A 72089-nucleotide genomic window follows, 5' to 3' on the forward strand; every position below is an offset into this window, starting at 1 on the left:
TTATTGAACTACCGCACCAATCCCATATTACAATATGGGCTCCTTCTTATCATGAGTGTGTTAATCTCCCCGTGTTTAAGATATCGTATGTCTGTTAATTAAATAAGTTACTAACAACTCAATTAATCAACATATGATTCCAAGAGTAGTACCACTCAACTTTATTATCATGCCGGACTAAGTCCACCTGTAGGGTTTACATGATAATCCTTATGAGCTCCTCAAGGGGACATCATCAGCCTAAATAATTAGGACACAGATTCCTTCCATAATCAACAACACACCATATAAACAGTACTATTTCTCAACTCGTCGGGCCTATTGATTTAACGAATAAATCTCACCAATTAATAAGTTAAAGAAATAAATACTAAGTATACGTGCTTGTTATTATATAGGGATTAAGAGGATGCACATCCATAATAACAGAGGTTCTGTTCTTTTATGTAGTCAGTACAAATCGAACAACCTCAAACGGTCCTGCTCAATACACACATAGTGTACTAGTATAATTTTATAGTCAAGACAGACTAATACTAAATTACACTACAACCGTTCCAATGGTTTGCCCCAATCCATCTTGGTTGTGAGCTACTATTTATAATTTATAAAGAACCGATAACATGATCTTCTGTGTGGCACCACACACCATGTTATCTACAATATAAATTAAATGGACAACTACATTAACATATATATAAATATAAAACACAAACATTTGACCAAAGTGATTCTCATTTCAAAATATTTCAAAATAGATGTTCATACAAAAGCTAGGCTTATAGTATATATCCCAACAGGTTACCGCCCCCTAGGGTTTTCCCTTTGCCTAACCGCAACTAGGACTTTTCCTTACCTGGGGTTACCACCCCCTAGGGTTTTCCACCTGCCTAACCACAGCTAGGACTTTCCTGTAATCTCATTTAACCTTGTCAGATAACAAAACATCTTAACTTTGGACCCTTTGACATAATCAAAATACAGGTTTGATCGTCGGATGCTTCCCCCACCAACAATCTCCCCCTTTTTTATTATGGCAACATGGTTCAAAGTTAAGAAAAAATATAACAATAAATAAGGAAAGTTAAACATGAGCATCTATGCCATAATTTAAAAAACATATCCTCCCCCTTTCATTATGTTTAAATTCTTAATTTGTTTTAACTTCTTAACTTTGACTTTTCTCTCCCCCTTTGACATAAATCAAAAAGAATACTAAGAAGAGAAAAAAACTTAGCTAATATTTTATCTAATTTTAAGCTCCTCCTGAAGGGTAGCACTCAGTGATATTTAGCTTTGAAAAAAAAACTTAGATAAAGTAGAGATATATATTTCTTTTTTGAAAATTGTAGCTTTTTCAAAAAAAAAAAAACTTAGATAAACGTGAGCTTTGAAGATGTCATAGCCTTTCCAAGAAAACTTAGCTAATATTTTTAGTTTTGAAAATACAAAAAAAACTTTGATAAATTTAGTACTTTCAAAACTTAGCCTTTAAAAAGAACTTTGATAAATTTAGTACTTAACTTTTAAAAAGACTTTGATAAAAAGCTTAGTTTTCAAAATAAGTTAATTAAAAACTTAGCTTTTAAAAATACTTTGATAAATTTAGTACTTAGCTTTCAAAACTTAGATTTTAAAAAGATTTTGACAAATTTAGTACTTAGCTTTAGCTTTTAAAAAGATTTTGATAAATTTAACAACTTAATTAGAAGTACTTAACTTGATAAAATCTTTAGCCAAAAAAAATTGATAAAAACATAACTTTGAAACTATTTTGATAAAAAACTTTAGGAAATACTTAGCTAAAATAACTTCCTTTTTCAGAAATGTTTTTAACTTTTTAACTAAAACAATGTTTTAACAAAAGAAATAAAGTCTTTAATTTTCTTTGCACTCCCCTTAATCAAAGTATGTAAATTAAAAAAATGTTATTGTTTATATTTATTTTCCTAATTTTTCATCTCACTCATTCTATGTTATCAAGCATGTTTAGCTTATGAGTGAGTGTGAGACGGAGTTAATTTCAATTTTAACAAAGTTTAAAAATATTGAAATTGAGATTTAAAATCTAAGTTTGAATTTCCAATGAGTTTGAATTTAAAATATGAGTAATTATTTAAATTTTTGAAGATTTTGAAAATATATTAATTAAGTTTGAAATTATAATCTTACCCATTAATATTTTGAAAAAATAAATATAATTTTAAGATTTTGATTTTTAAAATTTAATCATTTTAAATTTAATTATGATTTGAAAATTATAATTTTGTAAATAATGATTTTGAATTTTGAAATTAAAAAAAATAATTATAATTTACTTTTATTGAAATTAATTAGCCTTTTGAAATTAATTATAATTTGAAACTTAATAATAATTAACTTTTTGAAATTAATTATGATTTTTGAAATTAATTAAAAATATACTTTAATTATGATTTAAACATTTTGAAATTAAGATTAACATTTTTAAATTAATTAAGTTAAATTAATTTGGAACTACTTTAAACCTAGGTCCATCTCACCCTTTCTAAGTTATCAATCAGGGAACCTTAATAGTTTTATGAGATAGTTAATTTTATCTTTGATTTAGGTTATATCTAAGGATTAATATACATTTGGGTTAGACTCAGGTTTTTCAATTGGTCAATTAAATACACATTTCAAATATTAGCTGCCGGCTGTGGCGAGGCACTAGGCCTTCTTGGGTATAGGATCATCCACCACTTCTAGACAAAGTTTCTCAAAGAAATTGGATATTTAATTTTCCTTTTGAAATCCCTAGGTCTAACTAGTCAAGTGTAAATTACGCCTAGGTCCTTAACTAGCTTAATCTAAGCATATATAAAAAAAAAGTAGAAAACGCAATCATCAAACAATTCTAAAAATGGTCTTCCTATTGGCACCCCCTAGATCATAGCCTCGATATGGTCTATTAAGGTAATGGATTTGATCCTTGGGGACCCAATATTGTCCAAGTCCAACTTGATTAAACAAGTTTGACTTGGGGACCCATGCTTGGACTAATTTGGGAGTATTTCTATTAACCAGAGATAAATACGACTAGTATTTTCTTTTAGCCTTGAATCCAAGTCCGAATCTGTTGTAAACGGATCGCTATTTTCAAAGAATCTGATCAAGATTCTTAGAACCCAGAGTAAACTGTTCCAACATATTCTTTAGTTCCTTGACTTGATTTTTCGGGCTAGAATTCTCTTCCTCTAGCTTTTGGACTTGAGTTGAGGTTCCAATCTGATCAAGATTAGTCAAGGAGCTAGGGTTAGTCACTTATTTAAGGGATGTTACCTCTTTTTGAAGTGACTTGATTCGGACATTCAATTTAGCTAGCTTACGTAACAAATAATTAACTAAACTATATAATTTATCTAATTGACAAGCACTTATAGTGGGTCTTGGCCCTTCGTAAACGGATACGGATCCATGGCTTCGCTCGGACTCAGCTTCCGATTCGCTCTTGGTCTCTAATTCGTCGATGTGTTCCTGGGCCGTCAGTGCAAGAAAGCTTGTCTACTCGAGCTCTTCGTTGGAATCTTCTGAGGAGGACTCATCCTACGTGGCTTGTAGTGCCTTCTTCTTCCTCTGCTTCTTTGCTTCTTTTAGGTTGGAACAATTGGCCTTAACATGTCCCTTTTGATTGCACCCGTAGCAGGTTACTTTGAATTTTACCTTTGGACTTGTCTGTGCCTTTTTGGACTTAACCACCTTCTTGATATCCTTCTTTGTGAGCCCCTTCTTTTTTCGATAGAGCTTGCATACTAGGTTGACGAGCTTGGCTTCTATCTCATCATCATCACTATCCGAGTCTGGTTCTTCTTCGGACTTGGGTTCGATCTGACGCGTCTTCCTTGCATCCTTTGTCTTGCTTGTACCTTCAAACAATGCAATACCTCTCTCGACGGGTCGAGCATTAGTCTGTTCATGTAATTCAAATTCAGAAAATAATGCATCTAATTTAATTAACAACAAATCCTTAAAAACTTTGTAGGCATCTACCATGGGCACCCACAAAGTGTTCCTTGGAAAGGCATTAAGCGTGTACCTTATAACATCGCGGTTCTCCACTTTCTGTCCGATCGCGTGAAGTCCGTTTAGTAGATCTTGAATTCTCGTGTGAAGCTGGCTAGCTATTTCTCCTTCCTACATTTTGATGTTATAAAATTTATTAAAAAGTAAGTCATGCTTACTTACCTTTGTGTCGGGTGTGCCCTCGTGCAACTCGATCAGTTTCTCCCACAATTCTTTTGCACTTGAGAATGGGTCGACTCAGTTCAGCTCCTCCTTTGTAAGGTTACATTGGAGGGTGCAGGTTACTTTGGCGTTGGCCTCAACTTTCTTGATTATGCTTGCCTCCCGGTATCGCATGCTACCGATTTTCCCGAGCCATCGAGTGGAAGAGCGATCCTAGTCTTGATGATCATCCACATCTCGAACTGAGTTTGGAGGTATGACTCCATTCGGCCTTTCTAGTAGCCGAAGTCCTCACCGGTGAAGAGCGGAGGGTGGGTTGTGTTGTAGCCTTTTTTATGGGCCATTATAGCAAAGGGAGATCTCGCACACAAAAGAAACAAAAACTTGTTCCAAGACTGAGTCTTGGATTAGTAATGTGGGATAATGAAAAATAAAATCCAAACCTGAGTGGTCTCTCACAGCCAGATCTTGAAGGCTCTTGGAGACAAGTGTAGGTACACTTCCAAGGTTCAAGAGGAAACAACAAGCAACAAGTAAGCAAGAAGAAGAAGCTCTTTACTTGTATCTTTTGTATTTTCTTCTTACGTGAGTTGTATTTGTTGTGTGGGTTTGTACAAGGCTTCTCCGTCTTCAGTAGTTACTGTAAAGGAGTGTTTCATAGTCGAGAGTGCTCGTGTGTGTGTGTATCCTTGGATTAGTCACCTCTTCTTGAGGTGGATCCCAAGTAAATCCTTGTGTTAGCGTTGTATTTTTGTTTCTTGTACATTCTGTTGCACATCATCACCAAGAAGCAAGCTACAAGCACGCGATGAGCTATTCATTTTGACCCTAACAAGTGGTATCAGAGCGACGTCACTCTTCACCGAAATCATCACTGGAAGGGGCAACAAGGCTAGAGGGTGAAGAAGTTGGAGTAAAATTCATCAAGTCAAAGAATTCATCAAGAGCTCAACTTCAAGATGGAATTCCGAGATGGACTCGGATTCGACACAAGGGTGCCTCCACCGTTTACAATGATGAGCTTCGATTCTTGGGAATCAAGGATCAAAAATTTTCTTATGATGGAGATAGAGCAATGGTTTGCTCTAATGGAAGGTTTCAAAGCTCCAAAGAATTCAAAAGGCAAGATCCTCAAGAAGAGCAAATGGAGTCAAGAGAAAATCCAAATGTGAGAGGCAAATGACAAGGTAACCAAATTATTGGTTAGTTTATTGCCTAGCATAATTCTATGCAAAATTGGAGAATTTGAAGATGCAAAAGAATTGTGGAGCAAATTGGCAAAGATTCATAAAGTCTCCTCCACTGTACCAAATCAAGAAGAATCCAAAGAGGATGATTCAATGGATCAAGACCAAGAGGAAGAGGACTTGGAAGTTGAGAGATGCTCAATTTCCGAAGAAGAGGTCCAAGAAGCTTCATCTTCAATGGAATGCAACGAAAAGGGCAAAAAGGGAGCATACTCTTTGTTCCATGTACAAGATGAAGATGAAGAAGTCTCCACCTCTAGGATTGAGGGGGAGCAACCCTTGTTGACATCGGATCAAGAAGAAGGAAAAGCTTCTACATTCGAGTCAAGTGGAGAAGAAGATGATGCATCCTCCAAAAATCAGGAGACATCAAATGGAGGATCAAGTGTCATCCCTACATGCGAAGGTAAAAATATTTCAATTAAAAATAAAAATCATATTTTATATTTTGAGTGTAAGGAACATGGGCACTACAAGAGTATATACCCTAAGTTGGCCAAGAAGAAGGGTCAAGTGGCACCTAAGGGCAAGGAGAAGCCCAAAGAGACCATCCTCACAACAAAGAAGAGCCAGGAGCACATTGTGCGGTTCTCGTGTCATCAAAAAGGACATTATCGAAGTCAATGTCTGAAGGAGAAGAAAGCGGTCAAAGCTAAAGGAGGAAGCACAAGTCAAGGGGGAGCTTCCAAGGTAAAACCGAATGTATCATTTATTAAGTCTACCCCTTTAAATAATGGTAAAAATCATGCTAGCTCTAATTTATTTCATTTTAATGCTATTTACAATAAAAAAAAAAAAAGAAAGCATGATAGCATTAAAGAAAAACATGTAGCTCTTCATGCTAAAACTACCACACCTAAGGTTAGGAAGGTAGATAAAAATTTAGGCAAGAACTCTAAGGATTTTAATTATAAGCCTAAAAATAAAAATACTCAAGGACACTATGAAAAACCAAAATCTAGGGATTTATGGAAAGAAAATTAAGTCTTGAGGTCAAGACTTGATAAAATGGAAAAGACCCTAAAAAGGATGAAAAATATCCTAAAAGGGCAAAATGAGCATAAACTAGGTCTAGGAAAACAACAAGGGTCATCCAATGGTCATAGGGATTTGGGATACAAACCTAAAATCAAGAAGAATGTGCCTTCTTATCATATAGCTATGCAACCAACCCTAGGTCTAGCGGTCAAGTCAAGGATACAAGGGAAGTTATCCCTAGGAGTATCTTTGCAACGACAAAAGTGACTAAGACTTCTAAGAAGTCCAACAAAGTCACTAAGAAAGTCACAAGGGAAGCTATCCCTAGAGTTGACCTAGAGGAAGTGACCAAGGCCTCTAAGAAGCCTAACAAGGTCATTAGAAAGGTATCTAGGAATATCCCTAGTGAGTACCTAGAGCATCCAAGGAGCACCAACAGGTTTTGGGTTTCTAGGAGCATTTTCTCTACCCCTTAGATGGGTTAGAGAGTGTCAACTCTAATTGGAATGATAGTTAATCCAACCTTGATGAAGTTGACACTCGAAGAGCATTTTCAAGGTTTTTATTAACCTTTGAAAATGAAATAGATTACTTGTTTACTCTTTGAAAGAGTAAAATGTGCCAAGCTTTGAGGAAATATGCTTAATTTTAATTGGCACAATTAATCAAGTACAAAAGAAATGCCAAGTTCGGTTTTGGCATCTTCTTGGGAAATCTAGGATTTAAAATTTTAAGTTAGCTAAGGTTTAAGGATACTTAGATAGGTAATCTATGTATATTTTATTTATGCTAATTGTTATGCTTTGTTTTCCCATCACATGCCATGACATCATGTTTAGCATTCATGCTATTATGAAAAACAAATAAAAATATCATGTCATGTCATACATACATCATGTAGTTATAGCAAATTTTCTTTTGAAAATTATTCACTTTGATGTATGTCATAAATCATCATGCATTAATTTAATTTCCTTGTAATTAAGGACAAATAGCATTTACTAACAAGTAACATCCTAGGTGGATGTTTAAAATCCTAAAATTCCTAGATAGATATGCATGATCCCTAGTTTAGGGCAAAATCCCAAATTTTACATCTCACAAAGACCTATAAGGTGGCTTGCATTGGTTTTAGTGCATATTATATACAAGTGAGATGTTAGGATGATGAACAAAACTCAAGATGTTGATTTAGTGCATCTAGTTGAGTTTTGGTTTCATCAAAACATATAATTATGTATTTTCCAATCATTAGGAATGCTAATGTACAAGTCATGTGCATTGAGCCCAAAGAACATGGTTGGATATTGATTTTGAAAATGACTTTAAATATACTTTGGAAAACCTTGGTGAAGACTATCTTTTGATAGTAATCATCATTGAAAAGTTAGACACAAACTAGAAGAAACCATTGAAGATTTTATAAGTTTTCAAGTTTGTGTCAATCTTTAAAAATAGGAAGTATTTTCATAAAAAAAACTATTTTTTTCTTGATAGAATATACCCTAAGTAATGTCTACATGAATTTTTATGATTTTTGAAATTTTGTAGAATATTTGGGGAGTTTCTGTAATTCACTGAAATGAAATTTCAGAATTTCAGTGCTCCAATAAATCACCCGATCAATTGGAGTGCCTCAATTGATCGGGTGATCAACTGAGATGGCTAGTATCGCAAGCAGAAGCTCGCTGGATCGATCCATCGATCAATCCACACCTATTGAATCGATCCATTAATCGATTGAAATGCTGATTTTAGCTGGGAAGGCTTAGTTTCAACATTTTAAACCAATTTTAGTCTAGATAACCATTTCTAACCCCTCAAAATACATTTGTATACATTTAGGGGGAGTTTTCATGAAAACAAGATTGGATTGGTTAAGGAAGACTAAGTAGAAGTTTAGGTTGAGGTTTAGTTTCATTATTGAATTTTTGAACCTCAAAACTTCTAAATTTGGGTTTCCTAAAGATTTAGGGATTCTAAATCATTGTTGGTGCAATGACAGAAGTTGTGGGCATGTCTTTAGGGGGAGTTACTCTTTGAGGACATGAAAATTTATTTTCCAAAACCATTGAAGGTGGTCAAACCTTCGTTTAGACAAACAATACTCAAGGTTGAGCACTGAAACACAATGGAGAGTGGATATCTTCAATGTGTCATTGTGAGTGCTCTAGGATGAGTATCATAATGTGGAATAATGCTCCAAGGTGAGCATTTAATACAGTGAAGGGTATGGGACCTTCATTGTTGGATTGGTTAATGCTTAAGGGTGAGCATTGGATACGATGAAGAGTATGGGACTTTCATTGTAGTGTTGTGTCCAACGAGTGAAGTTGTGACCAATGGTGAGTAACTCTTCAGGGGGAGAGTTCTTTTTGATGTGTTGGCATAGGGGAAGAATGTTGGATTTAATTTAGGTCTTCATTACCTAAAAAGGGAGTTTGCCCTCTAGGAAAGGGGGAGAATGAAGGGAACCCTCATTCATACATTGGCATGAAAAAAGTTGAGGCTATAGGATTAGCCTAACTTAAAGGTATTGTCAAATATCAAAGAGGGGGAGATTGTTGGTGCAATATTTCCTAGGTCAAGGTTGACCTGGTTGACTAAGCTTGAGAAGGCTCAAGCTTGAGTCTTGATGTTTGGATTTAGATATTTGACAATACATGGAGACTGACAATACATGGAGATTGCAGGTGCAATCGTTCATTTGGGGAGATTGTTAGTACAATTCTCCCCTGGTCAAGGTTGACCAGTTAGATGTGAAGAAAAGTCAAGTAGGTCAAGACTAACTGAATATTTAACTGGGAAGTCCTGGTGAGTGAAGTCAGACAGTTGGAAAAATTCTGGTGAGTGAAGCTAGGTGAAATCCCTAGTGAGTGAAGCTAGGTGAAGTCCTAGTGAGTGAAGTCAGGCAGATAGGAAGTCCTAGTGAGTGAAGCTAGGTAGAGTGAAAGTCCTGGTGAGTGAAGCCAGGCAGGGGGAAGTCCCAGTGAGTGAAGTCGGGCAGTGGAAAGACCTGGTGAGTAAAACTAGGCACGAGGAAATCCAGATGGGTCAAGGGTGACCGGACATCTGGTGGAAGGAAGTCCAAGTGGGTTATGGATGACTGGACACTTGGCACGAGATGGTAAGTTCAAGTGGATCAAGGTTGACTGGACACTTGTCATGAGGAGAAAAAGTCCAGATGGATCAAAAGTTGATCGAGCACTTAGCGGTCGTAAGTCCAATAGGGAGTTGGCATGGAACTAGGAAGTTCTGGCGTAGTGAACTTCCGAAGGCCATAACTTTTGACTCGGATATCGGAATAAGGTGATCTCAGATGTGAAACGAAGATTATTTCAAGATCTACACAGTTTTATACATTCTAATCAATTGGGCAATCGATTGGGGGTTCAATCAATTGGTCAATCTATTGGGGGTTCAATCGATTGGTTGACGTGATTTTGTGCAGAAAAGGTCTAGATCGATTGGGTAATCAATCAAAACTTCCCCAATCGATTAGTCAATTGATTGGGAGAGTTTTTGAGTAAACAGTGAGCTTCTGAATCGATCAATTGATTGATTGAAACCTCCAATCGATCGGCCAATTAATTGGGAGGCTGGAAAATCGCACGATAGCCCTGGAAATCACACGAGACATGTTGAATCGATTGGGCAATTGATTCAAGAAATTTCCAAGAGAACAGAGGCACTCTAGATCGATTGACCGATCAATCCAAAGTCTCCCAAATCGATTGAGAGAAATTCAATCGATTGGGATCCGACCGTTGGCATAGGTTATATGCGTTGGCGAGCGATTTTCTGCACACGGCTTCCATTCTCTTCTACGCACGATCACAGTGAAGACCACAGTGATTTCTCCACTCTCACAGCCAAATCTTGAAGGCTCTTGGAGACAAGTGTAGGTACACTTCCAAGGTTCAAGAGGCAACAACAAGCAACAAGTAAGCAAGAAGAAGAAGCTCTTTACTTGTTTCTTTTGTATTTTCTTCTTACATGAGTTGTATTTGTTGTGTGAGTTTGTACAAGGCTTTTCCGCCTTCGGTAGTTATCATAAAGGAGTGTTTTCCTAGTGGAGAGTGCTCGTGTATATGGATCCTTGAATTAATCACCTCTTCTTGAGGTGGATACCAAGTAAATCCTTGTGTTAGCGTTGTATTTTGTATCTTGTACATTCTGCTACATATCATCACCAAGAAGCAAGCTACAAGTGCACGACGAGCTATTCACCCCCCCCCCCCCTCTCTAGCTACATTTTGACCCTAACAAAAGGCTACTTGAGGAGAAGTGTTCCAATGAGCTCAACCCTAGTTAGCTGGAGAATCACCTACGTGAAGAGATCAACATTGAGCTGAGTTTCCCTATGGAAGACACCTTTGATAAATAGTACAAAAGTGCTTTACTGCCTTTAAAGGTGCCTTCGCTAGCCATTAGTTGAGGATAAAGTTTTATCCTCAACAGATAAAACTCTAACCAATGGAAGGCGCCTTGGACCTCATTAGAGGCGCTTTCAATCTGTGGATAATTTTTTTCAAGGGCTATAAAAAGACCCCTGGACCTAGGAAATAATCATCAACTCTAGTATTCATTTTCTATCAACTTTTTGAGCATTCAACGAGTGTAAGAGGCTTCTCCGCCTTCAACGAAGGAAATTTTTAGTGCTTTCTTTTTTCTTAGATTAACAACCACTTAGGTTGTAACCAAGTAATTTCTTTGTCTCTTCTTTTTAGTTATTAATTTAATTTAGTATAATTATGCTACTAATTAGAGTTGAAAGATCAAGAAAGGTTTATTTTATTCTACAAGAAATTAAGCCCCTCTTGCCGACCCCGTTGCACCAACAGTATCAAGATAAGATCATTTATAAAATGATTAGAGTAAATGTACTCACCATTTACTGAACGTATAGGAGGGCATACTAGAATTCATAAGTTGAATTCAGGATTAGGCATCAAGAATATCTAGATTAAAATATCTATGATGTTAAATTTAAGGAAAACATACACTCTTTATTAGTAAAGAGAAACATCATAGCATATGATTCATACCACATGTTCTATAGTGACAATAAGGGTAGAAGAGAATAGATCTCTACTTCTCTACTATGTGAGACCCTTGAGATTATAAGATAATCTCGATTTTACCTTGAGTGACTATTTAGCTGTCTACTTAAAGTTTTAATCAGGATCTTCTACTTTAGCATATATCCTATTGACTATGGATGATTTGATCTATAGAACATGACTAAGAAAATGTCTGATTAAAATAAATATATTCTAGCTAAAAAGAAAGATTAAAATATATTTACATCTTGATATTTATTCACTGGTCAACTAATTATATTTTTTTGCTGAGTGCATAAAATGTGATTATGAATAATTGAATGGATTAGAGATATTGAATATACTCTCAATATAATAGTTATTATGAGGGATTAAAGATGTTCATATTGATGTAAATGATTCAATTTGGGTAAATGCAAGATATGGATGTCTCTTATTTGTCTTGAAGAGCGGCTATGTAAAGTGTAACAACTTTTTTAGCATTAATCGCTCAATATACTTACTATCGTATGAATCATTTTTCCTTATGTATGGAATCAATGTTCTTGTTTGATCTTTATGACTTTACTTAGATGAATGAAAGATGTTGGTAGTGGAGGTAGTGAGCATGCAGTTATCACGAAACTGCAACATGCAAAAACTGCCCACTTACTCTCCTTTATTAATGCGTCCAAGTACAGAAGAAGAGGTTGCTGGAACTCTTGGTTTTTTGGTGACTGCGAATCACCTTTGTCTCGTCTATGCAAGAAGAATATCCAAGAAAAGGAAAGGAATTTGGTTCATGGTATCTGAAGGATTGTTCGATCTCATAATTGCTCTTCCAACGACAAGCACAAAGAATAGGATTAGCCAAGAATTGATGTAAGTGCTTATAGAATTTATTCATGCATTTGAAACAACATTAACTTCTCCATATACCATCCTTCACCCCCTTCATCTATGGAGTTTGCCTCTATTGACTCTCATCCTTGCTACATTGTTGCTCCTCATCTTGTGATCCCTTAGTCTAGTCATGCAACCTTCTTAGATCTCTATGGACCTTAAGAGAGCTACTAACCTAACTATGAGAAATCAATGCTTCAAAGCCCAAAACTACTTTAATGCTTCTCATCCTATAGTCCCTTGGATATTCCATACTATCTTTTTCTGAACTCAACATAAACCTCCAAGCCATTGAACGTGCCACCTTGGCCAAGTTAGTGTTGGTGCAGTGAGCACCAGATGATCGAACCTGAGTTTTGATTATGGCAAAGGGCTCAAAATTAAGATGTGGTGTTATCTAACAAGGTTCATGGAGCTTGCAGGAAAGTCCTAAGTGATACTTAGGCAAAAGTCCTAGTTGCGGTTAGGCAAGGTGAAAATTCTAGGGGATGGTAACCCTAGGTCCAAGGGGGTGGTAACCCTAGGTGAAGAAAAATCCCAAGGGACGGCAACCTTAGGTCCTAGGGGTGGTAACCCTAGGTGAAGGAAAAAGCCTAAGGGGGGTAACCTTAGGTCCTAGGGGGTGGTAACCCTAGGTGGAGAAAAACCCTAAGGGCCGGTAACCTTAGGTCCTAGGGGGTGGTAACCCTAGGTGGAGAAAAACCCTATGGGGCGGCAACCTTAGATCCTAGGGGGCGGTAACCCTAGGAGGAGGAAAATCCTAAGGGGGGGGGGGATAACCTTAGGTGGAGAAAAACCCTAGGGGGTGGTAACCCTAGGTCCTAGGGGGTGGTAACCCTAGGTCCTAGGGGGTGGTAACCCTAGGCGAAAAGTCCAGTCGGTCTGGAGGACAGGACTTGCATCAGGTAATCTCTCCTGAGGGAAGTAGGTGAGGACGCGTTCCCCTGAAGAGGGAACAGTAGGCGTTGGTTCGACCTAGGATTTTCGGTAGGAAATCTGAAGTCAGAACCGGATAGTTCGGAGACTGTCAAAATATTCTATTCATATTATTGTTTTGTGCTAACTTTGTTTTGCAAGGTATTTTTGGAACTAACATACTTTGCAAGTACAAAAGAGCACCTTAAGCCTCAAATGAATAGTGTCTGAGGCGCCTCCATGGAGCTTGGAGGCGCCTCGAGTGCAGAAAGTGAGCTGGCTGCGAAGCAGTGCTGGAGGCGCCTTGGATGGAGCTGGAGGCGCCTTGGAGTGACTTAAAGGTGCCTTCAAGCTGATAAGGTGCGACGAGTTCAACAGTGATCCACGCGGGTGACTCGGAGGCCTGGAGGCGCCTTGGATGGTCTTGGAGGCGCCTCCAACAGGCTTTAAAAGGAGGCTTCGAGCAGCAGGTTGTATAATCAATTGCTAAGCGATCCTTAGAACTATTGGCTGCTCAAGAGATGACCCAGAAGTGCTGAAGCAACGCCCCAACAACCAGAAGATGCAATTCTACTATTCTCTGTTGTCGGTATAAGATTACTATTATTTTACTTGTATTGCATTTCTGTAAAACTTTTAACGATTATAGTTGTTGCCCAAAGTAAACGCTCAACGAGCGTGGGCCTTGGAGTAGGAGTCGCCCTAGGCTCCAAACCAAGTAAATTCTTGGGTCGTTCTGTGTGATTGTTCTTCTGTTATTATTTCCGCTGCTTAAACTCTCGAACGATTTCCGAATTCGAAACACGTGAAAGCCACGAGTGCTATTCACCCCCCCCCCTCTAGCGCTTTCGATCCAACAATTGGTATCAGAGCAGGGTTGCTCTGAATTGGTACAACTACCGTTCGAACAATTTTTTTTTCGTCACTTTCTCGCTCGTATAGGGTAAAAATAAAACCTTACGCCTTTCGTTTTTCCCTCCAAAATTATTTTTGAAAAATTCATTTTCATCTTTTCACGGTTTATTAGTATTGATAAAATATCGAATTTGGCAAAATTTGAAATAATATATTTTTTAATATTTTTTAATAATATTTTATTATTTTTTCTCGAAATTCGTGAATTTCTATTTCTATCCTTCTACCACACTACTAATCCAGGATTAAGTCCTGGGACAAGTTTTTTTTCACTTTTTCCTGCAAGATTCAATGGCTCTCCAAGAAGGCTATAGCACCACTCGTCCACTGCTCTTCTCCGGCAAAGACTTCAGCTACTGGAAAGGCCGAATGGAGTCGTACCTGCAAACCGAGTTCGAAGTCTGGATGATCACCAAGATCGGGCTCGAACTACTAACTGATGGCGCCGGCAAGCCACCACCATACGAGAACTGGGACGCAAACCTTATCAAAAAAGTAGAAGCAACGCAAAAGCAACGTATACACTTCAGTGCGGCTTAACGAATAAGGAGCTGAATCATACCGGCCCATTCTCAAGCGCCAGGGAGCTGTGGGAGAATCTGATTCAGTTACATGAAGGTACCCAAGTAAGTAAGCATAATTTAATAGACGATTTATTTGAATTAGATGAACAGTATGATACTACTTCGATCGAGGAAGGTATTACGTTGGTTGCAGGTACAAGCAAGACAGAGGAAGCTAGAAAGAAACAGATGATGAAGGCAACATGGTCTGAGTCTTCAGACGAATCCGAGACTAACGAAGAAGAACCGGCAAGCTTCCTAGCACTACCAGTACTAGCATCTGTGACGGAAACTGAGTCCGAATACGAGACAGATACCGAGAGTGAATCTGGAACCGAGTCCGAGCGAAGCCACGGATCGGTATCCGTTTCCGAAGGTTCTAAACCCACTGTAAGTTCTTTAATTTCTAGTATTAACTTAGATGATTCAGAAAATTTAGTTCCTTACTTACTAAAGAAGTTGGCTAAATCCAACGTCAGAGTCAAGTCACTCCAAAAGGAGGTAACAGCCCTTAAGGAAGTGACTAACTCGAGTCCTTTAACTGAGCCAGTTCAAATTAGAAACTCAACCCAAGTCCAACAACTTGAGGAAGAAAATTCCAATTTGAAAACTCAAGTTAAAGAACTCAAGAACATGTTGGAACGGTTTACTTTGGGTTCCAAGAATCTTGATCTGATTCTCGAAAAATAAAAAGTCGTTTACAACCGATCCGGACTTGGATTCAGACTAAAAGGAAATACCACTCATATTTATCACTCATTAATAGATCAAATAGAAAGGTAGTCCAAGCATGGGTACCTAAGTCCAACCTGATCAATCAAGTTGGACTTGGTTAATATTGGGTCCCCAAGGATCAAGTCTATTACCTTGATATACCATATCGAGGCTATGATCCAGGGGGAGCCAGAAGAAAAGCTGTCTTAATAAAAAGATAAACCATTAAAAGAATATAATTAAAATTAATTAAAAATTAAATTAAATTAAACTAAATGAAATTAAATTAAAACTTAAATCGAATTTATATATTAAGTAAAAGTATACACAAATCCTAAAAGGTAAATCAATAATGTAGGAGGAGGCTTCAGAATAGCTAACACCTCAAAAATTAATTTACCCAATAGGGTAATCCAAACCAAGCTATCCGGCAGGGTAAGTAAAACTAATTAGAAAAAGAAGAAGTTTAACTTGACCAATGGTACTGGTGAAGTTTTGGATGATAGTACGTTAGAGAAGCTTAGTCTATGCATGTCTAGGAAGATATGGCTTCGACCTGGTGCATTTGGCTAAGTGGAACTGACCGAAGCTACCCCTTACAGATCTTAACTAGTTAGACCAAGGTTTTGTACTAAGTTCAGTGGAGAGGACTATTTGAAAAACCTCGAAGATACTCTAATGATGTCCAAGTGACTCACCATAGCCCAGAAGTTTATCCAAAGAATGTATATTTGTTGAGCCTAAAACTAAACCTGAATCTAAGACAAAGTTAAACCAAACCCTATAATTGAACCTAATTCATCTCACAAAATTATAGGATTCCCTGATTTGAAATTTAGATCGGGTGAGATAACTAAGGATTAAATAAAATTAATCAAATCAAATTACTAACTAATAATTCAAATCAAATTAATAATTAATAATTTAAATTAATGATTAAAAATCAGATTAAATTATTAATTAAAAATCAAATTAAATCATTTAAAAATTATTTTAAAAAAACATTTGAAAAATTAATTTAAAAATTATTTTAAAAAAAAACATTAGAAAAATTATTTAAAAATTATTTGAAAATTTATTTTAAAAAAAACATTTGAAAAATTATTTTAAAAACATTTTAAAAATTATTTGAAAAATTATTTTTAAAAAAACATTTTAAAAATCATTTGAAAATTTATTTTAAAAATTATTTTAAAAACTATTTGAAAAGTCTTTTAAAAATCATTTTAAAAATCTTTTAAAACTTAATTTCAAAACTATTTGAAAAGTCTTTTAAAAATCCTTTTAAAAATCTTTTAAAAAAAAAATCCTCCAAAAAAAATCTTTTAAAAATCCTTTTAAAATTCTTTTAAAAATTCTTTTAAAATTCTTTTAAAAAACTCTTTTAAAAATTCTTTTTAAAAAATCCTTTTAAAAAATCCTTTTAAAAATCTTTTAAAAAATCCTTTTAAAAATCCTTTTGAAAATTCTTTTAAAAAAAATCATTGGAAAAATCTTTTAAAACTTAATTTCAAAATTATTTGAAAAATCTTTTAAAAATCTTTGTAACATATCTACAAACTTAATTTCAAAATTATTTGAAAAATCTTTTAAAAATCTTTGTAACATATCTACAAACTTAATTTCAAAATTATTTGAAAAATCTTTATTTTCTAAAGACTAATTAATTTCAATCAAAGTATCAATTATTTTAATTTCAAAATTTAAATTCATTATCTACAAACTTTTAATTCTCAAATTATATTTTCAAATTTGGATTGCAAACTCAATTAATTTGTAACATATTTTAAAATCAAAAATCACTGAAAATACAAATTTATATGACAATATATTTAAATAGTGATAAAGTTAAATTAATTCCATCTCACACTCATTCATTACCTAAACAAGTTTGATAACCTAGAATGGGTGAGATGGAAAATTAGGAATATATATTATATTTTTTTTATGCTTGGATTCTAAGATCCTAAGGACTTATTTTGACATTAAGGGGGAGTGAGTGGAGTCAAGCTGAGTTTCTTTAAAATAAATTGTGTGGTTTTAATTATTTTTTAAAAGTTAAAATCTTTAAAAAAAAAATTAAAGCAAATCCATTTTAATTAATCTTTAAACCTTTCATCATCTTATACTTAAAACTCTTTTTAAAACAAAGTTATTTTTAGAAAGCTACATAAAGTTCCTTTTGGCAATATTATTTTTCAAAAAAAATTACAAAGTATTTTTGCATTTTTAATTTATCTAAGTACCTTACAAAACAATCATCTTCAAAGCTGAAGTTTCTTTTCGGCTAAGTATTTTTTCAAAAAAGCTTTTTGAACTTAACAAAATTATTAGTTACTTTTCAATGTCAAAACAATTTTCTCTTAGCTAAAAGCTTTACATGAAAGTTTATTCTAGCAAGGCTAAGTGTTTTATCAAATTTTTAAAAAAAAAAATAGTTTCCAAAACAATAATTATTTTCAAAAGCCTTATAAATTGAGCTAAGTATTTTTCAAAAGCATTTCAAATTTAGTTAAATATTTTTCAAAGAATTTCAACTTTAGCTTTTTAAATTTGACTAAGTTTTTTTAAGCAAAGGATTTGACTATGTTTTTGTTAGCTAGAGCCCTAGAGCCAATCATTTGATGATTGTATTATGGACTTATTGTATCATATTTTTATATTAATAAAGGTATTTGTTTGGTTATTATACTTACTTGTATTGGTGCCAAATAAACTAAGTATAATAATGTCCTTGAGTAGAAGGTTCTTACCTATATCAATCGATTGGTTGAATCGATAGTGAAATGATATAGGGAACACTACTCTTAATCATTCCTAGTCGAGTATTAACATTCAGGGACAATGTTAATGCAATAAGACTAGCATGTAGGTCAACTCGATGACTTGATCTCACAAGTCATGGATATAGAGATATCAAGTTGACACATAGGTATACATTAGAGAATGTATACTGAATGACCCGCCATGAGAAAGTATCATGGATCGTTATATGAGTGTCATATACTTTCTCATGTGGCTATTAGTATGACTACTAGTCCTTAGACCTGAAGTCATCATAGATCCCTACATAAGGAGTTATGTACTTTGGTTTCGTCAAACGTCACCCGTAACTGAGTGGACTATAAAGGTGATTACTGGGTATATAACAAATTATGCAGAGGGATGTGAGTGATGTAGATGGGATCTATCCCTCCTATATGACGGAAGAGACATCGGTATTCTTGATAGAGTGAGACCACGAAGTGCATGGCCATGCCCAAATGAGTCAATATAGGATATTGAGCTCATTTGATTTAGTGAGTCTACTTGGAGTTCAAGATTTAGATTGGTCAGAGGATGACACGGTCTAGCCTCACATTGACCAATCTAGATGTCTAGGATAGAAGGACACTTGTCATATATTGTGAGGAGTCACAATTAGTAGTCACAAGGTGATGTTGGATCTCAACATTCTTGTAACTTGGGTAGTAATGATGTGTTGCTAGATACCGCTCATTACTTATGCTCCTAAATGGGTTTAGGGCATTGCCAATGTTACAAGAACCTATAGGGTCACACACTAAGGACAATTAGATGGAGATTAGGTTCATATGATGAACCAAGAGGATTAGATTCATTTGATGAATCAAATTAGATTAAGAGTAATCCTAATTGGGCTAACTTGAGTTGGACTCAAGTGGATTCATGTATTCAATGAGTCTAATTTAGATTATGATTCATTAAATTAACTTAATTTAATGAATTAGATTCATTATATTAAGTTGACTTGAATCAAATGGTTAGATTAGATCAACCATGGAAGAGATTTGGTCAAGTTTGACTTGACTTGAGAGGAAGATTAAAAGTCAAGTTTGACTTGACTTTATGCCATCTCATTGGTGAGTAGGCATTGATGTGGACCAATGATGTTACTCCACATCATCATGGGTGTCATCTCATGGAAGTTACAAAGCCATTTTCTTTAATAGCTTCACATTAATTGCACTTAATGCAATTTTTGGGAGTTACACTTTGAATATGGCCGGCCACTTTTGAATGGGGATGAAATTGATTTTCCTCATTCAAGTGCATTATTCCTTCTTCTTCCTCTTGGAGCTCTCTCCCTCTCCCTCTCCCTCAAAACTTGGCCGAACCACACATAGGTGTTGGTGCAGTGAGCACCAGATGGTCGAACTTAAGTTTTGATTATGGCAAAGGGTTCAAAGTTAAGCTGTGGTGTTATCTAACAAGGTTCATGGAGCTTGCAGGAAAGTCTTAAGTGATACTTAGGCAAAAGTCCTAGCTGCAGTTAGGCAAAGTGAAAATCCTAGGGGGTGGTAACCCTATGTCCTAGGGGGTGGTAACCCTAAGTGAAGAAAAATCCTAAGGGGCGGCAACATTAGGTCCTAGGGGGTGGTAACCCTAGGTGAAGGAAAAAACCTAAGGGGGTAACCTTAGGTCCTAGGGGGGTAACCCTAGGTGGAGAAAAACCCTATGGGGCGGCAACCTTAGGTCCTAGGGGCGGTAACCCTAGGTGGAGGAAAATCCTAAGGGAGGGTAACCTTAGATCCTAGGCGGCGGTAATCCTAGGTGTAGAAAAACCCTAGGGGGTGGTAACCCTAGGTCCTAGGGGGTGGTAACCCTAGGTCCTAGGGGGTGGTAACCCTAGGCGAAAAGTCCAGTATGTCTGGAGGACCGGACTGGCATCAGGTAATCTCTCCTGAGGGAAGTAGGTGAGGACGCATTCCCAGAAGAGGGAACAGTAGGCGTCGGTTCGACCTAGGATTTCCGATAGAAAATCCGAAGTCAGAACCGAACAGTTCAGAGACTGTCAAAATATTCTATTCATATTATTGTTTTGTACTAACTTTGTTTTGCAGGGTATTTTTGGGACTAACATACTTTGCAGGTACAAAAGAGCACCTTAAGCCTCGAATGAACAGTGTCTGAGGCGCCTCCATGGAGCTTGGAGGCGCCTCGGGTGCAGAATGTGAGCTGGTCGCGAAGCAGTGCTGGAGGCGCGTTGGATGGAGCTGGAGGCGCGTTGGATGGAGCTGGAGGCGCCTTGGACCAAGGCTTGGAGGCGCCTTGGACCAAGGCTTGGAGGCGTCTTGGAGTGGCTTGAAGGCGCCTTCAAGCTGATAAGGTGCAACGAGTTCAACAGTGATCCACGCGGGTGACTCAGAGGCCTGGAGGCTCCTTGGATGGTCTTGGAGGTGCCTCCAACAGGCTTTAAAAGGAGGCTTCGAGCTGCAGGTTGTATAATCAATTGCTAAGCGATCCTTCGACTATTGGCTGCTCAAGAGACGACCCAGAAGTGTTGAAGCAACGCCCCAACAACCAGAAGCTGCAATTCTAATATTCTCTATTGTCGGTATAAGATTACTATTATTTTACTTGTATTGCATTTCTGTAAAACTTTTAACGATTATAGTTGTTGCCCAAAGTAAACGCTCAACGAGCGTGGGCCTTGGAGTAGGAGTCGCCCTAGGCTCCGAACCAAGTAAATTCTTGGGTCGTTCTGTATGATTGTTCTTCTGTTATTATTTTCGCTGCTTAAACTCTCGAACGATTTCCGAATTCAAAACGCATGAAAACCACGAGCGCTATTCACAACCCCCCCCCCCCCCTTCTAGAACTTTCGATCCAACAGTTATCATCCAACACTCGACTTGTTAATCCACGATCTCTCCAAGTTCCATATGTGGTCTCGTAGTCCTTGCATATTTAAGCACACATTTCAAAAATACAAATCAAACTCTAGCTTAAATCCTCTATCCAAACTTTTAACGCCGAACCTTACACCAGACCACTTAAGTTATGATTGCATCAAGTAAGGTCAATCGTTATTTTGCCTTGATTGGAACCCTTTGCGGGCATATTTTGGTCGAGTGGAGCAAATGTATTATTGTATTTTATATTTCTAAATGAAATTTGATTGAAAGTGTAAATTTGATATGTTATGCTCCAAATCCTATAACTTGTTTTGTTTTGGATGTATTCTCTCATTATGCTCTTGTAAATTTGTGCAATCAGCAAAGTGAATTATCTCATGGGCTCTCTCCCATAGACATGACTCCAAAATCAAACCATATTAATCTTGTGTTTGCATAGCTTGCATTATTTTTTAAAAAATAAAATCCAAGTGTTCGCCCAACTAATGCTGGAGGTAGACAATTTTTCCTTTGGTTTGCTTACCTAGTAAATTCGAAGTACTGTCCTGCTCATGTACATTTACAGATCAATTTTTAGAATATTCCTTTAATTTGGGATTGAATTTTGGTCCTTTTATTGCTTCATTGAGTGATTTACCAATGCACCGTATTCACGGGAGCGCATCGCTTATATTTACATATTACTGATTAATTTAGTAAAAAGTAAAAAAATCTCTTACCAGAAGACATAACACTAGGAAACTTAAGAGTATAATAAATTCAAATGCTTGGCATATAAAATTTCCCTAATTTTTTTTCACAAATACTTGGCTTCAGCATATGCATGCGTCCGCACATACGATTAGACCAAAGATCCATATACCAGACGACGAAGGCTTAGGCACATTACACATCACATACTGGGAAGGAGTAGTCAGCTCCTCACAGGCTCACCCCAGGTCCGTGAGAGAACAATTCCAATCTGCTTTTGGAATATCCCTCGCCAACAATTAGCAATTTTAGCCGTTTTCAACCGCATGATATAGATTCATACCTACTCAGTCAAAGACAATGCATGTCGTCTAACAAGATATGTAGAATAATACCAGAACATGGGGGGTTTTTACATGGTAGGTCGCCCCTGTAGCCTTGTACATAAAAATCTTCCACTAGCGTAGGAAAATATTCTCATAATTCCGTAAAAAGGGTTAAATCAACAAATGCGAAATGTTCCACACTGACAATCAAGTTGGTAATGTGACAGCGGGTGTATCTTTAGATTGCACGATATTCCAAAAAAAGATGCAGCTTGTATACAAGGATCTCACGTGTACCATATAGAGGCTTCCCATCATTAATCCAATTCTTCTCCAAAACTGAGTTTCTTGCATTTGCCTGCATATCAATCTCAAAGGCAGAAACAATTTGGTAAAGCGATGTTCTAACAACATCAGCCAAGGCATATGCCTTAGCATACAGCAAGGGTTTCTTTCTTTTAGTAGCCACTGCAAACGTTTCGTATCCTTTCCCCGCATTAAATGTTGCCCACCTGATGTTTGCAGCACCCAGCAAGTGTGCTGATGGAGCACAAGTTTTCTTTCCCAGGCAGGCCTCCACCGCAAGCAAGCAAGACAACAATGTAGTGACAACTGCTTTGTTGCAACCAGTAAGTTGAGCAACCCCATATCTGTCCTCCGAATGAGACCTTGCAGTCAATGCTCCTAGAGACCTTGCACACCATGAGCATTTCTACATGGGAAACATAACAAAAGGTAAATACAAAAGTTTCCTATGTGCAATAATCAATTAAAAGTTCTCTCCAGTGAAAGAAATAACACTAGAAAACTGCAATAGTAAGAAAAATATTTTAAAATGTTCATGTAGATTGCAAATTTCTAGGATTAGCATAACAGAAGAATACTATGTCAACAACAATAGACATTCAATTTGATAAACCAGTTAATTAACAAGCAAGAACGACCAAACCACTATGAGTAGATAATTAGTTGATTCGACCACATACTTGACATAGATATGCCTTGTAATGTTCGTGTCAAGAATGTTTGTACCTACATACTTGACATAGTTTTAGTCAAACATAAATCTAACTTTAAAACTTTGTCAACCATATCAAAACAATATGGTTGATTCGACCACTTAGTGCATGGTTGCATCAAAACTAGTGAATATAAACATATATAGTACTAATATTCTATTTAATAAAATCTTCAATACAAAGTCGACCTATAATGTAGTAGTGTTGATGTATCAATTCCCAATGGAAATGTGAGAAAGATCATTAATTAATAAATATATAATTTCATTTGTTAAGCGAGCTTGAAAGAGAATAAATAATAGATTGTTGGGTCTTACTCTACAATAAGAGTGCTCAAGACAACTATTTTGATGACGAACAAGGATAACAATAGGCAAGATTAACATGATATGAAAAATCAACTAAAGTGTAAAAGAGAGAAACCAAATACCTATATCAACTAATGTATGAGAACTAAATCTATAAATCTATGTAGATTGTTGAAAAACAACAAATGAAGTACAAACATAACAACTATGTCAATGGATTACAATAGTTTGCAAGATAGCAACTATTACAAATTATTATGTTTTAAAAAAAAAGACTTTATAAAAATTTATTTGAAGATACTTCTATTTGGAAGAATAAGCTAATTAAAGTAGTTTTCAAATTTGGTAATTATCTTGTTTAAGAAATAGAAGATTTACTGATTTCTTTCCTATAACATATTAATTTGTTTTCAATTTTATTTGGAAAGGAATATCAATTCCCAAATATCAATAACTCTAGAATTTAATAACATTTTATCTTAAGTTCTACATATGAAATCGATACAATCGCAGTGGAATTCATGATCTGGTGTTTAACTTGCGAACTGTAGCGATCTTTCTTCTAGAGTCCCTTTGCTTCCCCTTGCAACCTTCTTTTTCCTTGCACTACTACACCCAACACACATAATTGACTTGCTGCCTGAGTTGGGTTTATCACCCAGTTAGCTTGACTCCACTTTGCAACTTCTCCAAGTCCACTCACTAGTTGTGGAGGCCAATCCTCGTCTGCAGAAAGGTAGACGTCCATCCAACATGCTCAAAGATCTAGCCTCCTCAAGAAAACCATCTCGCATCCAGAATTTTGCAACACTTGCTCTCTTTTCATCAGATTTAAGCATCATCAAAGAAAATCCATAGTGGACTTTTTGCTGCATCGGTGGAACAAGAACTTCATGTGATTTGCACCTTCCACATTACAAACCCATGACCCAAAAATTCAACATCCTCATGGCCTTGCAACATTAGATGCAACACTTCCTTCACCATGCTCTCAATGCAAATCTACCCATAGAAGATACATGCTTCCTATCATTAGCCTACAGTCACAACAGTGAGTCAATTCATTTCTTTGCTCTGAATTGAAGGCAACCAATTTAATCACCTCCCTTTGAAGCAAGAATTGGTCATCTCCAAACAGCCTAAATATTTTTTGTTTAAAAAAAACTTAAGTAGGAGCCATTTTGTGGATATATGGAAAAATTGGGACTCAGTCCAGCATTGACTGCAAAAAGCATACAAAGTTAATTATAAAAGACTAGAGAAGAGATCCTTCTCATTCCCTCAATTGATCGAGTTCCAATCGTGACAATGAACAAAAATGATTTGGTAAAATTGCAATCATTGTTTGAAATTTCCCTGTTGGCTTGACCCTAAAAGATTCCCCCATGACTTGATCTTGAAAGATTCCCTGTTGGCTTGACCCGAAAAGAATTGCTTAACGCAACCTTAGAAAAAACTTGATTTTTTAACTCATTTGGAGAACATTCAAAATGTTATTTACACTTTCAAGTTATAGCTCTCTAATACTATCCTAAGAGAGCAAAAAAAGAAACTAAACCAAATATACATAATGAAATAGATCTATTGAAAAAACATCAAATCAGTTAAGACTTATATTAATATGCTACTTTGTAGTTATTTATGATTTTAAAGTTTGTATGCCCAAAGAGTTGATTTTTCTTGTTTGTTACTTGCCATTATCATGAGATTTCTTCTAAGCTTTCACGAGATATGTTACTGATGCAAGAATAAAATTTAATTAATTAATAATTATTGTAAAATGCATAGTGATACAATAGATTATCCTCTTGCATTTCTAAACTCGTACTGTCTTATTACTAGTCTAACAATCTTCTTATCTGATTAATTAGTTATATTGTTTGAAAAATTATTTCTGATGTATGTTAATTTAACCTAATACCTTAATAAAACATTAATTCAATTTTTAAATTAGATGATTTGCTAACTTAATAGGAGAATTTTAAGCCCCATTTTTCAAGTTGACTATCATATGTGATAATCCTCTGCATTAGCAATTTTAGACCTCATGACTACTACGTAGATGCACACGCCATCCTTGCTACATAATCAATCATCACATTTTCTCATTTATTGAAAGCAGCAATCGAAGAGGAGAAAGATTCCAAAGAAGTCAATGTCATAGAAAGAAGATACACCACTACTTCACTCATTAGAAGGATTACCAAGAAGAAATAATCAAGAAACCATGTTAAACAAGTATTTCTATGCTGGGAAAGGATAACCAAAGAAAACTGTTGACAAATTACTTAAAGTTAAGTTCAGTATTGCAGGGGAGAATAATGTAGATTAGAAATTTAATCTATAAGAGTTTTAGACTTATATGAGTTTATTTTGGTAGTCTTTTGTCTAGGAGTACAAGTCAATTAAAGCAATTTTTTATTTGGTAATTATCTTGATTAGAGAATAAAGGATTTATTTTAAGTTTAACTGAGTTTTGTAGGGATAAAATTACTTCTCTCCTACATAATTTATTACCAATTATATTTGGGTTGAAGCCTTTAACGGAACCTCATTCACTCCATGTTGCTAATTTCTTTAGTTTAATAATGTTTTTCCCTACGTGAGTTTTAGTTCTCTATGCAAGATAAGTTTACCACAATAACTAATTCTACTGGAAAGTTATTTATATTTGAAAAGGAAAATAGCCATAGCTAAAGGGTATCAATAACATCGAATGAACTGAGACTAGCAAAAATATTCATCATGTCTCAATGTCGATTGCCTTAGATAAAGCAAATCTAGATGGGCAACAAAGAATTGAGTGTAAAAAATTATTAGAAAAAACTTATTCCTTGCATACCTAACTAATAAAGCCAATGATGGGCAACAACATCAAAGGATGTCAAGAAAACACATAAAAACTGAGGATAGAATTCAGGTTTGCATCATAGAGGAGGTGCTGGTTATGTGAAATAGTTCTGAGTCATAACATTGGAAAATTATTAGTAATAGGGTAGGGTTTTATTTTATTATTGTGACTATAATCATAAATTCAGATATTAATTCAAGTTAATCTTAAATTCATATTAAGTGTGAGTGGGTTATCCAATTTAATTATAGTAGTTATAAGATGTTAATGTTTTATAATTTTAACTTGTTATCAATGGGTCAAAACCATCAATATCAATCCCAAGCCCGGATGACAAAGTTAAGGGTTGCGTTAGGTTGTCAACTTCGACGACGTAGATGAATGAATTGATCCATCAAATTATTGTTTTAATGCTAGTGCATCATAAATTGGATAAGAGCAAATATTACAAGAATACCAATTGTCTTATATTTGAAACATGGATCATAAGTGACTAGTAATGCAATAGAAGTAGTAGATACGATGATCATAAAAAAAATTAATATTTTGCATTTACAAGAGAAAATGAGTAGAAAAGAAGGTAAAAATGATAGAGAACTCATGTTTTAAGTTATGGTACACAGGAAGAAATAAAACAAGAAATGAAGTAGGTATTGAAAACAATTTGTTAAAAGATGAAATAATAGTAGTTATAAAGGAGGATAAGATTATAACTCTTAAGATAGTGGTGACAAAAGATATTATTAATGTAATTAGTATATATGCACCTCCAATAGGATTAGATAAAGTCACAAAATATAATTTTTGAAAAGACCTAGATGCAAGTAGTACAAAAAAATTTGTCAAACAAGATTATTTTAATAAGAAGAGATCTAAGTGATGAGGAAAATGATAGTGTTATGATTTTGGAACAAGAAATGAAGAAGAAAAAAGCATATTGCTTTTTGCGATAATATATAAATTTATAATAGCTAATAAGTTTTAAAAAAAAAAAAGAACACTTGGTTAAGTTCAAAAATAGGAATAATAAGTTGTAAATTGACTTTCTAATGATCACGGACAAGGATAGACTTATAGAGATTACAAAGTCATTTTTGGAGAAAATTTAACTATCCAACATAGGTTAGTAGTGTTAATATATCCTTCAAGCATAGTATTAATAGAAGGAAAACATCCATGGCTCCTAGAATCAAATGATGGAAGTTAAATGACTTGAAACAAAATATTTTTAAGAAGACGGTAGGAGAACAAGCATTAGGAGAAATATATGATGACTCAAATACGATATGGTATAATATGTCATTAAATTTGAAAATGATGACCAAGAACGTATTAGGTAAGTTAAAAGAACATGCACTATCACGTAAAGAATCTTGATAGTGGAATAAGTATAGAAAAAAGTGACAAAAAACTAACAACCTATAAGTTATTGTACACTTGTAAGAACAAAACAAACTTTAAAAAAAACAATGGTCAAGAAAAAGGACAAGCAGTAAGTGAAGGTAAGAATCAAAGTTTCAAACACTTATACAGATAGTCGGATATAAAAGAAAGAGAAAATGACATCTATAGATAAGGTAAGTTAAGAGAAGAAAATAAGAGATCTTATGTAAAAATATATTAAAAATGAATGTAATAGATTACTATATGAATGATAAGAAAATAAGTAGAATAATAAATAGCTTATAAAGTTATTCAATCTGATATTGAAAATGAAAAAAATATCTAATTGATAGAAGGTGAGTACTTTACTCCTCTATATAAAAATAAAAGAGGCATACAAAATTATACCAATTATAGGGACATTAAGCTAGTGAATCATATTACGAAATTTTAGAAAAGAGTGATAAAAAATTAAGGATTTCGCGATAACCGAAAATTAATTTGGATTCATACTTGAAAAGTTGACAATAAAAGTTATACATATTCTCCGACAATTAATAGAAAAATATAAGAAAAAAAAAACAAGACTTACCCATGATACTCATCAATCTAGAAAAAACTTATGAAAAAGTCCTAAGATAAATTATATAGAGAATTCTAAAAAAAAAATGTTAGCATTAGAATATATTAAAATAATTAATAATATGTATAAGGATTCAATGACAAGAGTGAAAACTCTAAGTGGATTAACCAAAATATTTTCTATAAAGTTAGGTTACTAAGCATGAGTGAACTCACTAGACACGTCCAATATATGTTACCATAGTGCATGTTGTTTATAAATGATATTATTTTAATAGATGAAACATGTGAAAAGGTAAAAGCTAAGCTTAAATCTTGACGAAAAAATATTGAAAGTCAAAGGTTTTAAGCTTAGTAGAGTAAAGATACAACAACAACTAAGCTTTATCCCACTAGGTGGGGTCGGCTATATAGATCATTTTATGTCATTGAGTTCTATCTCCAACTATATCATCATCTATATTTAAATAAAGTTTATTTTATTTTATTGTTGCTAACCAAGTCTTTTTTAGTCTTCTTCTTCCTTGTTTGATATAGTTTCACATCACCTAACTGGAGTATTTATTGATCGTCTAAGTACATACTTGTACCATCTTAAACATGTCTCTCAGAATTTTTCCTCAATAGATACAACCCGACTTTTTCTCTAATGCTCTCATTTTTTATTCTGTCCATTCTCGTATGTCTGTACATCCACCTTAACATCCTCATTTCTACAACTCTTATTTTCTACTTTATGTGCTCGAGTCATAGTCCAACATTCAACTCTATATAGCATAGTAGGTTTAACTGTAATTTTGTAAAAATTTTCTTTAAGTTTTAGAGGTACTTTAAGGTCACATAAAACACCCGACGCTCTCCTCCATTTCAATCATCCTTGTATTCTATACAAGACATCTTTCTCAATCCCTTCATCTTTTTAAAAAATGATCATAAATATCTAAAGCTCTCGATTCCGGACAATTCGTCATCTCCTATCTTAACAATTGTCTCATTATATCTAATATTGCTAAACTTAAATTTCATATATTACGTCTTTATTCTACTAATCCTAAAACATTTCCCTTCTAGTGTTTCCCGCTAAGATTCTAGTTTAGCATTTACTCGTGTTTTATCTACCAAAACAATATCATCTGCAAATTACATGCACCACGATACTGTGTCTTGAATATGTATAGTTCGTCCATAATTAGTATAAAAAGATAAGGACTTAGAATTGATCCTTGATATAACCCTATCTTTATTGGAAATGATTCGGTTACTCCGCCTAAAGTCTTTACTCTTGTTGTTAAATCCTCGTGCATAGCCTTAATTAATTCAATATATGTTACACTAACACCTCTCTTTTCTAGAATTCTTCATATAATTTCTCTTAAGACTATCAAGTTTTTTCTAAGTCAATGAATATCACGTGCAGATCTTGTTTTTGCTCCCAATATTTTTCAATTAATTATCTAAAAAGATGTATAATTTCTATTGTCGACCTTCCAAGCATAAACCCAAATTGATTTTCGATCATCCTCTTCCTTAATCTCTTTTCTATTACTTTTTTCCAAAGTTTTATGACTCATTAGTTTAACACCCCTAGAATTTACACAATTTTATATGTCTCCCTTATTTTTATATAAGAAAACTATAGTGCTTATCCTCTATTGATCAAGTATTTTTTCATTTTCAATATCATGTTAAATAATTTTGTAAATCATTTAATACCTTGTTTCCTTAGGCACTTCCATACCTCTATCGGAATATCATCTGGTCCAACAACTTTTCCATTATACAGCCCATTTAAAGCTTATTCTACTTCTGAAGTTTGTATTCTATGATAAAAATTTAAATTTTTATACTTATTTGATCTACTTAAATTACCTAAGTTAAGTTGATTACCTAAACCTTTATTAAAAAGTTAATGAAAATACTTCTTCCACAGCTCTTTTATTTCTCCATCGTTTACTAGTACTCTATTACATTCATCTTTAATACATTTTATTTAGATAAGATTTCTTATCTTCCTTTCTCTCACTTTAGATATTTTATAAATGTCTCTTTCCCCTTCTTTTGTATCCAATTTTTGATATAATCATACCAATTTCATTCTTTGCTTCATTCACTACTCTCTTAACTTCTTTCTTGGCTATTGTATATTTTTTTAAAGTCTTCCTCGCTCTTACAAATATATAATTTCTTATAATATATTCATTTTTCCTTCACTTTCTCTTGTACTTTCTCATGCCACCACCAAGATTCCTTACTTAGTGGTGCATGTCCCTTTGACTCACCGAGTACACTCTTAGCTACTATTTTCAATTTTAATATCATCTTATCCCATATTGTATTACAATCACCGTATATTTCACTTAATGTTTGTACTCCTACCTTCTCTTTAAATATATTTTGCTTTCCATCATTTAACTTCCACCACTTAATTCTAGAAGTCGTATATATTTTTTTTTATTGATATTATACTTGAGGCGTATATCGAACACTACTAACCTATGTTGGGTAGTTAAGCTTTCTCCAGGGATGACCTGACAATCTTTATAAATTTGTATATCCTTCTTCCTAACCATAAGAAAGTCAATTTGCGATTTATTATTCCCACTTTTGAACATAACTAAGTGTTCTCTTTTTTGAAAAAAATGTATTAGCTAATATAAGGTCAAATGCTATCGCAAAATCTAATATAATTTTTCCTTCTTCATTTCTCATTCCAAACTCATAACCCTATGTACCCTCTCATATTCCTAATTTTTCACTCCGACATACTCATTTAGATCATCTCCTATTAAAATCATTCCATTTGACAAATATTTTATAATATTTCATTTAAGTCATCCCAAAATCTTGATTTGGTAGTTTCATCTAATCCTACTTACGGTGCATATATACTAATTATGTTCATAGTTCTTTCGCCACTATTATTTTAAGGGTTATAATTTTATCCCCTTTTTAACTACTATAACTTCATCCTTTAACGAACTCTTTACAACAATACCCACTCTATTTTTTGCTTTGTTGTTTCCTGTGTATCATAACTTAAAGCCTGAGTTCTCTATTAATTTTGTCTTCTCGCCTATCCATTTTGTCTCTTGTACATATATAATACTAATTTTTCTCCTAATCATCGTATCTATTACCTCCATTGATTTACCAGCGAAAGTTCTTATATTCCATGTTCCAAATCTTAGATTATTAGTTTTTCTATCATATTTATTATTGAACTGTGATACTCATAAGGAAAATTCTTAAGGATAGATACATAAATGATAGGACCCACGATTTCACTTTTTGTGGGTCCCATCATTTATGTGTCTATCCTTAAGAATTTTCCTTAAGAATATCATTTCTCTTTATTATTATCCATAGTGTGAGAATTTTTGTCTATTTAATATTGCACCCAAGTTCTCATAGAGATATAGTAATCCTTGCCGATACATTACAGTCGGACTCTATAACACGAACTCTTGCATATTTGACACTACACCTGAGTTCTAGAGATGTAGTGATCCTTGCCGAGACGTCACGGTCAGACCCTGCAACGCGTTCCTTCCGAGAAACAACCTAGCATTAGCATAATAGTTTAATGGATTCATTCATTGAATATTTGTTATAATTTTAACGCTGGCTGGTAACCTAACCCAACACTCCTCCTTTATTCGGGCTTGAAACCGGGCACAACTGGTTCGTCACAGGCGGAGTTTAGTAGAATAAAGATAGAATATATAAAATTAAATTTAGCAATATTTTAGGTAGTAAGGCCACTGTTAAGATAAAAGATGACAAGTTACCTATAATTGAGAGACTTTAGCATTTAGGATCGTTTTTTGCAAAAAGATAGAAGGGTTGAGAGATATTTTACATTGAATATAAGTAGAATAGTTGAAATGGAAGAGAGTGTCGAGTGTTCTTTATGATCATTGATACTTCTAAAACTTAAAGAAAAGTTCTACAAAATGATAGTTAGACCTACTATCTTATTTGAAGCTGAATGTTGGACTTGGGCTATAACTCAAGCACACAAGTGGAACATGGGAATTACAAAGATGAGAATGTTAAGATAGATGTGCAGAGATATGAGGATGAATAAGAAAAGGAATGAGAACATTAGAAAGAAAATCAAAATTATGTCTATTTAAGAAAAACTTCGAGAGACACGTTTAAAATTGTTTAAAAATATATTCAGACGATCAATAAATGTTCTAATTAGGCGGTGAGAAATTATGGCAACTACATACATTAAATGGCGAAAAAAAAGACTAAAGAAGAATTGATTGGCAATGATAAAACATAATAAAATTTATTCAAAATATAGATAATAATATAGTAGAAGATAGAGCTATAATATGTTAAATTTTATTTCATAATTTAATGTTATGATTAATTAACATGTAATGTTATCACAAATTAAAAATTAAAATTTCAATCAAGTTATAACTTTATATTAATAATTTATAACCCTAATTTTAGTTATCAATAAATTTAATATATAATTAAGTTAATTAAATTAAAGTAAATTAACATAGATAACTAACATATTAATTTGATTAGGTATTACTAGTCTATAAACTTATATTTAATAATAATTTGTATATCTTTATAAGTTATTATAATTTACAAAATTAAGAGTTAATTAAGTTAAAATTAAATTAAAGTTTTAACAATGAGATTAATGAGATATTCATATGTAGATCTTTCTCAAATACTATAAGGATCAGTACTCTCATTCAATGCACAACTAATAAAAAGAGATTAACAATAAGATTGGCATCGCTATTTCTCATACTATGTGCTAACACATGTATCTTCTTTGGCCTACAGATTTGCAAGCCAAAACATAGTAAGGGTTCAAAATTAAAGTAGAATGCTCAAAGATGTCTCCAAACTCTAGAGTAATAAATTTTTATGATGTTTCTATAATTTCATGCTTTATTTATGAACTTCTGGGCTTGCCATTGAGACGTTAATTTTTAACACTAATGTCGTACTTGTGTTTCATGTGTCTCATTAGACTTTTACTACTTGTTTAGATGTAAGATGGTTATGTTTCTCAAATAGGTTAATTGATCTATTTACTTATGTTGATGGATGTTTTGCCAGTGACTTCAAATGATTATTTTAAGAAGAATACAAGATTTTCTTTATGTGGTGGGAAGGGAGAGTGAATATATCTTAACATTACTACTGTTTAATATGACAAGATGAAATGGCATCGTGCCGAAGAGCCATATAGGTAGCAGCATTGGGAATTATATCAAAATTCAATTCTCCATTTTTCTTTGAATTCTTTGAAGCATATGGTTGTTCTATAAAGGTTTATTTCTTTAGTTAGTGGATGGGTTAACTAAACTAAGGGTAACATGTCACAAGATATATAATCAAAACTACTCAATATATATAAAGAGACTACATCATGTTGATAATGCCGCCAATCTTCAAGTCAAATAATCACTTCTAATCAAGGAGCATACCAGTTCAAAATATTTCCTCTATGAGCAACTAGTCAACAGCAATAATGTTCCTTTGGAAAAAGATTTGCCTAGCACATATCAATCTTATCAAAGATATTGGGAACTCTCTGTAGTGTGCAACAAATGATAATTAAATATTAACTGAATACCAATACCTGAAAATCATTAAAAGCTTCATGAAGACTCAAGTCAGTTTTCACATCCTGAGGCGAATTTAATTGTTTGGACAAGCAATCTGAATTGTCTATGGAAAGACCTTCAAAACCTTCAGCAAGTCTTGATATGAGTTGTTCCAGAGGCTTCAAGCATACATTTATAACCCTTTTATAGGTTTCACCAGTTTGTTCAAAAATGGCTGCACGACGCCATGATTCAGCATTGCTTTCTGATACAATACATAGATCAAGATATGCAAGATACTGTATGAGGTGTGAGTTGTCTTGTTCCAAACTTTCTAGCAGAAAGTCACTAGGATTTCTTTCTGCAACAACTGATCCTTTGGGAGGAGCAAGCATGCACCTCCTGGTATGTACAACCTAAATAAACACAAACGAGTAGACAAATTTATAAACATTTAACCAAATATTTATAAAAAAAATTAAAGGTAAATGAATAATAGAAAAAGGTTGGTAAAAGAAAATACACAAAAAGAACAAGTGGAATAGGGAGTCAGTATCTACAGTCTTAGAAGATAAAATCATTAAAATAATTCATATTTCTGATAGACAAAAGACTAAGCGAGTAACTTAAAACTGACCTGAAGTAGGTGATGACTTATCTCCCAGCAAATAGAAGCAATTAAAGTTCCAATGTAAAATCTGATCTGCTGAACCATGAATTCTCCTATCATGTTAATGGTCTTAAATTGATCGGGCAAGAGTAATATTATAATGAACGACCAAACATGTGTTTGAACTGACAACTTAAAAGCTCTCTTGAGTGCAGAAGATAGACCAACTTTGAAGCTGTAGAAAAGAGGACGCTGAAAATACAACATGTCAACTATAAACAGAAAAGGTTAATGCATTCTTACAGTGGAAACAAGGATTGAAAGAAACTACAAAAAGGATGAAGTTTATCAATAACTCTAATTCATAAAGAAAGCATTTACAACAATAATAACAAATCAAGAGCCTAAAATATTTGGCATCACCTAAATAGATCTTAATTTGTCATCAGACTTTATGTATGGATAAATATCTAGTAATATCCAGATATATGCCCACAAAGGTAAATTAAAAAATAAAATGCTCAAGTCTCTCTTCCATTTTTACCTTTTTGTTATACTTGGATTACAAATCTTCCTCCACAATATTATTTTTATGGAGTTAAAGAGTGTTTAAACCAACGCATCAACATGAAGCTATGAGTATTTCTTATTAAACATATGTGAAACAGATTGCTCAAACTGCTGCAGCTTTAGGTATCAATCAATTTAAAATTTAGAAGAAAAAAATGAACTCAAGTTTAATTTAGTAACCCCCTAACTTTAAACATCTACTCATAAAAAAGTTTAATTCCATTTCCAATTAGGCATGATTTTCTATCCTTCAATAGTAGAGCAACAATAACAGGTAAGTGTAAGGCAAAATAGACATGTAAACAGGAGATGATTCGTTGCTAACCTGAATGATTGGAAAGTTAAGGACCCATCTCTTCCTATAAATATAATGGAGGCAGTAGACCAGCCCAAAAATCACCCCTCTCAGTCCTATGTCAACCAGACTCGCCAAATCCAGTACCTGTGGCAACCCACAGATGCCAAGTAAAATAAGGGACCCAGCTGCGGAACATATCAGTAAGAAGAGGACAGATACAAGCGATCGCCGAGCCCGGAGGGAAAAGTGGGCGGTGAATGAGGGACGGGAGAAGCCGCCAACAAGGGCTTTGAGGAGGTAGCGGAAGCTTGCGGCCGCGAGCTCAGGGAGGGAAGCCGATGGGTCAGGGTGTGGAGAGACGACAATAAAGAGGGCGAGAGAGAGGAGAAGAAGAGAGAGGTGGAAGGCGAGGAAGGAGAGGAGGAATACGGCGGCCGGGGAGGAGGGTGAGGGGTGTTGGCGGAGGAAGAAGATGGAGTTGGGAAGGTGGAGAACGGCGGAGGCGATCGACTGCCAGATTAGAAACCCTAGCCAACGCTTCTTAACAAGCTCTCGAGGAATACCAGTGGAAGTAGAAGACGACGACGACATGGCGAAGCCGGGGGGAGAAGGAAAATGAGGGCTCTCAGGTTTTGGTTGCGTTATATTTTTAGCAATTCAAATTGGGCAAAAGCCCCCAAACCAAAACCCTCCGTTTTTTTTTTTTAAGACATGAGTTAATAAAATCATTTTAACGCGGAAAAAATACATTATGAGTCTTGGCAGTTAAAATGTTGCATCTTAGTTTGAATATTACGAAATCATAGATTTATTTTCCGTTTTACCCTTCGTCCTTTCTCGTACCCTACTCGTGCTCCTTCGTCGTGCCTCCGCTCAGGGGCGTAGCTACTTGTGGGGCGGGGGGTGCGATCGGCCCCTCTCAGATTTGGAGAAAAAAAATTAATATGATTAAAAATAAAATAAAAAATATTTATTTATAAATCTAAAAGTATCTAGACTTTTATAGAAAACTCCAATCAAAAGTTAAAACCTTGGATCGTGTTTTAATTTCTCTCTTTCTCTCTCTCTCTTCGTTTGTCCAAAAAAATTATTTCTATCTGTGTCTCTTGTTTTTTCTCTCCGCCGCCAAAGCTTTTTATTTTCCCCTTTTCACTGTTTTTGTTCCCTATCGACGAAGCTTCTTCTCACATAACCTTATTTTTTTTTCCTCTTTCATTTTCTTCTTCCTCCACTATTACCCTTTCCTTTTTCCTCTATCTCATGTTCTTCTTCCTCCCTAATTCTCATCTTATTTTTCCCTAATCTTAATTTTGCCCTCAAAATCCTCCGTCGCACATTGTCGTTGCCATCCGCGTCATTGTCGGCCTATCATCGCACGCCGCTGCCAACGCCGTTATCGTTTGCTGCCAACGCTGCCATCATTGCTTCGCCGCTATCACTGCTATCGTTTGCTGACAACGCTACCGACGCTCCACAATAAATGTCTTTTGATTGAGGTAAAATTTTCTTACTTGATTTCTTTCGATTACGAATTTAAGTATTGAAAAAAAAATATATAGTGTTAATTTTGCATATATTCATGTTTTTGTTTGTTATTCAAGTATGTTAAATGTTTACACATATTGAGGTGATAAGTACATTTGATGTTTGATTTGTTATATAATGTGAGGAATGTCATTAATGATCATTCAAAAATTTGATCAATTGAATCATATCATTTATTCCATGAATAGACTTATCATATAATATACACTAATATTTTATAATAACAACATGCATATAAAACGAATCATCTCTATGATAAGAATTAAAATTAGATAGTCATATAACTAGAAAAATATGTTTTTATAATGTAAACATTTGACTTTATATCTCTACCAATATGTGTGAAAAATAAGGGATCATTAACTCTCTATCAATTTCGTTTATTATTTATTTTTGAATATAAATTGTTGAAAACAAATAGTCATTAATTAGATTATTATGTTTCTAAAATATTATGTTGATGATAAATTAGGTGAAATAACAATGTTGAGGTATTTTAAGAAAATACGAGATGAACCTATTTCAAACAAGTCATCTCCCCCTCCACCACCTCCTCCTCCTCCGCCTCCTCCACCAGCTCCTCTTGATGCTGACTCAAATGAGTATCCTAGTGATCCTGGGCTAAGAAAGCACATTCTTGAGTATAATGTTAATGAAAGGGAGATTGTTCGACATTACTATTTGCAAAAAGGTCCTTTTCAGCCTAAAAATCATGAATTTCCTTGGCGTTCTTGTCCCAAAGAGAAACGAAGATTTCGAGCTATATGGTTTAGTCTTCATCCTAATTGGCTAGAATACAGCATTGCAAAAGATGCGACTTTTTATCTTTATTGCTATTTATTTAAAGCGGATCATGGTGGTCAAAATGGTGGTGATTCTTTTGTTACTAAGGGATTTAAAAATTGGAGAAAGAAAGAAAAATATAATGAACATGTTGGAAACCAGAGCAACCTTCACAACAAGTGCATGATGGTGGCTTATGATTTAATAAATCAAAAACAACATATTGAAACTTGTTTGGTCAATCAGTCTAGTCAAGTAGCTATCGATTATCGTGTTCGTTTGACAGCATCAATTGATTGCATAAGATTTCTTGTGCGTCAAGGATTAGCATTTCCGTGGTCATGATGAATCAACAAACTCACTCAATCATGGTAATTTTCTTGAATTGTTAAGATTTCTTGTTGACCATAATGAGGATATCAATAGAGTTGCACTAGACAATGCTCCCTCAAATCTCAAATTGACATCGCCTGATATTCAGAAAGATATTATCAGATCCATTGCTTATTTAACCACTAATTCTATTCTTGGAGATCTTGGTGATGAATTATTTACTATATTGGTTGATGAGGCTCATGATATATCTGTTAAAGAACAAATGGCAGTTGCTTTATGGTTTGTAGATGAAAGGGGAAATATTGTTGAGCACTTTCTAGGCATTGTACATGTAAGCGACACTACTGCCTTATCACTTAAAACTGCTATTAATTCTTTGTTGTGCCAACATGGATTATCTATATCTAATTTGCGGGGGCAAGGATACGATGGAGCTAGCAATATGAGAGGAGAATTCAATGGCTTAAAAAGCTTAATTATGATGGAGAACCCTTTTGCTTATTATGTTCATTGTTTTGCTCATCAACTGCAACTTACACTTGTAGCTGTTGCTGAAAATCATATAAGAATTTCTACTTTTTTTGATGTGGTTGCACAATTGAACAATATTGTTGGAGCGTCATGCAAGCGAAGAGATATAATTCGTGAGAAATAATTTGAAAAAGTTATTAAAGGAATTTGCAATTGTGATATCTTCACTGGACAAGGTATGAATCAAGAGATGACATTAAAAAGAGCTGGGAGCACACGTTGGGGTTCACATTATAATACATTGTTAAGTTTGATACATTTATATCCTTCAATTATTAATGTCCTTTTATTTGTTGAAGAGGAGGGAAAATATCACAAGCAAAGGGCACAAGCAAATAATCTGTTGGAATTGATTGGAAAATATGAATTTATATTTCAGATGCACTTAATGAAGAATATCTTGGGAGTCACGAATGATTTGTCGCAAGCTTTACAAAGAGGAGATCAAGACATTGTAAATGTCATGATTCTTGTAAGATCAAGCAAACATCAACTGCAAACTATAAGAGATGATGGTTGGGATTTGTTACTGAATGAAGTTTCTTTATTTTGTGTTAAGTATGAGATAGTCACCCCGCACAAGGAAGACTTGTTCGTCTTTCATGGGAGATCACGATGAAATATTGAAGGAAGGACAAATCTTCACTATTATCGTGTTGAAACATTTTATGAAGTGATAGATTTGCAACTTCAGGAGTTGAACAGTCGCTTTAACGAGGTGAACACGGAGTTGTTGTTGTGTATGAGTTGTCTTGATCCATCAAATTCATTCTCTGCTTATGATAAGAGAAAATTACTTCAGTTTGCTCAGTTTTATCTATCCAATTTCCCCCTAATGGAGTTAATGCATCTTGAGCCCCAACTTGATAACTTTATTTTTGATATGCGGAGTAGCAATCAATTCTTTGAGGTTGTGGGGATTAGCCAGCTTGTTAAAAGGACGGTTCAATTGAAAACACACGTCTGTATCCTTTGGTATATTTACTTTTGAAGTTAGCATTGCTATTACCTGTTGCAACTGCAACTGTAGAGAGTGTTTTCAGCAATGAAAATAATCAAAACCTCACTTCGAAATCGGTTGGGAGATGATATGGTAAATGATTGTTTGATACCATATATTGAGCGAGATGTGTTTGATACTATTGATAATGAAGCTATTATTCAGCATTTTCAAAATATGAAATCTTGAAGAGTGATATTGTAAAAAACATATGAAGTTCATATATAACTTTTATTATACATTTTCTGTATTGTATTATTTTTTTTTTAATTTGTTGAATTCGCCCCCCCCCCCTAATTGAAAATCCTGACTACACCACTGCCTCCGCTCCACCTGATCTCTCGTCTCCGCTCTCTCCTTCCTCATCTGCTTGGTCACTCGATCTCTCACTTCCTAGTCGCTCTCTCCTACCTCCTCCACTTTGTCGCCTGATCTCTCGCCTCCTAGTGGTTCATAGAGGAAGCATTGTCGGAGAAGATTTTCGGCTCCTCGACCTCTACTACGCCGTATTAGAGCACTAGTCGGGTATAGAGATCTTATTCTCCTTCTAATCCACCGACATTGTTCGATCACAGGCGGTCGCGTCCCTCCTTGGATTGGCGAAGGTGGCACGGGCGATGCTTGCGGACTTCGAGGCGGCAATTATGCTAGTTGTTCTAGGTCTGCTGTGTCCGGTGACAACGTCCACCTCCTCACCCACTATGTCATTTACTATATCGTCTTTTAACCGACTAGAGAATTGTGCTCGCTAACATCTTCATCGACTTCCCGTTTCATGCACCATATCCTCTGCCAAAGTCCCTATTTGACGCAATGACGGTGGCAACATCGTCGGTGTTTGTGTCTTCCTCCCCACCTCCACCGTCTACTCCTTAGATGAAAATCCATGGAGATCCTCCCCCTCTTCCCCCACTGTCATTGCAGCCGGATCCAACTTCAAACACAAATCGTCTTGGTTTCCTTTGTCCATCGTTCTATGTGGAGGAATTTATGCATTGTATTTCCTCATTATAACCATTATTTCTTTATCAAGTTGTTCCTCAATAGGTTCTTTCAATACCCAACGAATTACTTTGTCGTAATTGTTGTTCAAATGCTTTCAACTCCATATTCACAAATTGTTAAGTCTAGGGTTTGTGTGATAATTTAATTTGTCTCGACTACGCTGGTCATCGTCTAGTCCTAGGTAGTTTATTGCTCTTGGGAACATAGGGTTCTCAATTGTTCTCTTAATGTAGGATTCTCGATTGTTCTCCTACATGGAGGAAGTGAAACTTTCTCAAGTAGCTGTTGTGATATACACGAGTGATCCTGCCTGAAATCTGAGTCAGACGGAGGTCGGATGAGTTGTTGCTGATGTTGACGGATGGGCGACTGGGACACCATTCTCGTAAGCACCTACAAGAATGGACCCTCACGTGGTGCTAACGAACAACGATGACTGCACCGATGGTACTTGAACTCTGTGCACACTCAAACAAGCACACAGGACGTTTGAGGCCAAAAACCAGGGAAAAAGCCCCCAGAGCAGTCCGTCTGACACTCAAGTCAGGTACTTTTCCCCTCAAAGAATAGTGTACGAAGGAGAAAGAAAAGTAGAAGATAAGTGCAAATGTGCGATAGAACGTACCTGCGCAAGGGAGATGACCTCCCTTTTTATATGACAGTGCGTACCGCTGGAGGTTGCCCAATGTCAGAGAATGTCGGGTGTCAGAACCTATCGGGTAATGGAGGACACGTGGCATCCTCCTGTAGACTGAAGGAATGTTTCATTAACAGATGATCGCAGACCGTTGGAATATTCCCTGACATTCAGTAGTTATTCTCTGACAGACAATTACGATTCCCTAACCTTATTATCGTGTAGCACCTTTTGTCTCGACCGACACTACAAGAAAATTGGGATTCTACAACACTTAAACAACAATGCTTTTTATAAAAAGCTCTATTTTTTAACAACGCTTTTAGTGAAAAAGCGTTGTCTATTTCATTATTTTCTTATTAATAGACAACGCTTTTCTAAAAACCATTGTCTATTAGTGATTTTTATGGGTCAAAGACAATGCTTCGTAAAAAGCGTTGTCTATTAGACTTTTTTTTAGTATCTACGACAACGTTTTTTAAAAAGTATTGTCTATTTTTAAGTTCTCATCTAAATCTTGATTAATACAAACCGTTGGATCTAAGTAAGGAGTAGAAAACCCGAACCTTCTACTCCGAAAGAGCCAGTGCCTTCTGTTGGTGCAGGAAGCATCTGACGATCGAACCTAAGTTTTGATAATGGCAAAGGGATTCAAAGTTAAGATTCTCTGTTATCTAACATGTTGAATGAGTATTTCAGGAAAGTCCTAACTGCGGTTAGGTAGGTGAAAACCCTAGGGGGTGGTAACCCTAGGTCCTAGGGGTGGTAACCCTAGGTGGAGAAAAGTCCTAGCTGCGGTTAGGCAAAGGGAAAACCCTAGGGGGTGGTAACCCTAGGTCATAGGGGGTGGTAACCCTATGCGGAAAGTCTTGGCAGGTCGATGGCTTCAGGCAAAAGTCCTAGGGGGTGGTAACCCTAGGTGGAAAGTCCTGGTGTCGCGAACCAGGTGAAAGTCTGGACTAGCTGGGAAGCGGATGTCCAGCAGAAAGTCCGGAAGTATCGAGTGCTGAGCAAAAGTTCAGTCGATCTGGAGGATCGCACTGGCAACAGGTAAATCTCCTGAGTGGAGTAGGTGAGGACGCGTTCCCCGAAGAGGGAACAGTAGGCGTCGGGTCGACCTAGGGTTTCCGGCTGGAAACCCGAAGTCAGACTCGGACAGTCTGGAGACTGTCTATACTTCATTTATCATGTTTATTGTGCTAACTTTGTGTTGCAAGATAGTGTTTGGGACTAACGGATCTTGTAGGAGCAAAGGAGCAATCTAAAGCCTCGGATGAACAGTGTTCGAGGCGCCTCCATGGAGCTTGGAGGCGCCTCGGGTGCAAAAGCTGAGCTGGCTGCGAAGCACCACTGGAGGCGCCTTGGAAGGCGCCTTGAGAGGGCTATAAGGCGCCTTGAGAGGATGAAATTCGACCAGTTCAAGTTTTATCCATACAGAAGACCAGGCAGCATGGAGGCGCCTTGAACACCCTTTATAAGGGGGTTTCGACCAGCACTTCAAGTTAACGAATATCAAGTGATCTCTCATCAACGTGCTGCTCCAAAAGACACTCCGAAGTGCTGCTACAAGTGCCCGACGACCCGAAGCTTCAGATTTAGCATTTCTTGTTGTCGGTATAATACTTATAGCTTTTATTTGTACTCATAATTGTAATCTTTTAACGAGCTTATAGTTGTTGCCCACCGGAAGCGATCAAGGATCACGGGCCTTCGAGTAGGAGTCGATCAAGGCTCCGAACGAAGTAAAAATCCTCCTGTCTCTGTGTGCTTGTTTTGTTTTATTCCGCTGCTTAATTACTCTAACGAAGTTTTCGATTCTGATACGTACAAAATAGCCACGAGCGCTATTCACCCCCCCTCTAGCGCGGTCTCGATCCAACAATTGGAATCAGAGCGGGGTCGCTTTGAATTGGTGCAACCACCATTCAAGCATTTTTCGTGGCTTTGTCGTTTATATAGGTTAAAAATATAACCTTACGCCTTTCGTTTTTTCCCTCTAAAACTGTTTTTGAAAAATTAATTTTCATCTTTTCACCATTGGTTGGAATTATCGAAATATTGCATTTTCAAAAATTTGTAGTAATGTTATTTTAATATTATTTTAATAATATTTTAATAATATTTTATTATTTTTTCTCAAAATTCCTGAATTACTATTTTTATTTCTCTCCCGCACTACTAATCCAAGACTAAGTCTTGGAACAAGCTTTATTGTGTTTATTTTGCGAGATTGTGTTTCTAAAATGGCCCATCAAGAAGGCTACAACACTGCTCGCCCACCGCTCTTCTCCGGAGATGATTTCGGAGACTGGAAGGGTCGGATGGAAGCGTATCTCCAGACTCACTTTGAAGTCTGGATGATCGTCAAAACCGGGCTTCACCTGCCAACTGACGGTGTCGGCAAGCCACTACCGTACGAGAACTAGGACGCGAACCTTATCAAAAAGGTAGAAGCAAACGCAAAAGCAACGTATACACTTCAGTGCGGCTTAACGAATAAGGAGCTGAATCGTGCCGGCCCATTCTCAAGCACCAAGGAGCTGTGGGAGAATCTGATAGAACTTCACGAAGGTATGTCAAACACAAGTAAGCATGATTTAAATGATTTATTTGAATTGGATGAACAGAATGATACTACTTCGGCCGAGGAAGGTATTACGATGGTTGCAGGTACAAGTAAGACAGAGAAACATATGTTGAAAGCAACCTGGTCTGAGTCATCAGATGAATCCGGATCTGTTGAAGAGCAACCGAGCCTTCTCTCTCTACCAGTACTAGCGAACATTATCGACACCGAGTCCGAGTTCGAGTCCGATTCAGAGACCGAGAGCGAATCAGACACCGAGTCCGAGCGAAGCCACGGATCCGTATCCGTTTGTAAGTGCTTTAATGTCTAGTATTAACTTAGATGACTCGCAAAATTTAATTCCATACTTGCTTAAGAAGTTGGCTAAATCCAACGTCCGGGTTAAGTCGCTCTAAAAGGAGGTAACAACCCTTAAGGAAGCGACTGACTCGAGTTCTTTAACTGAGTCAGTTCAAATTGGAAGTTCAACTCAAGTCCAACAACTTGAGGAAGAAAATTCCAATCTGAAAGCTCAAATTAAAGAACTCAAGAACACATTGGAACGGTTCAGCTTGGGTTCCAAGAATCTGGATCTGATTCTTGGAAAACAGCGAGCCGTTTACAACAAAGCCGGACTTGGATTTAAGACCAAAACGAAATACAAATCGTATTTATCATTAGTTAATAGAAATAATATAAAGGTAGTCCAAGCATGGGTACCTAAGTCCAACTTGGTCAATCAAGTTGGACTTGGTCAATATTGGGTCCCGAAGGATCAAATACACTACCTCGATAGACCATATCGAGGCTATGATCCAGGGGGAGCAAAAAGAAAAACAATCTTAAAAAATTTAAAAATTCGAAATTAAATTCAAAATTCAAAATTTGAAATTCAAAATTAAATTTAGAATTCAAAATTAAAAATTCGAAATTAACTCAAAATTCAAATCAAAATCAAAATTCAAATATAGATGGAGGATCCAGACTAGCTGACACCCCCAACTGAACTACCCACAGGGTAACTGAACCTAATCTACCCGAAATGGGTATAACAAGAGTAGATTACCCGGTAGGGTAACTAAGGTTAGATTAAAATGGACTAGGTTTAACTTGACTCATAGTACTGGTGAAGTTTTTGGATGATAGTACATTAGGGAAACTTGGGCATCGCATGTCTAGGAAGATATGGCTTCGACCTGGTGCATTTGGCCAAGTGGAACTGACCGAAGCTACCCTTAAATGGATTCTAACTAGTTAGACCAAGGATTAGTATTAAGTTCAATGGGTAGGACTATTTGGAAAACCTCGAAGGCATGATTACTTTAATGAGCTCCGTGTGACTCACCATAACCCAGAAGTTTATCCAAAGAATGCTTACTTGTTGAAACCAAAGCTAAACCTGAATCTAACACAAAGTTAAACCAGACACTTAAATTCAACAATAATTCATCTCACAACAATTATAGGGGTCCCTGATTGACAATTTAGATCAGGTGAGATGACTAAGAAATTAAATTATGAAAATTGACTTGAACTTAAATCAAGTTAATTAATAATTAAATTACCTTTAATTAACTTGAATTATTCTCAAATTTCATAACAAATTATTTAAAAATCTTTTCAAAATCAATTTCAAAATTATTTGAAAATTCTTTTCAAAATCAATTTCAAAATTATTTTAAAATCTTTTCAAAATCAATTTCAAAATTATTTGAAAATTCTTTTCAAAATCAATTTCAAAATTATTTCAAAATCATTTTAAATAATTTCAAAATCTTTTCAAAATTATTTAAAATTCTTTTCAAAATTAATTAAAAATCTTTTCAAACTTAACTTTCAAAATCATTTTAAAAATCTTTTTAAACTTCATTTCAAAATTATTTGAAAAAACTTTCAAAATCATTTTAAAAATCTTTTTAAACTTCATTTCAAAATTATTTGAAAAAACTTTCAAAATCATTTTAAAAATCTTTTTAAACTTCATTTCAAAATTATTTGAAAAAACTTTCAAAATCATTTTAAAAATCTTTTTAAACTTCATTTCAAAATTATTTGAAAAAACTTTCAAAATCATTTAAAAAATCTTTTTAAACTTCATTTCAAAATTATTTGAAAAAATTTTAAAATCATTTTAAAAATCTTTTTAAACTTCATTTCAAAATTATTTGAAAAACTTTCAAAATCATTTTAAAAATCTTTTTAAACTTCATTTCAAAATTATTTGCAAAAACTTTCAAAATCATTTTAAAAATCTTTTTAAACTTCATTTCAAAATTATTTGAAAAAACTTTCAAAATCACTTTAAAAAATATTTGAAAAACTTATTCAAAACCTTTGAAAAATCTTTGGAAAACTTATTCAAAAACCTTTGAAAAATCTTTGAAAAACTTATTCAAAAACCTTTGAAAAATCTTTGGAAAACTTTTGAAAAATCTTTGAAAAACTTATTCAAAAACCTTTGAAAAATCTTTGAAAAACTTATTTCAAAAAATATTTGAAAAACTAATTTCAAAATCCTTTGAAAAATATTTGAAAAACTTATTTCAAAATCCTTTGAAAAATATTTGGAAAACTAATTTCAAAATCCTTTGCTCCCCTAAATTTACTAGACTTACAAAAACATGGAATTAGCCCTGAAGGAAATGGAGATTTGAAGTTTGAGCATGCTCATACTTTAGGGCTCTAATACCTTAACAAAACAATCTGGATAACTTAAAATCTATTTAACCTCATGCTTGGACTTAAAGACCAGCTAAAATAAATAACCTAAATTAAACATTTAGTCACTCCCTCTTTGTATTAACAAATTCTTACTCCTATCTTTTCAAAATTAAGTTTTAACGCTAAGTACCTTTTAAACTGAACCTACATTCTCAAAATTCATTGTTTGCAAAAGGCTTAGCTAAAGTGACTCATATATCAACCTTCAAACTTTCTCAAACTTAGCCCCCTTATAAATTTTAACTCTAAATGCTAAAATACTTTTCTAAGTTAAAAATATTCCGATTAACTAAGTTTCACAAGCCTTCTTCTTCCTTCTCTCAAAAAGATTGTTTTCTTAAAATCTTAAAACTTGCTTTCAACTGATTTTTGATATATGGCAAAGGGGGAGAGAGTAGAAGAAAATTCAAAGAATTAAAGAAAATTGAAAGAAATTCAAATTTAAAAAAGTGAGCTTTATATTAAGGGGGAGTCTTTATATTAAGGGGGAGCTCTGCACTTAATTTAGCTCTGCACTTAACTATCATTATGCTTGTATTTTCATGCTTATCTTTTAATGGCATTATTTTCTTAACTTTGAATTTTTGTTGCCATAATCAAAAAGGGGGAGATTGTTGGTGCAGGAAGCATCCAACGATCGAACCTAAGTTTTGATATTGGCAAAGGGATTCAAAGTTAAGATTCTCTGTTATCTAACATGTTGAATGAGTATTTCAAGAAAGTCCTAATTGCGGTTAGGCAGGTGAAAACCCTAGGGGGTGGTAACCCTAGGTCCTAGGGGGTGGTAACCCTAGGTCCTAGGGGGTGGTAACCCTAGGTGGAGAAAAGTCCTAGCTGCGGTTAGGCAAAGGGAAAACCCTAGGGGGGTGGTAACCCTAGGTCATAGGGGGTGGTAACCCTATGCGGAAAGTCTTGGCAGGTCGATGGCTTCAGGCAAAAGTCCTAGGGGGTGGTAACCCTAGGTGGAAAGTCCTGGTGTCGCGAACCAGGTGAAAGTCTGGACTAGCCGGGAAGCGGATGTCCAGCAGAAAGTCCGGAAGTATCGAGTGCTGAGCAAAAGTCCAGTCGATCTGGAGGATCGCACTGGCCACAGGTAAATCTCCTGAGTGGAGTAGGTGAGGACGCGTTCCCCGAAGAGGGAACAGTAGGCGTCGGGTCGACCTAGGGTTTCCGGCTGGAAACCCGAAGTCAGAGACTGTCTATACTTCATTTATCATGTTTATTGTGCTAACTTTGTGTTGCAGGATAGTGTTTGGGACTAACGGATCTTGCAGGAGCAAAGGAGCAACCTAAAGCCTCGGATGAACAGTGTCTGAGGCGCCTCCATGAAGCTTGGAGGCGCCTCGGGTGCAAAAGCTGAGCTGGCTGCGAAGCACCACTGGAGGCACCTTGAAGCAGGCAGAAGGCGCCTTGAGAGGGCTATAAGGCGCCTTGAGAGGATGAAGTTCGACCAGTTCAGGTTTTATCCATACGAAAGACCAGGCAGCATGGAGGCGCCTTAAACAGCCTTCAAGGCGCCTTGAACACCCTTTATAAGGGGGTTTCGACCAGCACTTCAAGTTAACGAATATCAAGTGATCTCTCATCAATGTGCTGCTCCAAAAGACACTCCGAAGTGCTGCTATAAGTGCCCGACGACCCGAAGCTTCAGATTTAGCATTTCTTGTTGTCGGTATAATACTTATAGCTTTTATTTGTACTCATAATTGTAATCTTTTAATGAGCTTATAGTTGTTGCCCACCGGAAGCGATCAAGGATCGCGGGCCTTCGAGTAGGAGTCGATCAAGTCTCCGAACGAAGTAAAAATCCTCCTGTCTCTGTGTGCTTGTTTTGTTTTATTCCGCTGCTTAATTACTCTAACGAAGTTTTCGATTCTGATACGTACAAAATAGCCACGAGCGCTATTCACCCCCCCCCCCTAGCGCGGTCTCGATCCAACACCTTCTACTCCACCGACCCCTTGGAGCATGTAAACAATGTCCCATTAGGTCTATTCAGTATTTGTGAATTGGTAGTTTAGTTTCTCTACACTGCCATTGGTGTAGTGTGTTTTTCTGTTTCTATAAGAGGCATATTCCATATCTGTTTTTCCTTGGCTACTACTTCTGTTAGCTTTTGGTTAATCGACTTGTTGGCAGAATTTATACAAGATCATATTTATGAGGTGTGATCGGAGTTGGAAGAATGTATACAAGATCATATTTATGAATAGGTGTGTTCATGTTTATGTAAGTTCATTACCTTGTTTTAGCTAAGGTTTATGTAATTAAGTTCATTATCTTTAGCAAGAAGCAACTTTATTTCTGTTATTTCAATAACCTGGAGAGTTTAGATGAATCATATTGTCACGTCAATAATAATAATATGGTATACATGAAGGGATATAATGCATATGTTCTTAGCAATGATATATATGTCTATTCTCTATCATGGAAGTACTAAAAATGTAAACACTTCATTCTGTTAAATTATGGAGAATCTAGTAAGTGGACTAATTGATGGTTTGATTGTTACAAATGAAATCATTTGTGCACACAATTTGGGAAATAAAAAGTCTGCTCTATATATGTTTGTTTGCAAACGTACAAGAAATATGAATTTCGGGCTATATTGACTTTCTACCCTTCATTTTGGCTTTTCTAATGACTCCATACAAATAAATTAGAAAGGAATGTAAACAACATAAACCTCAGCTGATGTCTTATAAGAAGTTCTTATAAAACTTCATTGGTTGTAGGCGTAGAAGCTTACTATAGATCTGTATTATTGAACTTCAGGATATTTGCTTGTATTACAAGATATATACTTCATGTAAATATGAAATAAAAAGCACAGATGCAACATAAGACAAAAATTGAGAAATGGATGTTATACTGAGTACTATCAACCACAGTTTATCATATTATAGTTGATTCTCTAGCAAAGTTTCACATTTTGAACTCGTTTTTTTTTATTTGAAATGTCTAAAACTTTTACTAATGTTTGATGGTAAAATTTGGTGTTTGGTTCTTTATGCAACCTTTTATTGTTTGCTATGAAGTCGCCATAGCAATGTTGTAACCTTCACAACTCTAATGTTGATCAATACCAATGGGTATTCTTTGAGTACCTCCATTTATGTTCGGAAGTTTCTTATATGGGTTGTTCACCTTTTTGGCATTTCTATTTTAAATGTGGCTTTTGAGCTGTTTTTAGAACAAGACAATTCCTGTAAGGTCATTGGCATGTTGGTTTGTTAACCTTGTATAATATTGGTTAATGTGAGTATTCATTCATTCGTCTCCAATGATTGTTTTGTTTCTTTTGAGAGCCATCAGTAATGCTCATGTATGGACTTGAAACATATTATTGCTACTTTTGTAGGTGGATACAGGACAGTCGAGATCAGTACACTAAGGAACTCGTTTTTTTTGTTTCTTTCTGCAGTTTGAAGAAACGTTGCATTTCTGCAAGCTTTCTTTCTTTCTTTCTGCAAGCATTTCATTTCTGAGTAATGAGTTTTGGTTCATTTATAGAAAATAGCTAGTAGAAGTAATTTTTTGGTTCAAACTATTGACTGTAATTTTTTGTTTATATTTCAGGCCAACTGTTCAATCTGTTCATGTCTCACAAAGATCTTAGACAAAATCCAATTGCTTATTCCTGTAATAGATTGAGAAAGACAAGTTACTTCTTCAGTATTGTGGTAGTAATTACTGTACTATTTTGTCCCGTTCTCAAGCCGATAATAATTTTTGAGTGTAGCTAGTAGAAGTAAACAGATTGTTCGCTTCGAGGTCGACTAGTTATTTTGTGCTCTTTTGTTTTATTTATGAATATCACTATCTACTTTGAAACAGAATTAGTGTTAATTTTGATATTTACTAGCTTCTCATGTAATTAAATACTAATATTACTTCAATGTCAGAATTCTATTATTTTGGTATGAGTTTGAAATCATTAGCTGAGTTGATTATATGTAAAATTCGAATCTAGCTAGACATGGTAAAAGAAAATTAATAGTTTCGTAAATATAAAAATAATGATTTTTAAATAATTTTTATTTTATTTTTTTCTTTAAAACGACAATGCTTTTAAATCGTTGCAAAAACGTTGTCTTTTCTACCAAAAAAAACGCTTTAAAAGCGTTGCAAAAACGTTGTCTTTGCATAAACCGACAACGCTTTTAAAGCGTTGCAAAAGCGTTGTCTTCGCTACAAACGACAACGCTTTAAAACCGTTGTCGTTGAGCAGACTTTTAACAATAGTGCCTTTAACAACGTTTTTTCAGGTACAAAGACAACGCTTTAAAAGCGTTGTCTATTAGCTTTTTTCTTGTAGTGCGGGTATAAATAGGGCAGTTCAGACTGATTTGTCGGATATAACTCCTGGCCTAAACCTTGAGGGGCGGGAGTTGTGGTGAGATCGTCCAAGAGCCGATCGGGAGTTGGCAGATCGGGAGTTAACTTACTGAGAGAATCAGGCCTAGACATACCCGAGTTGTGAGAACTCGACCAGTTAGATCTGGGTCTGATATTACCCCGACTGCCTCCCATGTCTTAGACTCAGGTGATGTGCGTGGATTATATACACTTTTATGCATATTTTGACGCACATCTACTTGTATTTCATTAGCATAATCTATGTTAATTGCACCCTATTTTATTATAATGTTATACTTTCATTATATTCTATTCGGAGATCTACTCTTTGCTTGTTTTGATTGATATATAGGATGTGATTTGGAGCAAAAATGGAGTTTAAATGAAGTCTAGAGCTTCCAGAGTGTCTAGACCATGTGGAACTCACACAGGCATACGAAAACTAAGTTTTTCCATGTTCTGGTCGTGTGAAAACCACACGGCGGTGTGGGGGCCTGTGGAGGCTATGTGGAATCCACACGCCATGTGAAGGCCTTGTGGAATTTTTAGCATTGCAGAGTAAAACTAAAACAACCAAAACTTTATGCTCGGTTAGGGTTACAGTTGTTCTTTATATCAAAATGTAGATAACTTCAAGGTCTACAACTTTTCTGAATACTTCAACAAGAGAAAACTTCATCTTGGTGGACTAAAAGATGTTGCAATGAAATATAACCATGTAGAGCCATGACAAGGGTCATGCAAGGGGTGTGTGAGATCCACATGGTCGTGTAGCACTTCCAGAGAGTAAGCAGAGGCATGTCGTGTGAGCCACACAACCATGCAAGATTTTCAGAGGCCAAGCAATGTTAGGACATGTGAGCCACACGCCCGTGTGAATCCATCCAGAAACTAAAGCAGAACATGGTCGTGTGAGCCATATGATCGTGTCATCCTGACCGAGAGTAAGAAGAAAGAGGTTGTGTGGACCACACGGCCATGGCACGGGTCGTGCCACATTCCCAAAGAAGGAGAGGACCTTGGCCGTGTGGACCACACGAGCATGTCACGGGTCGTGTGAAGCACGTGCCCAACTATATAAAAGGGATTTTTCTCCCCTTTTCACCCATCTTTGGCTTGGGGCTCACCACCATTCCATGGAGAAGGGTTATCCCCCTTGGGGGAACCCTAGTTTTTCCATCTTTGTCGATTCGTCCACCTTCAGAGCAAGGGTTGCAAGTAAGAAGACCAGCGACACACATATAAGCATTCCTCTCTTCTCTATCTCTTATTTTGGAGTGTGAAATGCTTAATTTCTTGTCTCTTAGTTGTAAATCCTTTGTTATGGAGTAGATCTCTAGATCTAAGATGTAGGAAGCAGCTGTGATATGATTGTGAATGTATGAACTATGTATTTAGATATTTTCCTGTGCAATGAAGTATTTATATCATCATTTATGTGTGTTGTGCCCTGTATGCGTTTAACAAAACGTATGTGAGGTAAATTCATGTAGATGTAGGGTTAGATCACCATGTAGGGGAAGAGCCTTGGAATATAAGAGCATAGGACCTGGTGACAGAATGTATCCCTTACTTTCTACGGCAGTTCCTTGAAATAGGGATAAATTCTTGTTAGGAAAATTAATTAGAGTTTAGAGGGTTCTTCCAAATTAATGTTAGGAAGTGACTTGTGTAATCTAGGAACGTTGACCGTGGGCCCTTGTGTGAGAAGGATGTTCCCTATAATCGGACTTTCTAAATTACCTCTTCTACTTAATTGCATTAATCTACCATTAGGAAGTAATTTGAGTAATCTAGGAATGTGGACCGTGGGCCCTTGTGACAGAAGAATGTTCCCTATAATCGGACTTCCTAAATTACCTCTTTTACTTAATGGCGGTGGAACTTGGGTAAACACTTCAGTGCAATCTTCGCGAGATTGTACCAAACTCTAGTTAGAACTCCTACACAAGTGTAAGCATGGAGTTAGGGAGATGAAAAATGCATAGAGACATTAACTAACATCAGAATGAAATCGAAATCTTAGTATCTATCCATCCCCAAATCCAACTCTCCCTCTTTCTCTACTCTTTACATTCTCTCTTTTCTTCACTCTCTCTTTTCCAACCAATCTTACGTTTGTCTAGATAATTCGCTGTGCGAAGTTGACTAGTGTTTAATCAACAGTCCTTGTGGGATCGATAATCTTTTATATTACTGACGATGTAACCGTGCACTTGCGGTGATGTAACAAGTTTTTGACGTCGTTGCCGGAGACTATTTTCGATTAACATTAGTTGATTAGCATATGAGTTACTCTAGACATTTTTTTTCTTTTACTTTTTTCACTTTCTTTTCATTATGCACTTTCCTTCCTGCCTTTAAATTCTATATTTATTTTTTTAAACCAAAAAAAAAATATTGGTTAAGTGCCTTGATTATTTTATATCTCTTACATCCATGTGCTATGTAATGATCTCTCACCGTGTCTTGTGAGTTTAGTACTATTATTTCAGGTAAGACCCAAAATTTTTCTTTAGCCATGGATTGGTATTCTTGGCAGCCTGGAGGTGCAAAGTATAATTTGGTTGACGAGCAAATGTCGAACATCTGTAGAGTATGTGGTAGCTCATCCCACCCATCTGCCATATGCCACCTCTTCCAAAATGAAGTTGGCCCTTTCACAGAACCAATTGATGATATTTGTACAGTTTGTGACAGCTCATCCCATCCAGCTGCTATTTGTCACTTCTTCCATATGACTGTTCCCTCTCTTCCGGACCTTCAAAATCTATTCTAAACTGTAAATCAATATGATTCAGTTCCTAGTATTTCTAGCTATGACCGAGGAGATCATCAAATTCAGAACTTCCAACCCCAGCACACTTTTAAGGAGGATGAACAGTCAATTCCATAGCAGCATATCCTTGATTTACCTCAACAATACAATCAAGATTTGGTGGACCATCAAAATTTGAAAAATAACTGTATTCAAAGTGTTGAGTATTCTTCTCACGTGAATCAAAGTTCATCAGAATTTCAAGATGACTCAATATTGGATGGACCATAATAGTTGCAATCAGAAGAGCCAACTACCAGGGAGGACTCCCAAGACTCAGATATTCCTACTCCCAGTCAGATGAAGACCAAAATACATGAATTAGAAGAGCTCTTGATGCAAGAGGGGATCTTGTTCCTTCGATCCCTATAGCAAGATAATGTGTCAAGTCCAATTCGGAGCCTCAGTTGAAAGATGATTTGGAGGGGATGGAATGTAAAGCTGAAGGCAACTGTGATCATGATTCTACAGCTCTACAGGACTCCACTACTGCTTTGAATGGTGATGTTATATTTGATGACACTCTGATCACTGATAGGACCATTGATGCATCTTCAACTAGTCTTGCTGATGTTCCTTTTGCAACTTTTGATAATTCTTGCTTGATGGATGATGGGATCATAGAATATGTAGATGTTGATATTAATATGCAACCCTCCGAGTGGGAAGTGGTGGAAAGATGGGGACCCCAAAGCTGGACACTCCCACCTTTGCATATACTTCACATTCATCAGAACAAGGCCTCAATATCAACTGTGATCACCGTGCTCTTAGCCTGGACACTTCAATTGAACCTTCTCCTACCGTTAAGAAGAATCTTTAAGGAGAAGAAGAAGGAGAGAGCAATTCCTCATGATATGTTTCCCATGATGAAAGCTCCCTCCGCATTTTGGGTCACTAGCTAGAAAGTCCAGAGGTATCTCACTCCGAAAAGATCACAATTTAGATGAGCTTAATAAGGTGGTCGAGCTAATTGTTGGGACCGAAAAGTAGCTAGAGGGGGGGGGGGGGTGAATAGCTCGTCGTTGGCTTGTTGCTCGGCGTTGCTTGTTTTTTCAAAGATGCGCAGCGGAAAATACAGAAACAAACCACATAACGCTAACAAGGTTGGTTTACTTGGTATCCACCTCACAAGAGGTGACTAGTCCAAGGATCCACACCTACACACACACCCTCCACTAATAAAACTCTCCTTTATGGTAACTACTAAGGGCGGAGAAGCCCTACAAGACTCAATACAAGAAGAAAGGGAAAGGTAATGAAATACAAGCTTACAAGCTTACAATGAGAGCAAAAACCCTAACCCTAGTTTCTTCTTCTTGCTTTGATCCGCCTCTTGACTTGGAAGAACCTCCAAGAGCCTTCAAGAACTGGCGATCTCGAGCTTGAGAAGAGCTGTGGAGAAGCTGGTGAAGAGCTGAAATGAATCGGTGAAGAGATGTCGCAGCCATCGCACGCCTGCAGCTCAAATACGACGCAACGGTCGGATCCCGATCGATTCGAAAACTCCCAATCGATCGGGGAGGCTTTGGATCGATCCACGGATCGATCCAGAGCGCCTCTGTGCTCTGGAGAAAACACCTGGATCGATCCACGGATCGATCCAGCGCTTATCGCGCGAACCAGCAGCGTCCCAATCGATCGGCTGATCGATTGGGACCTCTGGATCGATCCACGGATCGATCCAGAGGCTCTCTGTTAGCTGGGAAAGGCCTGGATCGATCCACTGATCGATCCAGCTCTTGGTTTTTGCCCAAAACCAAATCCCAAGCCTCTCAATCCAACATTCGGTCAACCTTGACCTATTGGTATATCATGCCTAGCATCTGGTCACTCCCTTGACCTGCTAGGACTCCCCACCAAGTGTCCGGTCAATCCCTTTGACTCACTTGGACTTTTCTCTTCGTGCCAAGTATCCGGTCAATCCCTTTGACCTACTTGGACTCTCACCAAATGTCTGGTCAACTTTGACCCATCTGAATTTCTCTTGCCTGGCTTCACTCACCAGGACTTTCCCAATTGCCTAGCTTCACTCACTAGGTCTTTCACCTGGCTTCACTCACTAGGATTTTCTTCCTGCCTAGCTTCACTCACTAGGTCTTTCACAATTGCCTAGCTTCACTCACTAGGTCTTTCACCTGGCTTCACTCACCAGGATTTTCCTCCTGCCTAGCTTCACTCACTAGGTCTTTCACCTGGCTTCACTCACCAGGATTTTCCTCCTGCCTAGCTTCACTCACTAGGTCTTTCCTTTTGCCTAACATCCCAGTTAGGACTTCCCAGTCAAGTATCCGGTCATCCTTGACCTACTTGACTCTTCTTCAATCAACATTGCATTGTCAAACATCGAAACTCAAACCAAGACTCAAGCTTGGTCAACCAGGTCAACCTTGACCTGAGGGATGTTGCACCAACAATCTCCCCCTTTTTGATGTTTGACAATACCAACACTATCACTTACAATACCACATGTAAGTTAGGCTAATCCCATAGCCTAAACCTTCTTCATGCCACTAGGTAATGAATACATAAGTTAAGCCCTTCATTCTCCCCCTAGGAGGGCAAACTCCCTCTAGGTGATAAAAGCCTAACTTACTCCCTTTCATTCTCCCCCTATTGGCACACATCAAACCATGCCCCATTTTTGGGCACACATCAACAAATTCACTTGTTGAAAACTCTCCCCCTGAAGAGTTGCTCATCGTTGTTCACCACTTCACTCGTTGTGATCAGCACGATAATGAAGGTCCCATACCCTTCATTAACCTTAACCCTACATTCTCCCCCAATGTAGGCAAGTGCCCATCCTTGAGCATTATCCACTTGAAATCACTTGAACAATGAGGATATCCACTCCCCATTAAAGTTCAAACGCTCAACCTTGAGCATGTTCTTAACGGAAGGTTAACCACCTTCCAAGGTTCATGAAAAATAATTTTTATGTCTTTAAAGAGTCCCTCCCCATAAAGACATGGTGGTAACTTCTGTCATTGCACCAACAATGACTTGGAATCCCTAAAACTTTAGGAAACCCAATTTTAGAAGTTTTGAGGTTCAAATATTCAAAATTTGACACAAACCTCAACCTAAACTTACTCAGAGCCTTCCTTAACCAATCCATCCTTGTTTTCCACACGAAAACACCCTTTTTATGTATACAAATGTATTATCAGGGGTTTGGAATGGTTACCTAGACTAAAATAGGTTCAAAATGCTGAAAATAAGCTTTCCCAGCCAAAATCAGCATCTTCGATCGATTGGAGTTGGGTTCCAATCGATTGAACCCTGCTGAATCGATCCACTGATCGATTCAGTCTTCTTGGATCGATCGGCTGATCGATCCAGCGAGCTTCTGCTCGCTAGAATTGCCTTCTGAATCGATCCACTGATCGATTTAGACACTCCAATCGATCCATGGATCGATCGGAGCTCTGATAGTTGCTGAATTTTAAATTCAGCCAACTTTAGAAACCCCTAGAAAATTCTACAAAAATCCAAAAATCATGAAATTTCGTGTAGACATTATTTAGGGCATATATTATTAAGAAAAAATAGTTTTCTATGAAAATACATCATATTTTCAAAGATTGACACAAACTTGAAAGCTTGCAAAGACTTTAGTGTTTTCTTCAAGTTTGTGTCTAACTATTCAATGGTGATTACTATCAAAAGATAGCCTTCACCAAAGTTTTCCAAAATCATTTTAAAATAATTTTCAAAACCAATATCCCATCACATTCCTTGGGCTTAATGCACATGACTTGTACATTAGCTTTCCCAATGATGGGAAAATACATAACTATGTGTTTTGATGAACCTAAAACTCAAAGAAATACACTAAATCAACATACTGAGTTTTGTTCATCCTTCTAACATCTCACTTGTATCTATTATGGACAAAACACATACAAGCCATCTTATAGGTCTTTGTGAGATGTAAAATTTGGTTTTGCCCTATTCTAGGGATCATGCATATCTATCTAGGCATTTTAGAGATATTAGACATCCACCTAGGATGTCACTTGTTAATAAGTGTTGTTAAATGCCATTTGTCCTTAATTACAAGGAATTAAACTTAATGCATGATTATGTTATGGCATACATCAAAAGGAAATATTTTTCAAAAGAAAATATCCTATAACTACATGATGTATGAATGTCATGACATGGTATTTTTAAATTTTTCATAATAAGACATGAATGCAAAAATAGACATGATGTCATGGCATATGATGGGCAAATAATCATGGCAAGGTTTAGCATAAATAAAATATACCTAGATTACCTATCTAAGTATCCTTAACCACTTAGCTAACTCAAAATATACAACTTGTTTTAACTTAAAACGTTAAACCTAGATTGCCCTAAATGCTTCAAAGAAATGCCAAAACCTAAATTGACATTTATATTTCTCTTGATTTGGTTATGCCACTTAACAATTAAGCATATCCTGAAATATTGGCATATACCATTTTTCCTCAAGAGTAGCACTTTAAATTAAAGCTCGGATTGCCTTAAGGTTCTAAGAGAATACCAAAATCCCAACTTGGTATTTCTCTAGGTTTTCCCAATTTATGCCATTTTAAGACAAAATCAATTTTTCCACCATTAGGCACATTTTACTCTTTCAAGGAGTAAATAATAATTCCATTTCATTTTCAAAGGTTAACAAAAACCTTGAAAATGCTCCTTGAGTGTCAAATTCCTCAAAGTTGGGTTAACTACCCTTCTAATCGGAGTTGACACTCTCTAACCCATCTATGGGGTAGAGAAAATGCTCCTAGGAACCCAACACCTATTGGTGCTCCTTGGATGCTCTAGGTACTCACTAGGGATAACTTCCCTAGATACCTTCCTAGTGACCTTGTTGGGCTTCTTAGAAGCCTTGGTCACATTTTCTAGGTCAACTCTAGGGATAACCTCCCTTGTGACCTTGTTAGTGACTTTCTTAGACTTCTTATAAGTCTTAGTCACTTTGGTTGCAAGGATACTTCTAGGGATATCTTTCCTTGTATCCTTGACTTGACCTCTAGACTTAGGGTTTGTTCCATAACTATATGGAACCCTATGATAACTAGGCACATCAATTTTTGCTTTGGTTTTGTATCCCAAACCTCTATGGCCATTTGATGGCTTTTGTACCCCTAAACCTAGGTTATGCTCATTTTGCCCTAATAGGATATTTTCCAATCTTTTTAGGGTCTTTTCTAATTTATCAAGTCTTGACCTCAAGCCTTGATTTTCCCTCACTAAGTCCTTAGTATTTGATTTTTCATTTGATCCATGAGCATTTTTATTCTTGGGCTTGTATCTATTATCCTTAGTGTTCTTGCCCAAATATCTATCTACCTTCCTAACCTTAGGTTGGGTAGTCTTGGCATGTAGGGCCACATGCTTTTCCTTAATGCCCTCATGCTTTCTATTCTTATGGTAAATTGCATTAAAATGATAAAAATTAGAACTATCATGCTTTTTACCATAACGTAAAGGGGTAGACTCAATAAATGTTACCTTCTTCTTTACCTTGGAGGCTCCCCCTTGACTAGTGCATCCTTGAGCCTTGACCATCTTCTTCCCCTTGGGGCATTGACTTCGGTAATGCCCTTTTTGTTGACACAAGAAGCACACAATGTGCTCCTTGCTCTTCTTTGTCCCGGGGGTGGTCTCCTTGGGCTTCTCCTTGCCCTTTTGTGTCACTTGACCCTTCTTCTTGGCCAAGTTGGGACACTTGCTCTTGTAGTGCCCAATTTCCCTACACTCAAAACATATTATATGATTTTTATTTTTAATTGAAACATTTATACCTTCTTGTGTAGGGATGGCACTTGCTCCTCCATTTGATATTTCTTGAATTTTAGAGGTGGCACCATCTTCTTCTTCTTCACTTGACCCGGATGTGGAGGCCTCTTCTTGCTCCGGGTTCATTGATCTACACTCCCCCTCAATCCTAGAGGTGGAGGCTTCATCATCTTGTACATGGAACAAGGAGTATGCTCCCTCCTTGTTCTCTTCATTGCACTCCCTCGAAGATGAAGCTTCTTCTTGGACTTCTTCTTCGGAGGTTGAGCATCCCTCAACCTCGGAGTCCTCCTCTTGGTCTTGCTCCAAAGAGTCACCCTCTCTGGATTCTTCTTGCTCTTGTACAGTGGAGGAGATCTCTTCATGAAGCTTGGCCAATTTGCTCCATAATTCCTTTGCATCTTCAAATTCTCTAATTTTGCAAAGGATGGTGCTTGGCAATAAATTTACCAAAAGCTTGGTCACATTGTCATTGGCCTCGCACCTTTGGACTTGCTCTTGGCTCCACTTGCTCCTCTTGAGAACTTTGCCCTTTGAGTTTGTTGGAGTCTTGAAGCCTTCCATAAGAGCAAACCATTGCTCTATCTCCATCATAAGAAAATTTTCGATTCTTGATTTCCAAGAATCAAAGCTCGTGGAAGTGTATGGTGGAGCCACCCTCGTGTCGAATCCGAGCCCATCTCGGAATTCCATTGTAGAAGTTGAGCTTTTGAATTTCTTTGACTTTGAGAATTTTGCTTCAACTTCTTCACCCTCTAGCTCTTCTTGTTATGCTTGACCCTTCCGGCGATGATTCTGGTGAAGAGCGGCCTCGCTCTGATACCACTTGTTGGGACCGAAAAGTAGCTAGAGGGGGGTGAATAGCTCGTCGTTGGCTCGTTGCTCGGCGTTGCTTGTTTCTTCAAAGATGCGCAGCGGAAAATACAGAAACAAATCACACAACGCTAACAAGGTTGGTTTACTTGGTATCCACCTCACAAGAGGTGACTAGTCCAAGGATCCACACCTACACGCACACCCTCCACTAATAAAACTCTCATTTATGGTAACTACCAAGGGCGGAGAAGCCCTACAAGACTCAATACAAGAAGAAAGGGAAAGGTAATGAAATACAAGCTTACAAGCTTACAATGAGAGCAAAAACCCTAACCCTAGTTTCTTCTTCTTGCTTTGATCCGCCTCTTGACTTGGAAGAACCTTCAAGAGCCTTCAAGAACTGGCGATCTCGAGCTTGAGAAGAGCTGTGGAGAAGCTGGTGAAGATCTGAAATGAATCGGTGAAGAGATGTCGCAGCCATCGCACGCCTGCAGCTCAAATACGACGCAACGGTCGGATCCTGATCGATTCGAAAACTCCCAATCGATCGGGGAGGCTTTGGATCGATCCACGGATCGATCCAGAGTGCCTCTGTGCTCTGGAGAAAACGCCTGGATCGATCCACGGATCGATCCAGCGCTTATCGCGTGAACCAACAGCGTCCCAATCGATCGGCTGATCGATTGGGACCTCTGGATCGATCCACGGATCGATCCAGAGGCTCTCTGTTCGCTAGGAAAGGTCTGGATCGATCCACTGATCGATCCAGCTCTTGGTTTTTGTCCAAAACCAAATCCCAAGTCTCTCAATCCAACATTCGGTCAACCTTGACCTATTGGTATATCATGCCTAGCATCTGGTCACTCCCTTGACCTGCCAGGACTCCCCACCAAGTGTCCGGTCAATCCTTTTGACCCACTTGGACTTTTCTCTTCGTGCCAAGTATCCGGTCAATCCCTTTGACCTACTTGGACTCTCACCAAATGTCTGGTCAACTTTGACCCATCTGGATTTCTCTTGCCTGGCTTCACTCACCAGGACTTTCCCAATTGCCTAGCTTCACTCACTAGGTCTTTCACCTTGCTTCACTCACCAGGATTTTCTTCCTGCCTAGCTTCACTCACTAGGTCTTTCACAATTGCCTAGCTTCACTCACTAGGTCTTTCACCTGGCTTCACTCACCAGGATTTTCCTCCTGCCTAGCTTCACTCACTAGGTCTTTCCTTTTGCCTAACATCCCAGTTAGGACTTCCCAGTCAAGTATCCGGTCATCCTTAACCTACTTGACTCTTCTTCAATCAACCTTGCATTGTCAAACATCGAAACCCAAACCAAGAGTCAAGCTTGGTCAACCAGGTCAACCTTGACCTGAGGGATGTTGCACCAACACTAATGACCTTAAACAAGCGCTTCTTGGGAGGCAACCCAAGTTCAATCTTATTTCCATTCATGTTTTTAGTTCCTTTCTAGTTTCATTTCTTTCCTCATAATAAGCTCATATCCTCTACTTAATTTTTCTTGTCTATCTTCTTTTTATAGGATTTAATGTTGTGGAAGAGTGCAACTCACAGATAGTGAAGTATCTTCAGAACATGAATGTCTCAACCATTTGGAGCTTATCACTTGATAATTTCTCTAAACTTCATAAAACCTCCTTCATATACCATTTTTACTTTTTATTGGACAATGAAAAGTTTAAGTCTGGGGGATGCATTAGGTTTAGTTTAGTTTTTGCTTATTTCTCTTTGCATAATAAATTTTTCCTAGTTGCATCACTCATCATGTCATTGTTGTTTGTTCCTTAATGCAAAATTCTAGCATGTTTTATCTAGATATTTATGTTATGTGATTTGGTATGCTAGTATGTCTATTGATCTATGTTTTCCTATCCATAGTAGCATGAAGTGAGCATTGTAATTACTAGAAGAATTTGAATGTTGTCCTAGTTTTAGGATCTCTTCACATTATGCTTGACTTTGATAGTAGATATTTTTGAAAATAGTCTTGATTTATAGAACCGGACTAGTACTCTTGCTTCTATGATGACCTCTCAACTACATTTTGGTTACTGGATAAACTCAGATCATGTAAGCTCATTTGGAAAAATTAATCCCAAAAAAAAAAGAAAGAAGGAAAGTCCGGAGGTATCTCACTCCGGCTCTTGGCCTAGACACTTCAAGTGAACCTTCTCCTACCGTCAAGAAGAATCTTTAAGGAGAAGAAGAAGGAGAGAGCAATTCCTCATGATATGTTCCCCATGATGAAAGCTCCCTCCGCATTTTGGGCCACTAGCCGAAAAGTCCGAAGGTATTTCACTCTGGCAAGATCACAATTTAAGAGAGCTGAATAAGGGGTCGAGCTAATGAACTTAAACAAGCACTTCTTGGGAGGCAAATCAAGTTCAAACTTACTTTCATTTTAGTTTTAGTTTCTTTCTAATTTCTTCACTTCGCTCATAATAACTCTAATCCCTCTATTTAATTTCTCTTGTCTATCTTATTTTTGTAGATTTCAAAGTTGTGGAGGAATGTGAGTATCAGATAGAGAAGTATCTTCAGAACATGAATGTCTCAGCCATTTGGAGCTTATCACTTGGTAACTTATCTAAACTTCATAAATCTCCTCCACATTCCATTTCTAGTTTTTATTGGGACAAAGAAAAATTTAAGACTGGGGGGATGTTTGGGTGTAGGTTAGTGTTTGTCATATTTCTTAGTTTTTGTACATTTCTTTTTGAAAATTATCCTAGTTGCATCATTCATCACATTATGATTGTTTGTTCCTTAATGTAAAATTCTAGCACGTTTCATCTAGATATTTATGCTGTGTGATTTAGTGTGCTAGTATGTCTATTGATCTATGTTTTCCTATCCATAGTAGCATGAAGTGAGCATTGTTATTACTAGAAGAATTTAAATGTTGGCATAGTTTTAAGATCTCTTCACATTATGCTTGACTTTGATGGTAGATTTTTTTGAAAATAGTCATGATTCATAGAACCAGACTAGTACTCTTGCTTCTATGATGACCTCTCAACTACATTTTAGTTACTGGATAAACTCAGATCATGTAAGCTCATTTGGAAAAATCAATCAAAAAAAAAAAAGGTTTGTTCAAGTTTGATACTTTGCAAACATTCAAAGAAAGATAAAAAATAGTTATCGTGAGTGGAAACTAGCAATTCACCCCTTTGAGACCGAGTTAGGTTACTGGAGAAATGAATGCTATGTTTCTCTTGATACTGAATATTCCTTTGAAACCTTGTATAGACGATGCATAACATTTTTTTAGGGGAACAAACCTTGTGTGTGGCAAGTAAGTGTCTATCACCGAAAGTATGAGGATACGATTAAATGAAAAATTAACTAGGCTTAGAGATTGACACTTGAAAAAGTTAAGCCATTTATTACACTGAGCACGGAGAACTTCTACTTAGGCCACACTCAAATAATTTTTGTATCATGCTCATTAATGAAACTATATGATAGGTTTATATTGATTCATTAGGGATTATTACATGCCATCTATGCACATAAATCTAGATTGCAAGTTTTGCTTGAGGACAAGCAAAGGTTTAAGTCTGGGGGTATGATGTGCATGGATTATATACACTTTTATGCATACTTTGACGCATATCTACTTGTATTTCATTAGCATAATCTATGTATTTCATTATAATGTCATACTTTCATTATATTTTGTTCGAAGATCTACTCTTTGCTTGTTTTAATTGATAGGACGCGATTTGGAGCAAAAACAGAGCTTAAATGAAGTTTAGAGCTTCTAGAGTGTTTAGGCCATGTGAAACTCACACGGGTATGCGAAAACTAAGTTTTTCCATGTTCTGGCCATGTGAAAACCACACGACCGTGTGGAGGCCATGTGGGAGGCGTGTGGAGGCCGTGTGGAATCCACACGACCGTGTGAAGATTGTGTGGAATTTTTAGTACTGCAGACTAAACTAAAACAATTATAACTTTGTTCTCGGTTATAGTTACGGGTTGTTCTTTATATCAAAATGTAGATAACTTCAAGATCTACAACTTTACTGAAAACTTCAACTAGAGAAAACTCCATCTTGGCATATTAAAAGATATTACAATGAAATATAGCCATGTAGAGCCATGACAAGGGTCATGCAAGGGATGTGTGAGATCCACACAGTCGTGTAGCACTTCTAGAGAGCAAGCAGAGGCAGGTCATGTGAGCCGCACGACCGTGCAAGATTTTCAGAGGTTAAGCAATGTCAGGCCATGTGAGCCACATGACCATGTGAATCTATCCAGAAACTAAAGCAGAACATGACCGTGTGAGCCATACGGCCGTGCCATCCTAGCTGAGAGTAAGAAGAAAGAGGTTGTGTGGACCACACGGCCATGGCACGGGCCGTGTCATATTTCCAGAGAAGGAGAGGACCTTGGCCGTGTGGACCACACGACCATGTCACGGGCCATGTGGAACCTGTGCCCAGCTCTATAAAAGGGGGTTTTCTCCCCTTTTCACCCATCTTTGGTTTAGGGCTCACCCCCATTCCTTGGAGAAGGGTTCTCCCCCTTGGGGGAGCCCTAGAAACCACATCTTCACCAATCCGTCCACCCCCAGATCAAGGGAACGCCTCCAAAGATGCCACGCTTCAAGGATAAGCACTCTCCTATCTTTACTTCTTTGTATTGGGTTGTAGTTTGCTTCTTACACCAGGTGTCTCAGATCTGGGATCTTGGTCTGTGAGAACCCGATCGGGAATCAGGTTGCCGACGTCATCACATGGTCCTACTTCCTCTCTGCTGACCACCACGTCCCCTTGACTTCTGATCGCCACGCCCCCTTGACTTTTGATTATCACGCCCCCTTAACTTCTGACTACCACGACTTTATCGGACCCCGCCATTATGTATCGTATCACAAGTCTCCCCCAAGTCTAGTCGAAGGAGGCTTATGTTCAACCGACTAGACTCAAGTTCTAGTATACTTATTCCACCATAACATCCTTAAATGTTGCTCCTTTTCCCAGATCCTTGGACGTGTAACCTATTTAATTATCCAACTAACCTCGGGGGAAGGGTCTCATCAACCCTTCGAAGCCGACTCTTCACATCATCCTCTTTAAAAGGGGTTGACTCCCCTTACACCATTGTGCTTTTCTTGCTGACCTCTCTTGACCATGGAATCTATTTTTGAGTCTGATGAAGTATCACTCCTACGCCAACAACTAGCACATTTAACTCAGTTACTTGTTCAAAAGGACACTGCTTTAGCCGAGATGGCACACGTGATGTGCGTAGATTGTATACACTTTTATGCATATTTTGACGCACATCTACTTGTATTTCATTATTATAATCTATGTTTATTGCATCCTATTTTATTATAATGTCATACTTCCATTATATTCTAGTCGGAGATCTGCTCTTTACATATTTTGATTAACAGGATGCATATTGGAGCGAAAATGGAGCAAAAATCCATACGAGAACAACTTTGGAAGAAATCAAGCCAAGGTCATGTGACCCACACGACCGTGCTCCCCCACCAGAGGAAAATCAAGCCACGGACGTGTGAGCCACACGACCATGTCAATATCCTGTGGCCAGGTAGCACACAGTCGTGCCAAATGGCACGACCGTGCCAACTTTCTAGAGGTGAAGAAGGCCACGACCGTGTGAATCCACACGGCCGTGTGACTTTGGCAGAGAAGAAGAAGACCATGGCCATGTGACCCACACGGCCGTGTGACTCAACCCGAGAGGAAGTCCGGTGAGGCCGTGTGGATCCACACGGTCGTGCCACGGGGTCATGCCATGTCAAAATAGAGTTGTGCTAAATTCTGGGTGGATTATAGACCGATCGTAAAACGACCATAACTTTGTGCTCGATTGGAGTTTTGGGCTATTATTTATATTGAAACATAGCTAATTTCAAGATCTATAACTTTCCTTCAGATCCAACAGAGAGATAGCATTGTCTGCCCGTGTTAAATGGTATGACCATGCCTCCTAATGCGGGTTCATCTGGACCTCCGTCCAAACTGCAGACCAAACTTTGAACCACCATAACTTTTGGGTCGGTTGGAGCCAGGGCTCGATCTAAATATCAGATTGTATATAATTTCAAGAGCTACAACTTTGGTTCAGGGTGAATCATGAGAAAACCTAATTTAATGGGTGAAAAACCTAGTTTACCAGACCCCTATAATCCTTATTTTTCTGGACAGTTTGGAGGAGGTATAAAAGGGTCAAGAACCTCATTCTTTGACTCATCTTAGGTTTGAAACTTTGTCCCTCTCCTTGGGAAAGGGTCCTCCCCTTAGGGAGAAACCCTAGAGCTTTATTCACCTCTATCCCTTGACGATCTGTCCATCTTCGGAGCAAGGAGGCATCCGCAAGGCATCGACAAGCATCTCTTCTTCCCCTTCTTCTCACATCTAGGGTTGTAAGTATGCTTTACTTTATGTTTTTGGACTGTTCTTTCTTTGCAATGGAGTAGATCTCCTTTCTAGGATTAGGGAGTATATGTGATGTGATGGAGATGTAAAACTATGTAGATTTGCGATGTTTCTATTCAATGACTTGTTAATGTCTTGTTCATGTTTATGAAATGTGTGTGTGAAGCTTATATATATGTCTTTTGCATGTTTTATCAAATGGTTGTGTAGAATTATTAATCCTGTAGGGGGGATACCCTAGATTGTATGACTGAGGGGTGTTGGTGATAGGCTGCCCCGCTAAGGGACGTCTAGGGTATCACCTTAAAAGAAGAAACAAATCTTCACAAGGAAATAGGGGATCGGGTATAATCACTATTTCTATTTCTATGTTATTGTGTGTTAGTGTGTTTTTGTGTTGTATGATCGAGGGACGTTAGTTACAGGCTACCCCGCTAATGGACTTCATAGGAATCACTTCCATTTAGTAGCATAGGACATGGAGTAGGAGATCATGCTGACTTATCCACTGCAGGGGAGAGTCGGTAATGCATCTAACTTCCTATAAGAGCATGAACATAGAGGATAGGAACTAAGCAATCTATGTAACATCGCCTAGCATCACAAGGAAACCAAAATCCTAGAATCGCACCTTAAACCATCTCTCACATCCTCTTAGCTCAACCCCTCTCAAGATCCACCATCTCTTCTCTTTCTCTTACTTTCTTTTCCAACCAATCTTACGTTGTCTAGATAATTCACCGTGTAAAGTTGACTAATGCTTAATCAACAATCCCTGTGGGATTGATAATCTTTTTATTACTGACGATGAAATCATGCACTTAGGGTTGCGTAATAAGTTATTGGCGTTATTGTTGGGGACTGTTTTTGATTAACATTAGTTGATTAGCATATGGGTTACTCTAGATATTTTTTTTTCCTTTTTTACATTTTTCTTTCCTTTGTTTTTAATTCTTCATTTTTTTTATTTGTTACTTCTACATGTCTATCTTGTTTGACTATGTTCATTTAGATGGATATGTTTAAACTGAACTATAGATTGAAAGCTCTATTTCAAAAGTTTGACCAAATTTCTATTGTGAATTCTAATACTCTTTTTTGTGAGATTTATTGTGCAACTGGTCATATATATGATAATTGTCCAACATTATTTGACCGTACATATGGAATGCATGTTTTCTCTAACTTTAATCAAAGGTCAAAGCAAAATTTTTGTAAAGCTTGCAAAGAAATAGGTCATTCAATCGAAAGTTGCTACAAGCTACACAATTTGGGAACATCAATAGAAGAACTCAATAGAAAAATAGATGAAATGACCTCATTAAATTCACACACATATGACTCCAACTCGAAGGACCCCCAATTTTCTTTTAGCTTCAATAAGGGATAAGGCAACTATGTAGATGCTATGGAAGCTCAATCATCATCTGTGGTGGATAGAATTTTGAAAGGTTTAGAGGAGCTTCAAGCTGAATCACATAGGGACATCAAGAAAATGAATGATACACTTGATAGGATGGACTCAATAAATAATAGAATTTCAGCTAATCTCTTAGCTTGGCAAGAGTCTATACTGAGGAAATACTGTGATGAGCTTAAGGATCATGAATCTAAGACTTTGATAAAGGAGAGCACCACTTTAATTCCATTACCTCCTAATATCAAAGATCCAGAAGAACCTTCCCTTCCTACATCTGAACCTATTTATAGTTACATTGTGGAGGGATGTGTAGGGATGACCCAAGAATCACTCCCCTTAGTCATACAACCATTAGCCACTTTGGATAATGTAGGATATGAGCTAATCGATGTTGAGAGTGTAGGGACTTGTGCAATAGAAGTAAAGTCTCAAGAATCACCTCTTTTAGTAAGATCATCACTTGAGCCACAACCTTCCTTATCTAAATGTCAAATCATGTTCAATGATTTACTTACATTAATGATTGGTAAAAGTCAAATTTCAATTGATTTATCTACTATTACTAATCAATTCTTTTTTGAGCATGGTGGTGGTAGGACGTACGTTGCGCAGGAGTCACAAGGACAAGATAGTGTTAAACCTTTGAAGGAGGACATATTTGTTGAAAAATTGAGAGCCCTTGGTAAGAGGGTTCTAAAATATCTTACCCCTCCAAGAGCGAGATTTAGATGAATCTAATGATGTGGTCGAGCTAATGACCTTAAACAAGCGTTTCTTGGGAAGCAACCCAAGTTCATTTTCCTTATTTTCATTTATGTCTTTAGTTCTTTCTAGTTTCATTTCTTTCTTTATAATAAACCCGTATCCTCTACTTAATTTTTGTTGTCTATCTTCTTTTATAGAACTCAAAGAATTAGGAGGAGGGTAACTATATGATGGAGAAGTTCATGACATGTGTATTTGGCGCTCATCATTTGATAACTTCTCTTACTTTAAATCTCCTCCATATTTAATTTTAGTTTCCATTGGGACAATGAAAATTTTAAGTCTGGGGGATGTTTGAGTTTAGTGTAGTGTTTGTTATAATTCTAAGTTTTTGCACATTTCTTTGTGCATAATAATAAATTTTTCATAGTTGCATCATTCATCACATTATGACTGCTTGTCCCTTAACGCAAAATACTAGCATGCTTGTTCTAGATTTATGTGGTTTATGGGTTACTTATGATGCTAGTATATTTAATAATCTATCTTTTTCTATCTATGATAGCATAAAGTGAGCAATATTTTTACTGTAAGAGTTTAAGTATTCACCTTGTTTTAGGATCTCTTACACCTTACCTAGTTTTGATGGTAGATAACTATGAAAATAGTCATAATTCATAGAACTTGATTAGTACTAGTGTTTCTATGGTGACTTCTCAAACTGTATTTTGGTTACTGGATGAGGCTCGAATTATGTCAACTTATTTGGAAAAAAATCAAAATATCTCAACATTTGCATTTATTTACATTTGTGTTCAAGTATTGTATCTTGCAATCACTTAGAAAAAAAATGATGATGAAAAAAATGAATGAATAAGAGATATAAGAAACAATTGTCGTGAGTTGAAACTAGCAAGTTATCCCTCTGAGACCGAGTTAGGTTACTGGGGAAATAACTGTTATGTTTCTCTTGATATCGAGCATACCTTTGAGACCATGGGTAGATTGTGGAGGATGAACCAAGCATGTGGCAGGTAAGTGCTTATCACCAGAAGCATATAGTTTTATGACGACTTGACTAGGCTTAGAGATTGATACTTGAAAATTTTAGGCCACTATTGCACTGAACATGGAGAACTACTACTTAGGTTGTACTCAAACAACTTTCGTATCTTGCTCACTAATGAAATCATTTGATAGGATTAGATTGACTTACTAGAGATTATGATGCACTATTTAACCACATGAGTTTAGATGCAGTTTTTGCTTGAGGACAAGCAAAGGTTTAAGTCTAGGGGTGTGATGTGCGTAGATTATATACACTTTTATGCATGTTTTGACACACATATACTTATATTTCATTAGCATAATCTATGTTTATTGTACCCTATTTCATTATAATGTTATACTTCCATTATATTCTGTTTGAAGATCTGCTCTTTGTGTATTTTGATTGATAGGACACATATTGGAGTGAAAATGGAGCAAAAACGCACACAAGAATAACTTTGGAAGAAATCAAGCCAAGGCCGTGTGACCCACATGGCCGTGCTCCCCCACCAGAGGCAAATCAAGCCATGGTCGTGTGAGTCACACGACCGTGCCAATATCCTGTGGCCAGGCAGCACACGGTCATGACAAATGACACGACCATGCCAACTTTCCAGAGGCGAAGAAGGCCACGATCGTGTGACTTTAGCAGAGAAGAAGAAGGCCACGATTGTGTGACTCACACGACCACGTGACTCAACCCGAGAGGAAGTCTGGTGAGGCCATGTGGATCCACACGGCCGTGCCACGCCAAAATAGAGCTGTGCTGAATTTTGAGAAGATTGCAGACTGATCGTAAAACGACCATAACTTTACGCTCGATTGGAGTTTTCGATTGTTCTTTATACTGAAATGAAACTAACTTCAAGATCTACAACTTTGCTTCAGGTCCAATAGAGAGATTAAAGGTGCTGGAATTCTATTCTGTTTAAATTTCCCAGAACAAAAATTATACAAGTACAAAACTTTTCCTAGAAACCCGCATGTTCGATTAGACATGTGTTTGATCAATCAAGCAAGATCTTGACGGATCAAAGCACACCTTGATCGAAATACAAGATTGCTGACCTCTTGTATTGGTATTCAAAATCGATACAAAGAAAACTAAACTAATTACGCAGCAAAATTAAAGAACTAGTTGTACCTTTCCTTTGTAGCTAAAGACCTCTTGATCTTCTGTTGTATTCCTCTCCTCTTCTTGGACGTCGTGTGGGCGACGATCTACCAAGACAACAACCACCCTTCCCTTCTTTTCTTCCAAATCGTCGGCCACCAAGGAAAGCTCTAGGATGGGGCACCTTCTTCTCTTCTTCCTTCTCCTCTTCTCCAATCCGCCGTCCACCAATAGATCCTAGCATGGAGGGGAGCTGGCCCTAGCAAGGAGGGGTGCCAACCCTAGCAAGGAGGAGGGGGGGGGGGGGGGGGGGGTGCTTGCTCTTGTTATGGAGGAGGTGTTGGATTTTTCGGGCCGCAAAAATCACTTTTTGCGTTGCGGAAACCCCGAAATTCCCATGCCATGGATCCGTGCGAAGAAATCAAATTCATGAAAACTTTCATGTACGAGTTTTCTAAGCCTAGATCCAAACTAGATCTACAAAGGAGAAGAGCTTTAAACTTGATGCGATTCCCTTCGCTAATCCCGCTCGTCCAAAGTTCGCTGGATCTCGAGAGTATCAAAGTAGATACTCCTCTATGTGTATCCACACAAGTAAGAGATGGAGAAAACCAAACAAAAGGTGTGCTAGCACCTTTGATGGTCACGGCAAGGAGGAAGAGAGGGAGAGAAGATAGGTTGAGAGGAGGAAGAACACTTGAATGAAAATCAATTCACTCTTGTACCTTACATCCAAAGTGGGCGGCCACTTTATCCTTCTTAACCCCCATGGAATATCAAGAGTCAAGTCTCTTGATCTCCTCCATGAGGTGACATTTGGTCAAGTCAAACTTGACCAAATGAAGAAGCTTTGATGATGTGGCATTGGTCAAGTCAAAATCAAGTCAAAACTTGACTCTTCATCTTCCTACTTAAGTCAAGTCAAAGTTGACAACTTCTCTCCCATGGTTGATCAAATCTAACCATTGGTTCAAGTTAATTTTAATTTAATGAATATCTATTTATTGAATTAAATTGACTCAATGAGTCTAAGTCCAAATTAGACTCATTTAACACATGAACGAAATTGAGTCC

At 36.7% G+C, this 72089-nt stretch overlaps 2 protein-coding genes across 2 annotated transcripts; one reads left to right on the forward strand and one right to left on the reverse strand.

Annotated features, from left to right (window-relative positions):
• Positions 1-22197: 22197 nt before the first annotated feature.
• LOC122025764 lies at positions 22198-36010 on the reverse strand. The gene is made up of 4 exons (XM_042584641.1): positions 35393-36010; positions 34525-34749; positions 33923-34303; positions 22198-22868 (listed from the first exon to the last, which is right to left on the reverse strand). Exons 1-4 carry the CDS (start codon positions 35954-35956, stop codon positions 22395-22397), a joined length of 1644 nt encoding a protein of 547 aa, XP_042440575.1. The 5' UTR covers positions 35957-36010; the 3' UTR covers positions 22198-22394.
• A 1383-nt stretch (positions 36011-37393) lies between these two features.
• LOC121998240 (zinc finger MYM-type protein 1-like) lies at positions 37394-40436 on the forward strand. Its single transcript, XM_042553060.1, has 7 exons — positions 37394-38005; positions 38109-38673; positions 38860-39098; positions 39255-39503; positions 39591-39653; positions 40136-40234; positions 40296-40436. The coding sequence occupies exons 1-7, from the start codon at positions 37394-37396 to the stop codon at positions 40434-40436; spliced, it is 1968 nt and encodes a 655-aa protein (XP_042408994.1).
• The last annotated feature ends 31653 nt before the right edge of the window (positions 40437-72089 follow it).

This window comes from Zingiber officinale, chromosome 1A (genome assembly GCF_018446385.1).
Source record: "Zingiber officinale cultivar Zhangliang chromosome 1A, Zo_v1.1, whole genome shotgun sequence".
NCBI classification, from domain to species: Eukaryota; Viridiplantae; Streptophyta; class Magnoliopsida; order Zingiberales; family Zingiberaceae; genus Zingiber; species Zingiber officinale.

Bases quoted from the DNA above. Each gene is read 5' to 3' on its own strand.
- LOC122025764 (XM_042584641.1), bottom strand. From the start codon at position 35,956: ATGTCGTCGTCGTCTTCTACTTCCACTGGTATTCCTCGAGAGCTTGTT. The intron at 34,750-35,392 runs GTTAGCAACGAA...TTGTATTTTCAG, and splicing joins TTAACTTTCCAATCATTCAG to CGTCCTCTTTTCTACAGCTT. The intron at 34,304-34,524 runs GTCAGTTTTAAG...GTGTTTATTTAG, and splicing joins TAAGTCATCACCTACTTCAG to GTTGTACATACCAGGAGGTG.
- LOC121998240 (XM_042553060.1), top strand. From the start codon at position 37,394: ATGTTGAGGTATTTTAAGAAAATACGAGATGAACCTATTTCAAACAAG. The intron at 38,006-38,108 runs GTGCGTCAAGGA...GACCATAATGAG, and splicing joins TTGATTGCATAAGATTTCTT to GATATCAATAGAGTTGCACT. The intron at 39,654-40,135 runs GTAAATGATTGT...GTTCGATCACAG, and splicing joins ATCGGTTGGGAGATGATATG to GCGGTCGCGTCCCTCCTTGG.